Source organism: Topomyia yanbarensis, chromosome 2, assembly GCF_030247195.1.
Source record: "Topomyia yanbarensis strain Yona2022 chromosome 2, ASM3024719v1, whole genome shotgun sequence".
Lineage (NCBI taxonomy): Eukaryota > Metazoa > Arthropoda > Insecta > Diptera > Culicidae > Topomyia > Topomyia yanbarensis.
The window spans coordinates 470037071-470109159 of record NC_080671.1 but is presented as its reverse complement, the minus strand read 5'-3'; positions in this window follow the sequence as shown (position 1 = coordinate 470109159).

The following is a 72089-nucleotide window of genomic DNA, read 5'->3' as shown; positions in this document are numbered from 1 at the left end:
TGGAAATTGGAAATTGGAAATTTCTCCTTTCTCCTTTCTCCTTTCTCCTTTCTCCTTTCTCCTTTCTCCTTTCTCCTTTCTCCTTTCTCCTTTCTCCTTTCTCCTTTCTCCTTTCTCCTTTCTCCTTTCTCCTTTCTCCTTTCTCCTTTCTCCTTTCTCCTTTCTCCTTTCTCCTTTCTCCTTTCTCCTTTCTCCTTTCTCCTTTCTCCTTTCTCCTTTCTCCTTTCTCCTTTCTCCTTTCTCCTTTCTCCTTTCTCCTTTCTCCTTTCTCCTTTCTCCTTTCTCCTTTCTCCTTTCTCCTTTCTCCTTTCTCCTTTCTCCTTTCTCCTTTCTCCTTTCTCCTTTCTCCTTTCTCCTTTCTCCTTTCTCCTTTCTCCTTTCTCCTTTCTCCTTTCTCCTTTCTCCTTTCTCCTTTCTCCTTTCTCCTTTCTCCTTTCTCCTTTCTCCTTTCTCCTTTCTCCTTTCTCCTTTCTCCTTTCTCCTTTCTCCTTTCTCCTTTCTCCTTTCTCCTTTCTCCTTTCTCCTTTCTCCTTTCTCCTTTCTCCTTTCTCCTTTCTCCTTTCTCCTTTCTCCTTTCTCCTTTCTCCTTTCTCCTTTCTCCTTTCTCCTTTCTCCTTTCTCCTTTCTCCTTTCTCCTTTCTCCTTTCTCCTTTCTCCTTTCTCCTTTCTCCTTTCTCCTTTCTCCTTTCTCCTTTCTCCTTTCTCCTTTCTCCTTTCTCCTTTCTCCTTTCTCCTTTCTCCTTTCTCCTTTCTCCTTTCTCCTTTCTCCTTTCTCCTTTCTCCTTTCTCCTTTCTCCTTTCTCCTTTCTCCTTTCTCCTTTCTCCTTTCTCCTTTCTCCTTTCTCCTTTCTCCTTTCTCCTTTCTCCTTTCTCCTTTCTCCTTTCTCCTTTCTCCTTTCTCCTTTCTCCTTTCTCCTTTCTCCTTTCTCCTTTCTCCTTTCTCCTTTCTCCTTTCTCCTTTCTCCTTTCTCCTTTCTCCTTTCTCCTTTCTCCTTTCTCCTTTCTCCTTTCTCCTTTCTCCTTTCTCCTTTCTCCTTTCTCCTTTCTCCTTTCTCCTTTCTCCTTTCTCCTTTCTCCTTTCTCCTTTCTCCTTTCTCCTTTCTCCTTTCTCCTTTCTCCTTTCTCCTTTCTCCTTTCTCCTTTCTCCTTTCTCCTTTCTCCTTTCTCCTTTCTCCTTTCTCCTTTCTCCTTTCTCCTTTCTCCTTTCTCCTTTCTCCTTTCTCCTTTCTCCTTTCTCCTTTCTCCTTTCTCCTTTCTCCTTTCTCCTTTCTCCTTTCTCCTTTCTCCTTTCTCCTTTCTCCTTTCTCCTTTCTCCTTTCTCCTTTCTCCTTTCTCCTTTCTCCTTTCTCCTTTCTCCTTTCTCCTTTCTCCTTTCTCCTTTCTCCTTTCTCCTTTCTCCTTTCTCCTTTCTCCTTTCTCCTTTCTCCTTTCTCCTTTCTCCTTTCTCCTTTCTCCTTTCTCCTTTCTCCTTTCTCCTTTCTCCTTTCTCCTTTCTCCTTTCTCCTTTCTCCTTTCTCCTTTCTCCTTTCTCCTTTCTCCTTTCTCCTTTCTCCTTTCTCCTTTCTCCTTTCTCCTTTCTCCTTTCTCCTTTCTCCTTTCTCCTTTCTCCTTTCTCCTTTCTCCTTTCTCCTTTCTCCTTTCTCCTTTCTCCTTTCTCCTTTCTCCTTTCTCCTTTCTCCTTTCTCCTTTCTCCTTTCTCCTTTCTCCTTTCTCCTTTCTCCTTTCTCCTTTCTCCTTTCTCCTTTCTCCTTTCTCCTTTCTCCTTTCTCCTTTCGCCTTGTTCTTTGCCATTCTTTTTGTTCTTTTTTTTTTTCAATTTTACATTTTTCCTCTTGTTCAGTTTCTTGCACTCTATTGTACTGATTTCAAATTGTCGTTCAAGTAACCCAAGCTAAATTTAGCATAGGCACTCTATATGTAGTTCAGGTTGTCAACTATTTAATCTTTTATTGCGCAATAAACCATACTACTTTAGGACTTCCAATTCAATTGACCAACACAAAGGACCACCAAGCAAATTGGCAAATTGAAAATGTCATCGTTCCGGCGTATTAAACTGGAACACTTTTCTTTCTGTTCTACGCAATCCCCACTAATTAGGACCGGGGCCACAGTCAAAAGCGTGTAATCCTACGAAGTTGGGAGCACCAATCCTTTTGAGTGGCGTGAATAGAAGGTGGACATTTTTCGGACAAGAGACGCGGCATCGAAATTGTTTGTCCCAGCCCGAAACATCGACAGTAATTTATTGTATTTCAGTTAGAGGATGTGGCTGGGGCTTTCATTTTCCTAAAGAACATGAAACAAATACAGAAAAAGAGCACGATAAACAGCATTGTCATTATAATTTGACATCGACAGAAAATGAAAACAAAAGGATGGGGATTTTTGGTGTCTGGGAAATATTTCAAATTTGGTTTGACAAAAAAACTTAATGATAAAGGCAACGAACTTTAAAGGGAATATTTGAAAATATTAGGAATCAATGTCACGCTTACTTTGATGATTACTGAAAGGAACGTTATCGATAATTGAAGATAATATCTTCTAAATCATTGCTTCAATAAGAAGAGAACATCAGAAAATTTATTATTCGGCCTGATTTAATAGCCATATGGTAAACACTAATCACAAATCATATTCATAGAAACTAATTTTATTAAGTTTCTGTCGCCTTGAAACACAAATCAGACGTAGGTCTATTAGGGACCAAACCGCCAGAACTCAATTCCCCACCGTACAGCTTTAGATGCTAATAACTAATTGCTCGCTAACTCGTTTCAGGTCACAATATTTCTCACTAATTTACACGCACTCCGCGTCTGGTTAGCGAAAAACCAACAAACGCAAACAAAGGTGCGTGACATTAATTTGTGCACGTTAAAGTTTAAGTGTGAACAATCGCTCTTAGCATTTCCGGCATTTGCTTTTGCTCAAACGATCTCAACAGTCATCCTAGCAGGCGCGGGTAACGATGGCGTTTGTACGCCGTGCTTTTTATACCCCCATCTCTGGCTCTTTCCCTCACTCGCTGATATCAAAGCGTAAGTCCGTATCCTGTTGAACTTCTGTGGGTATACTAGAGGCGAACAACGGAGTGCACAAACCATCAGGAAATCACGGCTCTAGGGCAGCCAGCGGGATACTCGGTGCGGACGGCAGCTTTACTATACGTACAGCATTGCTGCAGCAATTAAAATTAAATTGTTTTCACTGGCAACAGCTAGTGCTGCGCCGTGGATAGACTTCCTGTTCTCGTTTTTTTTCATCATTTCATATTGTACGCGAGGGAAGCTTTCCGTCATTTAGCTTCCAAACGGACGAGAAAGCTACTATGTTTACTTTTCAGCACGGCATCCTACGATCGACGCCGCGGGTTTTCAATGCAACAACCAGTTCTATTTTTATGTTCACTCATCAGGGATGGACAAGTGGATAAACTGACGGATATTCAAATTAGCCCAGCTCTTCAACGGCTTAACTAAATTTTAAATTTGGTAGTCAATAGCTGGCTCAATTTCACAGCTGTATGTGAACAGTGGCAGTGGTAGCAGCGAAGTTTGGTTGTGGTGAGTTGTGCTCTTATCCCAGTATGGTCGGAAGACTACCTCGACATCGACAAGCGTACAAAGGAAGTATTTTGTTATTAGTTTTTTGTTTAATTTGTGATATGTAAATTAATTTAAATTTAGATTTCCGTGGAATGTTCAATTAAACAGCTAGTACGGTTAAGTACTTATAGTAAACTGACCTGTTACTCGCTCTCTGACTGAATGATCCAATATAAGTACAGGTGTACTTTCCTTCTAGACACTACAAAATGTGTTATCTGAAGTTGATTAAATTTGTTCTTTTGCCTCAACTATTGCAACTGTACTGATTAATTTCGATCAATTATGAAAAGAGTTACGCAAGTTTGAAAGTGTTGCCATAATTATATTATAATCATTGACGCACTTTCAACGAACAATCTAAACTAACGCCATATTGGCGCCAGTAAGACAGACTACTCATGACATCAGTTGGGATTAGCCTATTGCTTTAGCCGTTCGAAATATACAAATTATTGATTTACTTGGTTTTTGACGTAAGTCTCAAAGTTTGCAGGTTCAAATTCTGCCTCTGGGAGAGATTTCAATAAAAATTACTTTCACTCCACTCACCATTTCGATCTGTTTTTTTCCCGTTGGATACACCCAAAAACCATTAAATAAAGTATTAGCACTTACGTCAAAAACCAAATAAATTAATTATTTGTTGATTTCGAACGGCGGGTTCGCTCCCGTCATACCTCTGTTAACTGGGCAACGGGACCGGAAATCAACTGTCTTCATTAGCTCTGTCGCCCACCGAAGTACGGTGAGTGAAGAACTAAAATTAGACACCAGACGATAATAAAACCAAATATAGTCGGGTCTCCTACTACGCGATTAACTGGGGGCGTGAAAAAGGAATCCGCGTTGTAGAATACCCAAAGCTTATGGGATTTCGACTAATTGGGGCTGTGACCGATTATTTCGTCCGTGTCAACATGTAGCGCCATACTTTCTTTGGCAAAGTTTTTGTACTCACTTGGGCCTACAACCTAGAGTAATAGGGTATCCAATTGGTTGAGAACTATGCCGCCAGGGGTGCTATGAAGAAAGAGTAAATAAATCGAAATTCTCGTCGTAAATTCGACTATCATCAAATGGATTCAATGTCACATATATCCAGACCCTGATTATTTTGAAACGTGATGTCTTCGGGAAATTTATAAAAGAAGTCCAGAGCTTCTAGATGGTAGAATGTATAACTCGCAATTACCCCACCAGGCAGCGCTAGCGCTAATGCAAATATTCAACACATGTTAAAATAATTCTATATCTCAACATCGTGATTAGATAGAGTAGTACTGTCTTCAGCAAAGTTGCTCGAGAGGTCGAGGACTACCCAACGGTAACAGATTAATTTGGAATACTCTCACTATGCGGCGCTAGGGAGCGTAGAAGCTTTCAACATATGGTAGATTATGATATATCTCATAAGTCTAATAACTTGTAAAAATGGTGTTTTCGGCAAAGTTCTCGAGGAGGTCAAAGGCTACTAGATTATGGATAAATTAAACTGGAATGGACCCACCGGGCGGCGCTAGTGAGCATTTTCTTTCAAAGGTTGGAAGGTTGGTGTATTTGGCAATATTCATAGGCAGGTCGAGCTCTGTCCTACGGCGAACAAATTAGTTCAGAACTCGCCCACTAGATGGCGCGAATGAGAATGCAGCTTTCTCAACAAACTTTTGTTCCATGACTTCTGCGATTTAATTGACCCGTTGGGCGCTTCTGCCCGATCACCCCTGTGGATGATGTGCGTTGAACTTCCCATCACTACGAATGGGAGGTTTAGTTGCTCCAGTATGTTCTTAGAACTCGAGCTAATAATGCACTTTCCGGCGGGGAAGATACGATCCTAGTAGCTGGGCTCGGTAGGGTTTCTAGTGGGTTGTCCAGATACGTGGTCTTCCGTTGGAGACGGAGTGTGAGTGATCGGTATTATCTGGAAAGTCGAAGGCTCGTCGACTATGGTCGGTACAAGCCTGAACAGGGCCTCCCTGACTAAACAGTTAGCTGTTTCTGATGATGTGTGATGGAGACCAAGTCCTCTGTTGGCCTGCGGCCAGGTCTGGAGCTGCTGGTGTTATAAATGTCGCACCCTGGTTAGTGGTGGTGCTCAGGTAGACTAGTGTACTGCTCAATGAGTATGTGTTGTGTCATTTTTCACAAAAACAAAAATTTGTTTAAAAAATTAAATTGTAAAATAACTGATTTTTTTTTTAATTTTTTATATTTTGTTAATAAAAATCTCAATCATGTGAAAAAAATGCACCCCAGAGGCAAGATTCGAACTCGCAACCTTTGAGACTCCGGCCCAATGCACTAACCCTAATGCTACCCCTGGGTATGGTGACATCCCAGAAAGAACATATGATTATCCCACTGGCGACGGTGATCGTACCCTGCCTGCAAAGCGAGAATCACACACGACGGCAGCTGATCACCCCAACACATTTGCTTTATTTAATTTCCCCGCTAGATACCAAGGCCCGAGTTTTTATTATCGTTAGCTAAGTTCGTGATTTTTTTTAAAGTGTTTTATGCAAATTTTATTTGGAAAAGCGAAATACAGTTCGTTAGTAGTACTATCAAAGTTCCAAAAAATAAGTCGAATTTAAAAAAATATTCAAGGTTGGTGGAGTTATGGCCTAACCCCCGAAGCGTGGTTTTATGGTAGAGGTTTGCGGTGAACGCTCTCCAAGCCGAACCACTCAACAGAAATCAAAAAAGTAAAAAGATTATTGAAGAAAAATGTATTGTGGTGTACTTGAACGGATCGGTTTCCCAATAAAAATAAATTTTTCTGCTAAAAAAAACATGTTAACATAAAGTTTTTTGATGCGCAAAATTTTAAACAAAAATTCATTGCAAAGAATCGAAAGTTTTTGGATGAAAAAAAGGACCGTTCAAGTACACGAAAATATAAATACAAAAAATTCAAAAAAAGTTTGATGAAGATCGGATGAATAGTTTTTAAGGTACCACGTTCACCGCAACGGCACTTTTCAAATAAAATTTTGTTCATTCGCGGAGGAACCAGTGCACTGCGAACGGCTGTAGTTTGAAATCTGTTGCTCCGATCTGGATGAAATTTCACACAGATATTTTCAAAAGCATGTACTTTCGGAATATTTAATATATTTTTTTCGATTTTTTGAGTTCCAACTTTGTATATAACACTTTAAACTAAATAGTTCGATCATATTTTGGTTGTTTTCGTATAGCTTTCAAATGGTTTACGATATCACCTTGATGTCAAAGAGAAAACTACAGGTGTTATGTTTTGGGCATTTTGAAAAAGTTATTATTGTTGATGGAGAGACGCGAATAACTTCTGAAAAGGTCGTAAGAAAACAAAAGAACCGTGTTGTTAAAACGAAATTTGAAATATCTCGAAAACTACTACATTTCGGAAAATTTTTGTTATGATAATTTTGATTTAAATTAGCGTTTAGAATCATATTCAAAAAGAAAATTGTGTTTTTGACTGCAAATAATATGAATTATAAAAATATGTCAAAAGGAAAACTTTTTTATTGAAAGCTTCTCCATGATCCAAATGCACTGAAAAAGTTTCTTTTACGTCTTTAAAACGATAAACATTAGCTTTTTGACATTTTATGATGGGGTAACGCGAATAACTTTTAAAAAGGGTATAATCACACGAATTAACTGTTTTTGTTGGAACGAAATTCCAAATATCTCGAAAACTAGCATTTTGGAAGATTTTTGTTAAATACATTTTGATTTAAAATAAGACTAAGAATTATATTCTGTAATAAAATTACAGTTTTGTATGTCAATTAGTATGAAATTTAAAAATATGTATAAAGTTATTGTTAAAAAAACTTTTTTACCGATAAGTTCTCCATCATACAATCACCTTCAAAATATTTCTTTTCTCTTTGGGTTTTTGTTTATAAAATATAAAAAAAAAGAAAAAATGTTTTTTTTTTTGCAATTTAAAATTGCAACCTAAATTTTTGTTTTGTGAAAAATGACACAACATTGTTTTCAGTGTATATTTTTTTCGCATATAAATATTCTTTCCCTGAAACTCGTTCTCAGAAAGTTTTGTTGTATAAAATACAGTAATCGAACAAAAAAAAAATTGAAAGTAATGCACGTACAAATGTTTACGCCCTTTTGAAAAATTGCTAGCATATCAAAATATTGCAATTGTCAGAGAAAATATTGGAGATTCATAAACCGAACACAACTTCAAAGTTTCGTTTGAATCGACGCACAGTGGGACGGAAACAAAAAAAGCCGGACATTGATATTTGCGACGAAACTATTGGCTATGGCACTTTGATGTCTTCGGAAAGGTTTCTTCGTTTTTTAATTAGTTTAATATAATGTTGGAAAATTTTGATTTAAGGGGGTATATACGGAGATGAAAAAAGTAGCTTTGTAAGTTGTTGCCAAAATTAATAGTCATGTATGGAAAGTTTGTAGACGAAATGATTTTATGAAACTTTGTTGAAGTAGCAAAATAGCTATCTGTTAAGCGAAAAAAGTTATTGGGTGAAATTTAAGTACAGGTCGGAATACCCCCTTAAAAAGTGATTTTTATTGTAACTTTTTTATTTGATTTTTTACAGTTTTTCTATGTTCTAGAAAGTTGTAGATGCTTTCAAAACACACCTTTTTGCGGAACAGACTAACTCGCGATCTCTTCGTTTTTAGGATATATGCCTGTTTTTTTTGTATTTTTAAGCTAACTTGAAGGGGCTATGGTTTGTAGAGTAGCAGGCAGTAGCAGCTAATTTTTTTTGTTATTCAGCAAGAAATACGCTATTGATACACATTTAAATCATAGGGGGATCTAATGGGATCCTTGGAATAACGTGGGGTAAAATAGACTAGCGTTTCAATAAATTAATTGTATTATGATGCATGAAAAATAAACTATTATACGAAATTAGTAAACATGTGAAATATTATAGTTCCTTCCATATATTCCGACATTCAAAGTTGATTTTTTGTTATTAACATGCTCATAAGTCATCAGTGTCCTGCCAAATCTTGTTCGTCATTCGATGAACAAGGTATTTCGTTACTTAGAATACTCGGTTATATTAATACCTTGTTCATCCAATGACGAAGAAGATTTGGCAAATTTGGAAGATTTGACTTTTTAAGGGGGTATTCCGATCTGTACTTCTATTTCACCCAATAACTTTTTTCGCTTAACAGATAGCCATTTTGCTACTTCGACAAAATTTCATAAAATCATTTCGTCTACAAACTTTCCATACATGACTATCAATTTTGGCAACAACTTGCAAAGTTATTTTTTTTCATCTGTGTATATACCCCCTTAATTCAAAATTTTCCAACATTATATAAAACTAATTAAAAAATAAAGAAACCTTTCCGAAGACATCAAAGTGCCATAGCCAATAGTTTCGTCGCAAATATCAATGTCCGGCTTTTTACATTTCTTATAAAAGAAATGTATAGAATTCGCTCAAACTTTCAAGATTTTTTCCGAGGCCCGGAGGGCCGAGTCTTATATACCAATCGACTCAGCTCGACGATTTGGGACAATGTCTGTGTGTGTGTGTGTGTGTGTGTGTGTGTGTGTGTATGTAACGGACAAATTCTCATTCGTGTTTCTCAGCAATGGCTGAACCAATCTTATCCAAACCAATTTTAAATGAAAGAACTAAAAAACAGTATGAACGCTATTAATTTGTTTTTGATTCTGATGTTTAGTTTTTAAGATATGAATGTTTGAATGCGTAAAAATGGCGTTTTTTGCAGTTTTTTTAAATTATCTGCCGGAATTGACAATATAGATTAGCAATTTATATGTTTTTAGACAGCTTTAACGAATACCTTTCGAACAAGCTATAGATTGTTGAAATCGGACTATTATCAAAAGAGATATTTAACATTAAATGCGGACGAAAGATTTCTATCATTTCCCATTGCCAGAAATATCACCAAAAACATGTTATCTATTATTAACGCCAAAACGGCTTATTTTAGGTCAGTAGTATCTTCGGAGAATTTAATGGAAGTAATATGCTCTTTCTTTTGGTATTGTGCTTTTGCTGATTAATCCCCCTATGAGTGAGATATTTTCACAAATTTTCTTGGAAGTGATTATAACGAAATGATGCCTTCAGCAAATTTGTAGCTCTTACGTTTGCGAATAACTTTACTGAAGACTTCAAATATCTATTTTGAATACTTTAAAAGTTATGGCTTGTTGTTTGTGGATTACTCATCGTCGCCTATTTATTGTTCAATACAGTAATAATCCATTTAAATAAGCCAAACATTATTTCGATAAATCGAATTTTGTATTTCATTTTTCTATCTACAACCGCTAGAAATAATCACCGAACACTTCCAAGTTATCTGGAAGGAACTTGATAACTTATCAGTGCAAAAATGTTCATTTGTGCGAACCTTCTGACTGCAATTTTTCTAACTTACGACCATCGGATCGATCTGAAACCTTTCGGTAAATGAAAAGCGAAATAAATAACTCCAAGCAACGGCGTAGCCAAGAGAAGGTTTTAACACCATACAGGTGGGGGGACCACACAAAAAAAAATATTGGATTGGAGTTGAAAATTTATTGATGCAAACTGATTTAATTCAATATTACAATAACATTATCGGATCCGTAGATTGATAACCTGTTGTTGTAAACATCATGAGGACTTTTGATAAATTGTCGGAATGGGGTCCTGATATGTAACTGATCTATTGGTCTTGATTTCACAGTTGTCTAATAGCATCAATATCAAATTCATGCCTGAAAACATTCCAATAGAAAATTCTAGAGTTCTGTAATCAATCATAATCCTCAGATTTCTTTTCAAATTTTCAGCTTTTTTCCTACACAATATTGCGAAAGCTTATTAAACAATTTTTCCTAATAGGTTTGTGAAAATTATAAACTATTTGAAATTTTTTAACAGTTTTATTTTTTATTAAACCGTGATTTTTTAATAAATAGTGATCATCGCTTCACAACGTAGTCTATTTTTCATGGTTTGCGGTGAGCACGAACTCTCGAATTGCTGAACTGAAAATTATGGAATAGAAATTATTTTTTAGTATTCTTTACAGACCCGCTGGTGCCCTAAGACGATTTCGCTAGATTTTTAGAGCACTGTGCACTAGACTGCCCAGAAAAATGATGAATTTTTGAAAACTCAATTGGCCCACCCCTGAGTCGATTCCTAGTCCCACCAGGAGTACTTGTACCAAATTTGAAGCAAATCGGACAAGTCTAACTACCGGACCAACGTGCCTGAAGTTTATATTGGATTTTTCAACAATTTACATGGAGAAAACTCACTCGCTCGTATTTTCGCCGCTAGGTGGCACTGTATACAACGTATTATCACTGTAAGTGAAAATAAGAAAAATAATTTAATTATCTACAACTTTGTCGAAGACTGCTAGTAAATCCGGCTTTGTTAAAAGAAGTTATTAAACTTTTAACGAAGTGATGTCTGAGTCAGTTTTGCATGGGGCCTAGCAGTGCATGGTTGTGTATCAGTACTCGACTCCCGCGAACTATATATTTTTGTGAAATAATGGTTAGATTTAGCCGAATAGTATGTTTACAAGAATTATAATAAATAATACGAGTTATGTTTTGGTTAGAAAATTTTAGTTCCACCTGTGACCGCATAGAGGGCGCCACTACTAACTTTTCATAGAAGAGAGATAGAGTATCAAGATGTTCAGAAGAAATACTGAAAAATGCCTGTTCTATAACTTTGTAGAAGACACCAACTTTCTATCTCTTTTCGTTGAAAAGTTAGTGTTGTCGCCCTCTATGCGGTAACAGGTGGAACTAAAATTTTCTAATCAAAGCATGACTCGTATTATCTACTATAATTCTTCTGAACATACTATTGAGCTAAACCTAACGATCATTTCACAAAAATGTTTAGTTCGTGTGAATCGAGTACTGATACACAACCATGCACTATTAGGCCCCTGCAAAACTGACTCAGACATCACTTCGTTAAAAGTTTAATAACTTCTTTTAACAAAGTCGGATTTACTTGCAGTCTTCGACGAAGTTGTAGACAATTCAATTATCCTTCTTATTTTCACTTACAGTGATAATACGATGCATACAGTTCCAGTTAGCGGCGAAAATGTGTGCTGGTGGGTTTTCTCCATGTAAATTGTTGAAAATTCCCATACAAATTTCAGGCCCGTTGGTCCGGTAGTTAGACTTGTCCGATTTGCTTCAAATTTGGTGCAAGTACTCCTGGTGGGACTAGGAATCGACGCAGAGGTGGGCCGATAGGGGTCATTTTTTTCCTGTCACCCTACTGTGCACCCAGTGCATTAACGCAAGTGACGGAAGGTTATCGAAAAGTTTCGTGAAAATGAAAGTTCCAGTAATGATGATGATTTTCCCAAACGGTTCGTTTTCGTGAGGTTTTTATTTATTCTTTGGCATTAGGATTAGCGATAATCATTCAAATCAAGAATACTACTGGGAAGTCACCTTTAGAAAAAGTCGATGTCGAAGTAAAATTTGAAACTATGCACGCATGTACTTCAGAGATAGCGTGATATCAGGAGCTGCGATTTCATTTCAACGCTTTTTTGTGAAAAGGGCGATACTTACAAATGTAAACATAGGGATTTTTTCTTACATGCGAATGAGGGCTTTGAAACGCAACAAATTAACCTAAAAATTTTGATTCTACGATATTGCTTTCTTAAACTACAGCAAAAAATACAACGGGCGAAACTGTATTTTTGTTTGCTTATTTAAAGTTTCGCCCTCCACGCTCCATGCAAACAAACAGGGCGATACTTTTTTTGCTAGCAGTTTAGAGGCGAAACTGTTATTTTCGTATTTTTTAGGATTATCAAACTGATACCAGCTGTAAATAGTAACAATGCTCTATTGAAAAAACCCGGACGAAATCGGTGGTGTAAAACGGTAGTTATTGTAAAAAATGTATGGGCGATACTTCAATGCTGATAGATGGGACCGAAAAAGTAAACAATCGCCAAAGGGGCGATACTATCATTTTGTCAATTTCAATAGCAAAAACAAATTTTAATTTAATAATTTCAAATACTTTATGAAGTTTTGGGTTTCGATCACTGAATCATGCAAGCTAGGATGTCAAAAAACACAATAGTTCTTAAATAGGAAATAAAACCAAGTCTGGAAATATACACTGTTGATTTTCTTTGAATGGTATCACTGCTAGTATCGCCCTTTTCAAGAAAAAGCGTTGATTTCTTAGTTCTCAGTCGCGTTGGAAATTTGAGTAAAATATAAACTTCAAATCGATTCAAAAAAAAAAATCGTTTTTTTTTGTTTCAGTACAATATATAACCCCTTTAGGAAAATTCAGTTTTCCCACCACAATATAGATATTTTATTAACAGAGTATTAACAATAATTCGTTGGTATGTCTATTTCATGGGCCATTTTTTCGCTTTCCCATTGATTTGGTTTGAGATTTCTAGCACTGATGTTGTCCTATGCTGATTTGAGCGATTCTCTGAGTCCTGCCACTATCCCATGTAGTATGTGTTATCAAAAACATCGCGAAGCATCAAGTTCTAAATGCTCTCAAACGATATAATATCCGAAGAGAGTGATAAGAGTTATAAGAAATGTCTCATCACACTGTTAGGTGGATTAAACACGTTTTTTGATTCCGTCCCACTGTGCGACGATGGTCATATTTTGTGGTCGGCCGGTTTCTCATGGAATCCCTCATGTATGTACTCAAAGAGACTTGGTTGCAAATCTTAGTAATTTGATATCCATTTCCATGGACTGATATCCTAAAAGCAATGAGTTAGTGTCGGTTTCTGATGAGACGAAGTCGAAACGCATCCATGACTTTATAACCTAAAGTTACTGTTCTACCGGATCATATAAGAACTCTTAATTTGACCCAACCTGTAACTCCTGGACTGAAATAAGGATCTAAATTAAATTCAATAGCAGTTAATGGGTATCATACCTTTCATTTGAAATCAAGTTTGTAAATATATGTCAAGAGTTCGCCAGCATCAAAAACCAAGGGACTTTGATTGGTCATTAGTGATCTGGGCATCCAAATCCATCTGGTGTTGCACAAATTTTAACCCTTAAATGCGCAATGTTGTTTTAAAACAACATTGCAAAAACCATCTCAAAATTATCGTGGCAACGTATTAAAACCGTAAGACAATTTTCAGAAAATTTGAAAAAAATTGGTTTGCGCCTTTAAGGGTTAATATATTTTGCATCATTTCGATATGATGGTGGTACCAATTAAGGGTCACACCATTGTAGAGAACGAAAAAATAGGCATATTACGGGAATTTTTCTTGACGCGATAACAAGATGGATCAAGGTCTTATTAAATTATATTTATAACATAACCAATGAATTGAATCACAAAAAGTATTTTTTTTTCGAATAATTTTATTGCGAGATTTCGGTTGTGCAGCATTTAATCTTACCATTATTTCACAAAAATGTTTAGTTCGTGAGAATCGAGTACTGATACACAACCATGCACTGCTAGTCCCCTGGCTAGGCAAAACTGACTCAGACATCACTTCGCTAAAAGTTTTATAACTTATTTTAACAAAGTCAGATCGACTAGCAGTCTTCGGCAAAATTGTATGCAATAAAATTATCTTTCCTTTCCTTACAGCGTTAAAATACGATATATACAGTGCCACCTAGTGAAAATGCGAGCTAGTGGGTTTTCTCCATGTAAATTGTCGAAAAATCTCATACAAACTTCAGATATATTCTGGTCCGGTAGCTAGACTTGTCCGATTTGCTTCACATTTAGTGCAAGTACTCCTGGTGGCACTGGAAATCGACTCAGGGGTGGGCCGATAGGGGTCAATTTTTTCTTGTCACTCTAGTGTTCACGTATTGCAAACGAACGTGTGTCCCCAAAGCGACGTCAAAGTCACTTGACGTTGATTTTGTTGAGTTGAGTACAGTCCTGATTTGATTTTTGGTGGATATGGGATATTAAACTACGAAAATCATGTGAAAATATCTGTTGCCTCTAAATTATTACAACTCATGGTGTGATTTGTTTTGACAGACTTTATTATTCTTAATATTGTGAAAAATTATATAATTATCTAAGCTTAATCCCCAATCACTAACCGCAATACTCAAAGTCGTGTGAGTTTTGCCAACATCCCATTCAATCTAGTTTTCCATCACTTTTCTCATTGTGACAACTTTCTGACACATTACACAGAGTAACAGCGTGTGATGAATGACGCGAAGCTTTTTTTCTCCCGAGCGTTTCCAATGTTGGACCCTTCGCCAGCATGTGTTCGTCAACACAAAGTGTAGGACGGGCAAGGCCTACTGTTTTTCACAGTATTTCCACCCCAGCAATAAGATTCCCTCTGGGAGGTCCCGTATTGTAGTACTCGCCTGTTACACTCGTCCGGAAAATTAATTAATGGATCACCAGTGGTGAAAATGTTACTCTCCTAGTGATTCGCACACCTCCACCTGGAGCTACGGACGAGAACCGAACAGAAATCAACTTCATCAAGATCAATGTTGAATCAAGCATTGGAATGAGGAACAACTTTCATCTCTTTTCTTCTGGTTAGGGTAAACTCACTAATTGAGGATGTGGGCATTCCTAAACGTAAAACTTTTTTTTTCCTTTTACGAATGGAAATGTTTGGAATGATGACTGCCGTGAATTGAATCTAAGTTCAAGATTAAGCAAAACTTCTCCCCACAATCGTTCGTGTTTGCTGGCTGCCAGAAAAGTCCGACTATTATTTGCACTTTGCCTTCCAATTAACATTGTTTGCTAATTTTAGCAAATTGAACTCTTGCTGGGCCAATGGAAATGTAGGACACAGCCAGAAGGTGTGATTTTGAGCTTGATTCCTTTCAGTCCGATTGTATGTTGACCGAGTGAAAGACGGGTAGTAAGTAAATCAAATGAATGTAGTCTGCAACTTTGTTCTCCGTACTCTTGATCGATTTGTGTCGTTATTTTCTTTGATTTGATTGTGGTTGAGTCAAGCGGACAGATTCTTTTCGTCATTGCAAATGATAAATTTTTAGAACAACAATTATTGTCAAGTAATTGAATCAAACCAGTTTTTGATTAGTCAAATACAAAATTCTAACGAATCCTCACTTGAATATAAGCGAGAAATACGAATAAAATGGAATAATGAAGAAACACTTTTTTCCGTGAAAATTACCGTTTGAAACTCTCTAGGACAACTTTCCGCTGTCGAACCATGTACCGGAGAAAAGTGTAACTTGGTTCATCAGACACTTTTCCCACGCCTCGCCGATTCATTACCCAGCTTCATGGCTTCCTTTGATCACGAGCAAGCAAAACTATCCAACAAAGTCATTATTGCAGGTACATTGCGAGCTCGAGGCCACCTTTCGTTTGTATCTTGTCCTTCCTTGTCCGCACAGGTTCATACGAACTGGGATCCCTTTGATCTTTGTTTTAACCCTAGAAAAATCACGTGAATGGACGGAATCAGGTGACCACACATTTAAACCATGTGCAGTCGGATCAACCGCAAAATAAAGATACGGTTCTGGGCGAAAAATGTGTGAAGTGATTTTGTTTGTAATTTCAGCAATGGTCAACTGCTAATGTACTACTAGTATGATTCGATCAAAATAAGGGCAGTTACTGAAGTGTGTTGCTAGGCAACGTACTAGTTCGGGACTGTGAATGAAATGAAAATCGGAAAAATCTAGATACAATTTTTTTTCACAGCGTTGGTATGATTCTCGCAGACTTATTCTGTTCCATGGCACACAAAAATATAGTCGATAAAAAAAAAAATTAATTAATTAATATTGTAATTGCTGACTATGACGTGATTGTTGATACGAAATTTACATTCTGAAGTACCCGCTTGCATCGATTACTGCGATCGACGGTTTTATCACAAAGTTATCTGGACTCGCGAATGCTTTTAATTTTTTACATTTCTTACAAAAGAAGTATATAGGATTCGCTCAAACTTTGAAAACTTTTTCCGAGGCCCGGAGGGCCGAGTCTCATATACCAATCGACTCAGCTCGACAAATTGAGACAATGTCTGTATGTGTGTATGTATGTATGTACAAAATGTCATGTAATTATCTCAGCAATGGCTGAACCGATCTTAATGAAACTAGTTTCAAATGAAAGGCCTAACGTTGCCATTTGACACTATTATTTTTGATTATCGATATGTTGTTTACTTTCTGAGACATGGGCGATTTCGTCAAAACACAGCAGGTTTTTCGCAAATAACTTTCGAACAATACAGTGTTGTCCTACAAGCTGCACAAAAATAGAAAGCTTTTAAAAATATCTTTCTTTTCCTCGCTTACCAATTTCCACTAACTAAAAATGAGATTGTTTCATACAGAGTATTGCTTTACTGGTGTTTTAGGGGCAAAACTAAACCGATTTTGAATATCGGGGTATGAAAATACATCTACGTGATTAAAGGAATTCGATGTTGAGAACATTTTGTGAATTACCTTTATAATAAATTAACTATTTCTCAAAAATCAACATATAAGTTCATTTCAAAGACAAAATATTGTATTGATAAAGAAACAGTGAGTTCTAGTATTTATCCCTTGGATTAGGCATTGCGTTCAATCATGAGGTAAATGTTGGATAGTATATCAATACATCAACAAGTAGTTCACCTGGATAACAGTTTTTGCAACCGACCGAGACGGTTGTGCCTCCAAGTGGAAGGTTTTGTTCTCGAGAGAGTGACGGAGTGCGAGACGCTGTATGCGTTATTGTGGGAGAGAGAGAGAGAGACCAGTTTGTTAAGTGTGAGTCGACAGTTGATACGTCGGAGGCGTGGTCAACGGCATCCTCGACAAGTGGTGTTTTCACAGCAAACCGCGGGTAGACGAATTTGCCTACCGCGGTGGCAGAAATCGACAGTGATCGTGCCTGTACACACAGAAAAAAAATAGTGTATTGGTGTCGTCGGGCAATTCTAATCGACGAGAGGGAAGCGTCACAGGTAGACCCATTTGCTCTATTTGTCTACCGCAGAAGTGGTACGACGAATAAGGAAAACAAGTGGCACCGAAAAGTGCCGCATCGACAGTGGGATTTTCGCAGCAAGCCACAGGTAGCCACATTTGTCTACCGAGGTGGTGGAAACGGACAGAGTGCGCTTGTGGTGGTGATACCGACGAGCAGCTTAATCGGAGAGAGTTTTGAAGTGTTGCAGGTAGGACTATTTCTCTACTGAAGAAGCAACGCGACGAAGAAGAACAGCAGGTGTCACATTGTCAAACAACGGGCACCGAGTTTACAACGTAACACATGAGGTGTGTTCTACCGGTGTCTTCGTCACCTAATAGATAGCAGATAACAGGTATATTTTCATTCCTTTTTGTGATAGTTTTTCTTATTAGGTAAAATGGATGAAGAGATGGGAGAACGAGTAACAGACCCTCCCCCTAAGCCTTATGCTGAAAATGTAAATCCGACTAGAATTAAAATTTACCCAGAGTCGTCAACGGGACCATGGATTGTATTTATTAGGCGTAAAGCAAAGGCGCTAAATATCATTCAAATTTCTAAAGATTTGACTTCGCGATTCTCGGATGTAAAAGAGATCGTCAAAGTTAATAAAGATAAAATACGCATTGTCGTTGGTAGTTTCAAACAAGCCAATGCAATTGCTTCTTGCGAGCTTTTTACGCGTGAGTATAGAGCGTATATTCCTTCAAAGGAAATTGAAATTGATGGGGTCATCACAGAATCAAGTTTGACTGTTGATGACATAATTAAGCATGGGGTTGGTCGTTTCAAAGACACCATACTTAAAGACGTAAAAATACTTGAATGCAAGCAATTGCATTCAGTATCACACGAAGGAGATAAAAAAGTTTATCGACTGTCTGACTCATTTCGAGTGACTTTCGCTGGGTCTGCGCTGCCCAACTATGTCATTATCGATAAGATTCGTCTCCCTGTTCGCCTTTTTATTCCTCGTGTAATGAATTGCCTTAATTGCAAACAGCTTGGCCACACAGCCACTTACTGTTCCAATAAGGCACGGTGTGGCAAATGTGGGGGTTCTCATCAAGAGGATACATGCAATGAAAATTCAGAAAAATGCTTAATGTGCGGAGAAAACTCACATGAGCTCCCTGCATGCCCCATTTATAAATTGCGCGAGGATAAAATTAAACGATCCTTGAAGGAGAGGTCTAAGCGCTCCTATGCAGAAATGTTGAAAAATGCTACCCCTAAACCCATCTTCTTAGAAAACACTTACGCATCTCTATTTTCGGAACAGTCTGACTCTGACGGAGCGTGCGAAGGTACATCATTTGTTTTACCCGGAAATTCCAGAAAAAGAAAACAGTCTTCTTTTCCCAAGCTGCCAAGAAAGGGCCTTAAAATTTCTCCACCAATAGATAAACTGCGCCCAAAACCGAAAAATTCCGATTCAAAACCGAAATCAATTCCGCCCGGTTTTGGGAACGTACAATCCAAACAGAACACCATTACTGGAAATAATAAAATTTCGACTTCCTCTGAGCCTCAGCCGGGGGTAGGATTATTGAAATTTTCTGAAATTGTTGATTGGATTTTTAAAGCATTCAATATTTCTGAACCACTAAAGAGTATACTTTCAGCTTTCCTCCCAACAATTAGAACATTTTTAGAGCAGCTGATTGCTCAATGGCCCATCCTTGCAGCGATTGTATCTTTCAATGGGTAATTCACCTCCTCCAATGAAAGATTCCATCACTGTTTTACAGTGGAATTGCAGAAGTATCATACCTAAAATTGATTCCTTAAAAATTTTACTGCATAATTTAAAATGCGATACTTTTGCTCTATGTGAAACATGGCTTACCTCAAACATTAATTTCAACTTAAATGATTTCAACATTATTCGCCTAGACAGAGACACCCCGTATGGAGGAGTGCTTCTAGGAATTAAAAAGTGCTATTCTTTCTATAGAATTGACATCCCCTTGTTTGCGGGCATTGAGGCTGTAGCTGTCCAAACGAACATTAAAGGCAAAGACATGTCTATCGCTTCTATATATATACCTCCCAAAGTTCAAATTGGACAACGTCAAATTTTTGAGGTAGTGGAATCCATGGCTGCTCCGCGCCTGATACTGGGAGACTTCAACTCGCACGGTGTATTGTGGGGTTCCCTCTACAATGATAATCGATCCTCTTTGATATACAATGTTTGTGACGAATTTAATATGACAGTTTTAAATACTGGCGAATCAACACGCATCCCCAGACCTCCTGCACGTCCAAGTGCATTAGATCTATCTCTGTGCTCGACATCACTTCGGTTAGATTGCACGTGGAAGGTTGTACCTGATCCTCACGGTAGCGATCATTTGCCAATCGTTGTTTCAATTAACAGTGAATTAGGCCTTACGAATTCAATCAATGTTCCTTATGACTTAACACGAAATATTGATTGGAAAACATACGAAACATTAATTTCCACTTCTCTTGCTTCGACAGAAGAGCTACCCCCTACCGAAGAATATGAATTCTTAGCGGGTTTAATTATTGAAGCAGCAGAACAAGCCCAAACGAAATGCAATCCTGGAATGACAATAAATAGACGGCCCCCTAATCCTTGGTGGGACAAAGAGTGCTCGGATGCATATGAAGCTAAACAAGTTGCCTACAAAGAAATTATGAAACAGAAAGGGGGTATACGTGAGAACTTTGAAAATTATTTCATTTTGCAAAACAAATTTGACAGTATACGTCGTGCCAAAAAATCTAGTTATTGGAGACACTTCGTTAATGGCTTGTCAAGAGAAACATCAATGAGTACTCTTTGGAACACAGCCAGAAGAATGAGGAATCGAAACGTGACTAATGAAAGCGAAGATTTTTCGAATCGTTGGATATTTAATTTTGCCAAGAAAATTTGTCCCGATTCAGCTCCTGCGCAGAAAATCACTCGCGATGCTCCCACAAGTAACGATTTCATAGATTCGCCTTTGACAATGATGGAATTCTCAATTGCACTCCTCTCATGCAACAATAATGCTCCGGGACTAGACAGAATTAAATTCAACTTGGTGAAGAATCTGCCTGACCTAGCAAAAAGACGCTTGTTGAATTTATTCAATAAGCTTCTTGAGCAGAACATTGTCCCGCACGACTGGAGACAAGTGAGAGTTATCGCTATTCCAAAACCGGGAAAACCAGCCTCCGATCATAACTCGTATCGACCGATTGCAATGCTATCCTGCATCAGGAAATTGTTGGAAAAAATTATCCTACGACGTCTCGACAATTGGGTTGAGGCGAACGGCTTGCTATCAGATACCCAGTTTGGTTTTCGGAGGGGAAAGGGAACGAATGATTGTCTGGCGCTACTTTCGTCAGAAATCCAACTTGCATACGCAAAAAAAGAACAAATGGCGTCTGTGTTCTTAGACATAAAAGGAGCATTCGACTCAGTCTCCATTGATGTTCTCTCGGAGAAGCTACATCAATGTGGTCTTTCTCCAATATTAAATAATTATTTATACAATTTATTGTCAGAAAAGCACATGCATTTTTCATATGGCGATTTGGCGACACTCAGAATAAGTTACATGGGCCTCCCACAAGGTTCTTGTTTAAGCCCCCTTCTCTACAATTTTTACGTGAATGATATTGATAATTGTATTGTCAGCCCATGCACTCTAAGACAACTTGCAGATGATGGGGTGGTTTCTGTTACAGGACCAAAAGCCTTAAATTTACAACAACCACTGCAAGATAGTTTGGATAATTTATCAAGTTGGGCTTTGAAGTTAGGCATCGATTTCTCTACGGAGAAAACAGAGTTGGTTGTTTTTTCAAGGAAGCGTGATCCAGCTCAGCTTCAGCTTCAGTTGGTTGGTAGAACGATAGCCCAAGTCCTGACTTTTAAATACCTTGGAATTTGGTTCGATTCTAAAGGCACATGGGGAGGCCACATTAGGTATCTAATAACGAAATGCCAACAAAGGATAAATTTTCTGCGAACAATAACTGGATCATGGTGGGGTTCTCATCCAAGTGACATGATAAGATTGTATCAAACAACAATACTTTCAGTAATGGAATATGGGTGCATCTGTTTCCGTTCAGCTGCGAACACTCACATTATTAAACTGGAACGGATACAGTATCGCTGTTTACGAATTGCCTTAGGTTGCATGCAGTCGACCCATACGATGAGTCTTGAAGTACTAGCGGGAGTTCTTCCTTTAAAAGACCGATTCTGGGATCTCTCTTCTCGTTTACTTATCCGATGTGAGGTTATGAACCCACTGGTAATTGAAAATTTTGAAAGACTTGTCGAGCTTCAACCCCAAACCAGATTCATGACAGTGTATTTCAATCACATGTCACAAGAAATAACGCCTGCTAGGTATGTTCCCACATACGTCAATATACTAGATACTCCTGAATCCACTTTATTCTTCGACACGTCCATGCAAGCAGAGATTCGTGGAATTCCGGATCATCTACGCTCGCGGGAGATCCCTAAAATATTCACAAGTAAATATCAACACATAGACTGCCTTAAAATGTTTTACACTGATGGGTCACGAATCAGTGAGGCCACTGGTTTCGGTATTTTCAACAATAATTTTTCAATTTCTCTCAAACTTGCAGAACCCGCCTCTGTTTATATAGCGGAACTAGCAGCAGTTCACTATAGTTTTCAAATAATTAATACTTTACCCCCGAACCATTACTTTATCCTCACTGATAGTCTCAGCACAATTGCAGCTCTACGCTCAAAGAGGATTGATAATCACGATCCATTCTTTTTGGGGAAGATACGAGAATCTCTGAGTAACCTGACAAGAAAATGTTATAAATTTACCCTAGTGTGGCTCCCCGCCCATTGCTCTATTGCGGGCAATGAGAAAGCTGATAATTTAGCCAAGATTGGTGCACTAGATGGTGAAATATATGAAAGACCCATCGCTTACAATGAATTTTATAGCGCTTCTCGACAGAGGACACTTGCTAGTTGGCAAACATCTTGGGACAATGGAGATATGGGACGATGGCTACACTCAATTATCCCTAAAGTATCAACGAAGGCATGGTTCAAAGGATTGGATGTAAGTCAGGACTTCATCCGTGTGATGTCTAGGCTCATGTCCAATCATTATACTTTAGATGCGCATCTCCGTCGTATTGGGCTCGCTGAGGGTAATCATTGTGCTTGTGGAGAAGGTTACCATGACATTGAGCATGTTGTTTGGTCCTGCACTGAATATCGTGAAGCCAGATCACAATTAGTAGATTCTTTACAAGTCCGAGGAAGACCAATCCATGTTCCTGTTAGAGACATCCTGGCGTATCGCGATCCTCTATACATGGAACTTATCTATCATTTTCTAAAAACAGCGTCTGTCAAAATTTAATTAAATTCGTCTCCTCATACTCTCATCCAAGGCTAATCATTCACCAATTAAAGTGTCCTAGAATATTTAGTTTTTAAATTTAGACAATAACAGAAAAAAAGTAAATAAATACACCCGAAAATACTAGATCAGTATGAAATACAACAATGTAAGGAAAAAAGCAAACAATAAAGTGATTTCCGTGTTAGTTTTAGACAAAGTACTAGTATAGTTAAAATTAGTCTTAAGGATTTCTGTAACGTGCTATGTAAAAAAAGAAACTGGCGTAAAAAGCTTTTGCAAATGCCGTGTCAAATAAACGTATGGAAAAAAAAAGTAGTTCACCTAGTAGTGACATAAAAGATTTCTCATATAATTATACTCGTAGCGTTACCGAAAGCAACTGTATGTTTGAAGCCCAAAAATCTAGCGAAAATTTAGCTCTTTGGCAAGATTTAGGTTATACTGGTTATGGCGCAAAAATTACTACTTACATTATTTATGATAAGAATGTAAGAAATCAATATATCATAATAATATACCTATAAAAATAATGTCACTGCATTAATCATCATTTTCAATTCCTCACACGCCCCCCCACCTCTCTCCTCTCTCTCTCTTTCTCTCTCTGTCTCTCTTCTATCCAGTGGCGTAGCCAGAAATTTGGTTTGGAGGGGATTTTGATGAAAACAAGGATGAAAAAAATCGATCAAATGAAAATCAGTCGGCTCTCTCTACCGATATTTTTTCCGCTTTGATTTTTTCCAAAGTATAGAAAGTGATAGAAAATCGATTATTAGGATCCGTTTCGTTGCCTAGAAAACTTGTTTATTTTCAATCCCTTTGATACTGATTGCTGTTCAAACTACACAGAAGTCAAAAGGTGTTTGGGTTTACCTACTACATTTCGAAGCCGTTTAAAGGTAGGTTACATCCGTTTAAAGTACGCAAAATGCGCTTGTAGACATTCCAAGGTATATTTTCCAGCATGAAACGGAAGCAAAAGGACGTTTTACTGCAAGTCGTAGGTCAAGTGGAGGGAAAGTACTACTGCAAAGCCAATTCCGCTTGCCAGTACAATCAAAGTACTTATTTTCCGGGTAATTTCAAGAGACACCTTGCTGCTAAACATCCCGAAGTTCTTACAAGGTTGGGTATTCCTACAACCGATGTCGTAGAGTCTCACTCTAAGAAGCAAAAGAAGCTGGTAGTAAATACGGATCGAACGATTTTGTGTGGCACTCTGCTTTTGCTGGCGGAAGGCTACCCACTTTCATTTCTCGAGAGCCGAGGATTTCGGAAGTTGGTAGGACCACTTTGGAAAGCAGTGGGTGTAACAGCGAACCGCAATACCCTTTCTTCGATGGTTACCGATACTTCCTCAGTAATGCGACACTGTATGAAGTTGGAATTGGCAGGTCGTATGGTGAACATTAAGGTTGATAGTGCTACTCGTGGAAATAGACATGTGTTCGGGATAAATGTTCAGTATTACATGGAAGGAAGGATAGTGATTCGCAACCTTGGTAAGTCGATAAATTTGATTAAACAAGCTGTGTTATTCGATCTATGATCCTTTTCACAGCCATGAAAGAGATGCATGAGCGTCAAACGAAGGAAAACCTAAAAGCGGCCATAGATGAACAAATGGAACGTTATGGCATCAAGCTAAATCAGATTTACTCTGTGACTCACGATAATGGCGCAAACATGTGTGCAACGGTTAGTCTTATGAGAAAAATGATAGAAGACGAGCACGTAGAAGATTCCTTTAGAGCGAGAACGATTTTGATTAAGTACATACCAAGCGATACTACCGATGGTGATGAAGGTACTGATGTTACCGATGATGAGAGTGATGTTCGAAGCGACGAGGATGATATAAATGAAGACTCAGATGATTTCACTGATGGTCGTGAAGGTGATGAAGAGAAACCAACTGCACCGGAAAAGGAAGATTTGTTTGGTGAAAAAGTTGAGGAAATTATCGGAAGTACCCGATGCGCTGCTCACACAGCTCAGTTGGCAGTATGGGATGTATTGGGACCATACGAGAGAAGAATTAATAAAATTAAAAAAACCGTCATCAAATTGCGACAGCAAAAATTTCACAAGCATTTGAGGACTGCCAATGCTCACCTTCCACCTATTGGAAACAGGACACGATGGAATGGAACGTTCCTCATGATGAAAGCTTTAGCATCTCAGAAGACTTTCTATATTCAGATGAAGAAAAGTTTTTCGGAGATAGATATTCTATACATGTTTTTAATATTATTATGTACGTACATACATAAATTCCCTTAACTTCAATCCTCACACTTTCAAACCGCATGTTGCATGGTCTATATATCAACTTATTTCAGATTTTTCTAAGGACTGGAAGTTCATTGAGAGGTTCTGTGAAGCATTTGAGCCAGTTTATTTCTTAACACTGAAACTTCAAAAAGAACATGTACCGCTGACCGATTTTTATGCTTGTTGGCTACTGTGCCAGGCAAAAGTATCGTTGGTGAGATCGAATGTCCTCGCTACACGACTAGCTGCAGCACTTTAAAAACGCGTGAAAAAATTGATAGGAAGTACGCAGTTAATATCTTGCCTATACCTCGATCCCAGATTCAATTTTCTTGGGTCTAAGAGATTGTCGGCTGAAGATAAAGAAAAAGCACAGGTTAGTGTATTTATCTTCACACTTTTTGGATGACATGCGTAATGAATTTAAATTATATACAAAACTTCAAATATTCTTTGATATTCTAGGACTTTCTGCTAAGAGTATCCAACCGTTTGGACGAGTTAGAAGGCATTGAGTCCGTGGAAAATGTATCTATGTCCGCTGATACGAACAACGACGACGATGTAGAACAATTCCTAACAACCTTTTTTGAAGAAGACACTTCTCATACTGCTACGTCGCATTTCGAAGAATCACTCATTCTTCAACTAAAAGAGCTTGAAATGTGTGAGAAGGTGTCTATTTCTTCAGTTCTTACAACAGTACAACGGCAGGAGCCAGAACCTTCCTCCAGCCAAAAAAATTACAATAATCCTTTTGGTATTTTAAAGTACTGGGAGATTCAAAAGTTTGTATCTCCGATGCTATATCGGATAGCAATGGTCGTATTAGCAGCTCCATCAACACAGGTATCAGTCGAGCGTGCATTTAGTGCACTTAAAATCGTTCTTTCTGTCTTCGAATGAACTTGTCCGAACGATCTGTCGAGAATTTACTACTGATCAAACTAAATCCAGATCTTTTGGAGAAAGCTGCCAAGATGAACGACACCGATCAAGAAGCTAACTGATCCAACTAACGTTTTATTACCTCAAATATGTTGTTTTAAAATAATAAATAAAATTTGAATAATTTTTTTATTAGTAGACATTTATTCTTCAACGCAGGGTAGTTAATAGCAATAGTTTTGAAAATAACGGAACTCAGCGATGTCGACGACTTGAACTCCAATCAATCCATCAGTTTGTCTTAAATTTTGGTAGATTTAGCCACACTTTTATCTAAAGAATAAATATAAAAATAATTCAAAACCATGTAGCCAGTGACATTTTTCGGAATTACCATAACTGCTATCTTCAAAGACCCTGGAACCCAACATCAAGGTCGACTACCAATTGTGCTTATAAGTCCAAGCGCCAGCAGAATAACATCTGCCGAGTGAAAGTGAGAACTAGTATGACATGGTTGGATGACCGGCATTTATTTGTTTCACTACTACACTAGGCATGCCAGCAGCTGTAATACAAATTTCAAACATTACGATAATGGGACGACTTCAGAGTGCGAACAACTAAATCATTATTTAAACAAAATCACTTCTCCCGACGACAAATTTCGTTTCCGAACTTTACCGAATAAATTATGATGATTTTTTTTCGTTGATATCGCTAAGCAGGCCTATCAATAGCGACCGGTGATAAAATCAAATAATGAGTCGGACGATCAAATATACTGAATGACTACTAGACGGAATGATTTTATTCATCCTTGGATGAAAATCGCAAATTTTTTGAAAATATGCTAAAATTTAATATGAGTTTGATAAATTATTGAAAACTCAAAAACATAAGTAGTCTAACAGATGTCATTCCAGTCTACAAACAAGAAGGATCAACATGGAACAGTTTTCAAACCTCTATAGATTATTTTCTTGTATAATATGTCAATGAAGTCAAAAATTGCGATCTTTGAAAGTGGGATAAACGATCTAAAAAATTTTCAACGTTCAAGATCACCTAATATAATAATCCTTGACTTTGAAGGCTTGACAACTTCGGGAAGTTATCAACATAAAACAGCGCCTGCTTTGATATAGAAATTTTAGTGATTAACTATCATAGAGGTAATTATGGTGAATTAATTTTTCAAAAATATTAAGAGACATGGTGCCTTCAGCAAAGTTTTTGATAATGTCATTTCAAACAATTTTGTTGAAAATATGAAGGCTACATGAATTCAACATATAGGGATTTAAATGGACTGGGCCTGCTATATTTCTTCTTAGTGAAGAAAAATTCAGGTGAAAACTATTTTTTTATGCGCTACGGATAAAATTGTTTGAAACAATCATTGCGAGTTGAGAACATAAAACCTATAACTAAATTATGGATGGATGAAACTGAAACTTGCGTTTCGACTTCATCTCATCACAATCCGACACTAACTTGGTGGGCGGACTAAGCTAGCGCCGAATTGATGCTAGCTCCTGAAAATGGAATCACTCTTTGTGTTTTTGAGTCCTTTTAATATCTGGGAATTATTTGTTTTAAATCCAGTTCCCTTATTTTTTGTAAGCTTCAAAGGCACCTTGAACGCAATGTGAATTTATTATTTAATTACCGCAGAAGAGATTTATCAAATACAGTAATTTCAGAATAGCTTGTTGTAAAGGTTTTCTACTACTATATTTCGATACTCTGAATATGTGGGATGTTTATGTCTTTGACAAAGTTGTTTGAAATAGCACTTTCGAAAACTTTGCTGGAGACATTAAGTCTCGACCCAAATTTGGTTGAAGAGTAATTCTTGTCTATAATTATTTCTAGGAGGATTAACCGTCAAAATTATTCTATCAGCAGATGAACAGTTTTACGTTGTGAAATTCTTCAATGTTACTTAACATCGAAATTTGGCAGTTTCGAATGAATGTGATCGTGACCGTTAAAAATTAGTCATTAGTCAACCTCACAACTTGCAGTACTAGTACGTAGCACACAAAATTTTAGTACGCCATTCATTGCATCCTGCTAAGAGGCTATTCATATAGTTGATAATACAACAAAAATCCAATGCTCATAAAACCGATCCTGACCTGCTAGAGACAAAATTACATCAGCTTTCAACTAGTTTCTGAAATGTTATTCTTGTTGTTAACCATATTGAATTGTTGTCTAAACTCTACACAATCTAAAAAAATACATTTTTAGCAAATGTTGAAATGTATGTAAGTTTTCGGTAAACAAGCTTATGTTTTATATGCAATCAAACTATTCAAATTTAGATTCCCATTCGAAAAATTGTCTCTAATCCATATTTTGAAGCAACTTTCCAAAAATGTGCTCATAATAATTCAGACAGCTATTTTATTTTACATTGAAGTAATTTGACAACTATGGGATTTTGGCTAAGAGATAAGTTACAAGATCCCCTTCCCACAATTTTCCAAAAGTTCTCATGACGCTTTAAACACAGTTCTCAATGTAGTGATCAGAGAATATTTTTCCATAAATATTTTGTGGAATATTAAATTAAATTCGTCAGCATCATTTTTTTTTCAATCCAATTAATTTTGGCTTGGGGGAGGGGTTTTAACCGCCAAGAGGTTCTAGAGACGACAATGTGAACCTCCCACCCGAGTTCGGATTGATGGTGACGAAATCGAGATGGTCGACGAATTCATGTAATTGGGCTCACTGGTAACCGACGACAATGATAACAGCAGAGAAATTTAGAGACGGATCTTAGCGGGAAATCGTGCCTACTTTGGACTCCAGAGGACACTCCGGTCGAACAAAATTCGCCGCCGCTCGAAGTTGATTATCTTCAAGACGCTGATTAGATCGGTGGTCCTCTATGGCCACGAGACCTGGACTATGCTCGTGGAGGACCAACGCGCCCTTGGAGTTTCCGAACGAAAGGTGTTGCGTACCATCTATGCTGGCGTGCAGATGGAACGTGGCGCTGGTGAATGAACCATGAGTTGTATCAGCTGCACATTCGTTGTATTGGTATGAACTTTCATGAAAAATAACGGATCAAAGACCAAAAATATCCACAAATTAGATCCAGGAAAAGAAGTCTCCCAAAGTACCCACTCTCGATGGGGGATGCAACTACAAGGTGTCTTCTAACTTATCGTCGTCCATATCTGGATATACTGAGTAGTTTGAACCATTTCTTTTTCACAGTATTGGTCTGTGTAGGACTTTTTTATCCATATTTCCTGCACGAGAATTCCGAACGAAACAATATGAAAGCTAAAAGGATGAATGGAAAGAGACTACATTGCAATCAACTGAATGCACGGCTTTTATGCTATCGACATAGCCTAGACATTTCACACTATTTACTTCAATGCAAATAAAAACTTTGAAATATCTAAATTCACGAATCGCATTCTCCCTGTCGTTCTTAACTTGTCTCACTTAACTATATTCAATTGCGCGTTAAAATACTGGACCAGTAAATTCTATTCTATCTTTTTTACGGGAATATGTGACCAAAAAGTAAACTTCGAATTCCAAAGCAAATTGAACGTTCCAGGTTCCTAATAACTAACTAAGGTTCAACAATAAAGTAGAAACACCAAATAATCTTACAACGACGCCGTCAAGTAAAGAAGCATGAAAACAAAAAGAATAAAACCAAAAAAATATGGAAGCCCTAGAAATATTGCATATTTATAAGCCTTTTCTCAGAAGATGGGATTTTCAAAAACATTTCAAAACTTTTTGATGCAATGGTTCTCAAATTCGTACCGGATTGGTTTATTCATTTTCTTAATTCAAAAATGTTTTTAGCTTCAAATATATGACCATTTCATTTTAATTAATTATTCCATTCCGCATCTTTTTATTCGTTTTGTTCATCTGCGTTCATTTTACTTATTTTATTCGTTTTATTCTTTTTTTTTATTCATTTCGTTTATTTGATAGGCACAAATGCGTTAGCTTGGCGGTGCCAAATTCTTTTGTTTTTACATTTTGGATACTTTAAAACTAGGAGGTTACAATGGCGAAATATTTTTTTTTTAAAAAGAAAAATTTTACAGCTACCTTAAGACTAGAAATAAGATTCTATATACAAGAGAGGGAGCAAAAGATTTTTTTTTTATGAAAAATTTTAAAACAAGGAATTCAATAGTAATAGTTTTTTAGGAAATATTTACAGTTATCTTAAAACTAACAATATAGTTTGGTACACAAAAGGGGGAACAAATGTTTATGTAAAAATTCACCGGTGTTTTAAAACTAGGGATACAATTCTATTTACAAGATGGGGGACAATAGTTTTAACAAAGAGGTAAAATTACAACTATCTTAAAACTAGGAATACAGAATACAAATTTGAACTTTTTTAGCGGAGACTTATGCTTGGTCAAGATATTCAGAGGGGGCTGTAGAAGCAGTTGTATCAAGGACAGGGGAGAGAAAGCGTAGATGGTGACCGGGAGAGAAGAGCAAAACTTGCAACTTTCGGGCAAACGGGAGATCAGCGAGACAAATTAGCGCCTCAGTCTAGTAGGTCGGATTGGCGGATGGTATTCTTCGGACCCGCGGAGAATCCTTCAAAAGTCATCGGACCTCGAGTCGCTCTCGCTTCAGTTTCCGTAGTGGTAAGTGCGACGGCGGTTACATAGTTGCAGTCTGGAGCTGATCGGTCCCAAAAGGCAGGAGAAAACTTCTAAAACGAGAAATAAAAAGAGAGGGGCTAAATTGGGATATTTATCGTTTTTATGAAAGTATAAATAAGGGACATATAGGGAAAATCACGATTTGCCAGCATATCTCGGACTGGGACATTGGGTGGTCTACCTCGGGCCCGAAGGGAATCCTTTAACTGAGACCTGGCGTCCAAATACCCGGCGCATACCCAGACAACGTGCTCGATGTCGTGATAGCCCTCGTCACAAGCGCACAGACTACTCTCCGCAAGCCCAATACGCCGCAAATGCGCTTCCAAGGTGTAGTGGTTGGACATAAGTCGGGACATTACACGAATAAAATCCCGACCCACATCCATCCCCCTGAACCAAGGCTTCGTTGATACCTTTGGGATAATGGAATGTAGCCATCGTCCAAGTTCACCATTGCTCCACGAGGTTTGCCAGCTGTTGAGTGTCCTCTGACGACAAATACTAAAAAATTCGTTGAAGCAGATTGGTCTTTCGTATATGTCACCATTTAATGCGCCCACCTTTGCTAATGAGTCGGCCTTTTCATTGCCCGGAATAGAGCAATGAGAGGGGACCCAAACAAAGGTAATTTGATAAGATTTTTCAGATAACGTACACAAGGACTCCCGTATCTTCCCCAGGAAATATGGGAATTGCTTTTTGGGCTTCATCGCACGAAGAGCCTCGATGGAGCTGAGGCTGTCCGAAATGATGAAGTAGTGATCTGTGGGCAGAGTGTCGATGATCCCAAGGGTGTACTGAATTGCAGCTAACTCTGCGACGTAAACTGAAGCGGGATCATTGAGCTTGAATGAAGCGGTGATAGTATTGTTGAATATACCGAAGCCAGTGGACCCATCGAGATTTGATCCGTCAGTGTAGAACATTTTGTCACAGTCGACTTCTCGGAATTTATTATAAAATATATTGGGGATCACTTGCGGGCGTATATGGTCCGGGATTCCACGAATCTCTTCCTTCATGGATGTGTCGAAGAACACAGTAGAATCAGAAGTATCTAGGAAACGAACACGGTTGGGAGTATATGAAGAAGGGTTAATGCTCTGTGCCATGTAGTCGAAGTACAAGGCCATAAATCGGGTTTGAGAATTAAGCTCGACGAGCCTCTCGAAGTTTTCAATCACCAACGGGTTCAGAATGTCGCATCGGATGAGCAATCGATATGAGAGTTCCCAAATTCGATTTTTTAGCGGAAGAACGCCCGCCAGCACTTCGAGACTCATCGTATGGGTCGAGTGCATGCAACCCAAGGCAATGCGCAAGCAACGATACTGGATTCTCTCCAGTTTGATGAAGTGTATGTTCGCAGCGGAGCGGAAACAGAAACACCCGTACTCCATCACCGACAATATCGTTGTTTGGTATAACCTGATCAGGTCTCCTGGGTGGGCACCCCACCATGTTCCAGTTATTGTTCGGAGAAAATTGATCCTTTGTTGGCATTTCTGTTTCAGATACCTAATGTGACATCCCCAGGTACCTTTAGAGTCGAACCAGACCCCGAGATATTTAAATGTGAAAACCTGATTGATCGTTACACCCATTAATAGAAGCTGGAGTTGCGCCGGCTCACGCTTCCTAGAAAAAACAACCAACTCAGTTTTCTCCGTGGAGAACTCAATACCCAGCTGAAGAGCCCAAGCAGACAAATTGTCCAAGGTATTTTGTAATGGTCCTTGCAAGTCGGCAGCTTTGGGCCCTGTGACAGAGACCACGCCGTCGTCTGCAAGTTGCCTTAGCGTGCATGAATTGGCAAGACAATCGTCAATGTCATTCACGTAGAAATTGTAGAGCAGGGGACTTAGACATGAGCCCTGGGGAAGACCCATGTAGCTAAATCGCAATGTTGTTAAATCGCCATGCGAAAAGTGCATGTGCTTTTCAGACAACAGGTTTAGCAAAAAGTTATTTAAAATTGGTGAAAGACCATGCTGGTGCAGCTTCTCTGACAGAATGTTGATAGAAACTGAGTCAAAAGCTCCCTTAATATCCAAGAAGACTGATGCCATCTGCTCTTTGTTAGCATAGGCCATTTGGATTTCTGTAGAAAGTAACGCAAGGCAATCGTTCGTCCCTTTGCCTTTGCGGAAGCCAAATTGTGTATCTGACAGTAAGCCATTTGCTTCAACCCAATTGTCGAGGCGAAACAAGATCATTTTCTCGAATAACTTCCGAATACAGGACAGCATTGCAATCGGCCGATACGAGTTGTGGTCGGAGGCTGGTTTTCCTGGTTTTTGGATGGCGATGACCTTCACTTGCCTCCATTCATAAGGGACAATGTTACCCTCAAGAAACTTGTTAAATAAATTCAACAAGCGCCTTTTTGCAGTGTCAGGCAGATTCTTCAGCAAGTTGAATTTAATTCTGTCTAACCCTGGGGCGTTATTGTTGCACGATAAGAGAGCAAGTGAGAACTCCACCATCGAAAACGGTGTTTCGTTCGCGGTATCGGGAGGAGACGCGGCGCGGCACGTTTTCTGTACCGGGACAGAGTCCGGACAGATCTTCTTGGCGAAAGCGAATATCCAACGGTTTGAATATTCCACGTTCTCGTTGGTACTATTACGGTTACGCATACGTCGAGCCGTACCCCAAAGAGTGCTCATCGCTGTTTCTCTCGTTAACCCGTCGACGAACCGGCGCCAATAACTGCGTTTTTTGGCTTTCATTAGACTCTTCATTCGCCTTTCTAACGACGCGTACTGTTGATAGCTAGCGGGTAACCCGTCTTCCCGGAAGGCCTTATATGCAGTGGACTTTTCCGCGTACAGCTCTGAGCACTCTTTATCCCACCACAGGGTGGGAGACCGTCCATGGGTATTCGCGCTGGGTACTGGTTTAGTCTGAGCTTGATTCGCACTGTCGAGAATCAAGCCAGCCAAAAACCTGTACTCTTCCTCCGGAGGAAGTTCTTGAGTGGATTCGATTTTAACGGATATCGCGGTCGCGTAACTCTTCCAATCAATGTTCCGTGTGAGGTCATACGAGACATTGATTGTTTCCGATGGTCTTGAACCGTTAGCAATTGAAATCACGATAGGCAAATGATCGCTACCGTGGGGATCAGGGATCACCTTCCACATGCAATCTAACTGTAGCGATGTCGAGCATAGCGACAAATCCAACGCACTTGCGCGTGCTGGTGGTGTAGGAATCCGCGTCATTTCTCCCGTGTTTAAGATGGTCATGTTGAAATTATCGCAAAGATCTTGGATTAATGTTGATCTATTATCATCATGAAGACAACCCCATACCGTACCGTGCGAGTTAAAGTCTCCCAGAACTAGCCGCGGTGCCGGTAAGGATTCCGTGATATTACAAAGCGTTCGGTGCCCTACCGAGGCTCTAGGAGGAATGTAGATGGAAGCAATGCAAAGGTCTTTACCTTTGATTAGAACTTGACAAGCGACAATTTCAATGCCTGGTGTCGAAGGGAGGTTAATTCGGTTGAAAGAATAGCACTTTTTGATCCCCAAAAGTACTCCTCCATAAGGGTTTTCTCGATCCAGACGGATTATATTAAAGTCGTGGATGTTGAGATTTATATCGGAAGTTAACCAAGTTTCACATAATGCGAAAGCATCACATTTTAAACTATTTAGTAAAAATTTAAAGGAATCGATTTTCGGGAGGATACTTCTGCTGTTCCACTGTAGAACAGTGATCGAATCGGTGACCTCGTTCGATGACTTAGCCATCGAAGGATACGATCGCTGCAAGGAGGGGCCATTTAGTAGTCAACTGCTTCAAAAATGTTTGCACTATAGGGAGAAAACGTATCAGAATGCTTTTAAGAGGATCAGTAACATTGAAAGCTGTGAAAATTAAGTCCACTATGTCAGAAAATTTCATTAGTCCGCTACTGGACTGAGTATTTGTTTGAAAAAAGGGAACACTTGGGGTTTTTGGTGTCCCTGGAAGTGGTGGATACTCCTTGTTAGAATTAATATTTCCAAGTCCTGGAGCAAGTTGCTTCGGCTTCAGTGCATCACTTCCGTTGGATTTATTGATTGTAGTTGGCGCACTCTGAGTGGACGACACCTTGGCACCCTTACGAGGCAATCTAGGGGAAGCTTGATTTTTCCTCTTCCTGGACTCCCCTGGGTTAACCAAAGATGTTCCCTCTTGTGGGTCGTCAGATTCTTGCTCAACGCCAGCCAAAAGAGCAAAGGAATTTTCGGAAGGGACAGATGGCGAAGCATTCTTGAGAATTTCTGCATAAGAGCGCTTCGAGCGTTCCTTAAGGGAGCGCTTAATTTTATCCCCGCGCTGTTTGTACGCGGGGCATGATTTAAGATCATGCGGAAGGCCCCCGCAGTAAATACACTTCTCAGTTTCTCCACTGCAAGCGTCATCCTCATGTTCTCCCTCGCATTTGCCGCACCTTTTCTTATTGCCACAATAGGTGGCTGTGTGGCCCAGCTGCTTGCAATTGCTGCAGTTCATTACCCGCGGTACAAACAGGCGAACCGGTAGACGAACCTTATCCAGGAGGACATAGTTGGGGAGGGAAGACCCGGAGAAAGTCACCCGAATCGAGTCTGACAATGAATAAGTTGTCTTATTATTCTCAGTTTTTGCTGAATACAATTGCTTGCATTCCAGAATCTTCACATGTTCAAGTGAGGGGTCCTTAAAGCAACCAACTCCATACTTCAACACGTCTTCGCACTTCAAACCCGGTTCGGCAACGACCCCGTCGATCTCCACTGCCAAACAAGGTATATACACCTTAAATTGCTTTGTAAAGCGCTCGCTGCGAGCAATCTGGTTTGCCTGGTCGAGGTCATTCACTAATATGCGTATCTTATTAGCTCTAACACGTGTTATCTGAGCTACGGCCGGGTAGTTAGCAGTCAGCTCCAGTGAGATCTCTAAAATATTAAGCGATTTCGTAATGGGCCGGAAATAGACCACCCAGGGCCCAGTTGAACTGGGTGGGTATGTTTTAATACGAGGAGGACTGGGGGAATCAGGGGAGGGAGTAATTTCGGGTTTATCCGGTATATCCATGGGAATATCATTCCCATCCAATGGTACTTCGCCCTCGGCCATTTAGGCACGAGGATAGCACGTGGTGTAAACGAGAGATGAAACTTATATTCAGGGGAAAGGGATCTAAGAAGTAGCGACAGATCGGGGGAAAGGGAAATGAGAAAAAAAAGATACTTAGCTTATATAGCGGCTTGTCCGGTTATTGAACTATTCACTTCACCAACCTAGGCACCGGCGAACAAAGCCTGCCGCAAACAATGACTGGCCTTCACAATGTATATATTTATATTGATCCACTCTATGCACAGCACAAGAAAACGATCTGCTTCGATCGAGAGTTCAGACGATTGTGAGTTTCATTCTTTGGATTCACTCTGATCAGTTTATTCTTGTTGTGCATTTTACTCATATCATTAATTTAACTTATTTTATTCACTGTTTTCATTGTATGCATTTCATTCATTTTTTTTTCCAGTTTATTCATTTTGTTCAGTTTCTTCATTTTAATATTCTGACTACTTTTTCAGTTTTAATCATTTCATCCAAATAATTTATTTGATTCAATTTATTTCTTTATATTAATTTATAACCTTTCACAATTGTTTAATTTTTTATTTAAATCAATGCATTTTATTCTGATCATTTTCTTCTTTTTATTCATTTTTTCACTTCAGCTCATTTTGTTTATTTGATTCGTTTTTTTTTATTTATGGATTTCATTTATGTTTTACTTTATTCATTTTGTTCATCCATTCTTTTTATTCATTTGATCCATTTCATTAATTTGATTCATTGTTTTCACTGGATGAATTATATCAATTTGATTCATTTAATTCATATGATTCATGTGATTCATTTAATTCATGTGATTCATTTGATTCATTTGATTTTTTTGATTCATTTGATTCAAATTTTTAATTTTATGAATTTCATGTTCAGTCATTTGTTTTATTTCTTTCAATTTGTTAGTATGAGTCAATTTATTCTATTAATCATACAACTATTTCTAAATATAATCTTAATTTTTATTTAATAACCCAATTTAATTTGATTCGTGTGTTTTATAATTTTGATTTACATTAATTTTTCTACTCATTTAATGAATTTAAAAACCTATTATTTCATCTTTTGCTTTACTTTTTTATTTCGGTCGTTTTGTTGATTTCTATAATTTATTCAGTTTATTCGAGATTTTATTCGTGCAAGACTAGAAACTGTTTTCATCCCACCTCTAGTTGGGTGCCTACTTCTCGTGAGTTCTGCAAACTAATCCAATAGTGAAATGTGTAAGACATGTCTCATCTCACTGCTAGGTGGATTAAATCGGTTTTTTTATTTACTTATAACTTTTTTATTTTGGCCTACACTGACATATGACATATGAAAAGTTGGATTAATTTAACAATTGTTTTTTTAACATCCACAAGGCACGTCACGTAAAACTATCAACATACTTACGATTGCTAGAAGCAATGCTATGTACAGAGCTCAGTTAATTACAAAGAACCTTGCGCCAGTGTCAAAAAGAAGAAATCGGCCCAATTAACGCTAATTTCAAAACACAACATCTGTCTAGCTGACTTGGCATTTTTCTACTCAGTATGTTTGACAACCACAAATCGCAAATAACCACCGGTGACCCAATATATAATGAGACCGCTATCCTTATCGTCAAATCAATATTCAACACTATTTGCTAATGAAGCTAATGTGTCAGGACGAACTACCCCCCTACTTTCCACCACTCATCTTCCATCGGCGTGGGTGGGTTTTGAAATGTGAGTGAATAGGACCCCTCACACAACATTTGACCTGTGTTGGAAAAGCCAAATGATAAATGATGAGTGACCATACGGAACCGAATGTAACAAAACCACAACATTTTCACCTCCCCTCCTCCCCTCAACCCTCCACTAGGTCAAAGCGCAAATGAATTAACAATGATCTCGGTACCAATTCCCACAAATAATAGATGGAAACAAAAAGGTCGGTCGGGTCAGTGTTGAAACGTGCCTTCTAGCCTGTGGCTTTCAATGATGGGCGTTCGGTGGTGTTTTTCCGAATGAATGATAAATTATGCCCATTGAGAATATACAGGTCCCCCGTTCAACCGATCAAAACTCGCATGCAAAACAACTTCTTCCGCGTCGCTGCTGCTTTCCGGGACAGCAACGTTTATTGATAAATTCAATGGAAATGGTGTTCAGTTGAAGAATCAGGAAGGAAATTGCCGGCAATTTATCGACAGCACTGTAATAGTTAGCGCTCATTTGCATAAACAAAACTGCGACTGACTTGTTTCGAGGGTGTCCCCCAACGCAATCAACTGGCAAAAGGCAGGGCTTCCGCGACACGGGGGTTTTCCTTTCTTCGTTCGATTAATTTATGACGTGTTCTGCGACGAATTCACCATCTTCTCCGGTGCCGTACGCTGTTCACCGTCAAGGTATCGCGGAATTACGCTCAGACACGCGAGGCATCGATTTAAATGCCACCTGGTCCTGGAGATTCGTCATTTTTTTTCGACGAAAAGGAAGACCATTGTTGTCGTTGGCGTTCTCGGCATGGTTAACTTTGATTGATGTTTTAACGCTTGCGCTTCGGTTCTCGGCTGTGACAAGGACGGAAAAGTATTGTTTTTCTGGTGACCATGACATTGACCGGGAAACAGAAGGTATGTCATTAATCTTTGCCCCTTTGCTTGCAGGGGTGAGTGAATGTTTTTTCAATCGATGTGTAGAAGGAAGACTATAGAGTAATGGATGAAATTTTCTTAATTCACAGAGTACAAAAACGGTCGCAGATCAATAAATAATGTATCTGTCGAGGTGATATGTTGAAAATTAAATTTTGGGAACAGATTGACAAATTATAACGTTCTTGAAAGAGGATCGTAGAACAATCCTGCTTCTGCTCACTAAAAATCCGTTGCCGATATTAAGCCTGTAGACAGGGTTTCGTTTCTACAGGGGCTTTCAAAATTTAATGCATATTCGAATTAGTTTTAATGACTTGGGATAGTCACTCAAAACTGAACGAAATTATTAAAAGTTCTCAATGGAATAAATTTCAAAACACAAATTATAGAAACTAAAAATTCTAAAATTGTCTACCCAGACATATGAAAGGCTATTTTTATTTTATTGTTGAGCCTTGCTAATGTCGCTAGAAAATGCAAAGTTCAGGACTAAATGTTTGCAAGCGGTAGAAAACAACAAAGTGGCACAAGGAGAAACATATTGTAGCAAAAACCTGTTTTGTATATTGTAACATTTAATTAGCAAGGTACTGAAAGGTGTGAAATATTTTTCAATAGCCAATAGTACTCAAGGAAGAGCAAGTAGTTGAAGGAAGAAAGTCGTGAATAAAAAATGAAAAAATGTACTGCGATGGGGATCCATCCAGCAGCTTTGGGTGAAAGCTGCCGACGCCGTGTTCAATAAATGAGTTACGTAAGAATTCTACTGCAAAAGATATGCACAAGCTCAAAATTTGTGGTCGATTTATACCGACAACGCATTAGGATCGGTCATATATTAGAAATCCAAAGTTTGTCAGGCCTATTTTGGAAACAAATGAGTAAAATTATGGGTTGTCGGCTCATAAGTTCGTGAGAGGCCGTTCATAAACCACGTAGACTCATAGGAGGGACGGGGGGGGGGGGGGTCTAGCAAAAGTCTACATTTGTCTACAATGGGGGTGTGAGGGTCTTTGAAAAAGTCGACGTAGACTTTTATTTTTCGTTATTCTCGCATTACTAATTATAAATGGGATTTAAAGAGAGTTGTATTCAAAATATCGGTCTATTCAACTAGGTGTATTTATACGGACACTTCAAAGCTAGAGGTAACTACTCATTAAGCGACCACTCAACCCAGAACCCACGATTTTTTGGACAACCTCACACGTTGTTGTTTCTTGCGTATATTTTGATAGAGTTTTGATCTAGGAAAAATACAAAATGACAGTTCTAAAGACGATCGCCCAAAATTCCTCTCGACGGAAGATTTTGACTGTGAAATCATCTGAGACACCATAAAAAGTTAAAAAAATTGTCAAAGTTAAGCATCAAAGCCACCATTGTAACAACAAAACACCCGATTTTTAACAATAAGTAGATTGATTTTTTTAATTTGTATTTATTGATTTCGGAGGTTAAAGCAGTAGTGTAGTTAAACTTCTACTTAGTTTTAATTACCTTTTAGTTGTAAAGTAGTTAAAAGTTAGTGTTCTTGATGAGGTTTTTGTTAATTTTCTCAAAATAATGAATTATGATTATAGCAATATCTTTTATCCAAAAGTTGGGTTTTAGAACGATTCATAATTTATTCTTCAACATAATACTACTATCTCTTCTCGTTTCTTTGTAATTTGACTTCTAAACTTTTCCTGTAATCGACTTGCATGTTCTTAAATGACTCTAATCTAAAAAACGTGCTTTATATCACTATTATCTTTCAGTTAAGTGTACAACATGACTTTTTACTAGTAAAATAACTCAAAATTTGCGTTTTTTGGTGATTTTTGTAAATATTCTATTTATTATTTAACTAAATTTATCGTCACTATTGTTCATTTGGTGCCCCTTAATATTATCTGCAACTTGTTATTTGACACTTTATCCCTATCGCCTTTCATTTCGCTGCAATTTAATAGTTAACACAGCATGGCCTTACTACAAATGCAGTGGGTTCGAAATCGTTGTTTTTGCATATGAAACGAGAAGGTAAAAATGATTTTGCTTCGAAACTAATAGAGATAATTGAATGGAGTCAAAGGAAGAATTGTAGAACTTGCTAAGATGCATTAATTTCATGATAAAAATGGCGAAGTTTATTATTTACTATCTTAAGAAATAACGAAAATGCTAATAATAACACTAACTTTAAACTAATTAACTTCTAAAAGAATACTAAATTCACTTAACTGAAAGGTATTAATACATTTTTCTCGGCAAAATGTTCCTGGCTTTCGAATAAAAATAAGAAAAGGTACACTAAGTGCCATACTTTTTCAATAAGACCTAGTATTAGTGAATATGAGATAAAAATATCCAAGTTCAATAACCCAAACACATGAAAACAAGACAAGATAAGTATATCATGTCCAAGAACAAATTATGCAACTTTTCAAGACTAAGAATTTGAATTATTAAACTATTGATGTTAACTATTAAGATTTTCGCGAAGTGAACGATCAAAATTGTTAAATTTTAAATAAATTACTGCGAAAAGATTACTTAACCTCATTAGCTGAAACATTTGAGGACATTTTTCAGTGGAAAATTTTCTCACCTATCCAATGGATCTAAAAGATTTGAAATACAAAGTATATTTTTTGAGTTAGAGCTATTTTAAGACAACTAAGTTTTTAACACAAAAAGTTCAATAACTTAGTAACGGTTGAGATTTCATGGTATGTGGAGAACGATTTTTTTCTCCAAATATGACAATCAATCATCCCTCGAGAGGTTCTTAACCATGAACCAAACACCCTGTATTATATTTTATTATTATACATGACATGACAAATATACAAGAAAATAATTCATTATTCGAGTTCTAAAATTTTGAAAAAGAAAAAAACAGCCACGGTAATATTGAACTGAAAAAAGGTGCGAAATCGGCAAAGTCCCAAAAGTCGATTTTTATAAAAAAAATATTTTTCGAGATAACATAAAATCTCGACGTTTCATGCATTTTAAAGATACGAATTCGATTTCTGAAATTTCATGGGGTCCCCCCATTGAAAAAAAAAAATTAAGTTCCGGCTTATATGGGAATTTCATATGTGACCGGACGATTTAGTCTATATTTCCGGCCCCATATAAGCGATCCGTACGAAATTTTATAGACATCTATGGGGATATTATAGCTATCATTTGGGACTAAGTTTGTGAAAATCGGCCCAACCGTTTCCGAGAAACTGATATAAGTTTGCTAGTTTTGAAAGATGGCCGCTTTTCCCGGGCACTTCCGGAACCGTCTATGGTGGTCAATGTAGTCAAAGAAAGTTTGTTTGGCCGTCGGTGACATAGAACTGCAAATTTTGGTTGTTTGAGAGACATTTTAGCGAAATTTTACCTTTTTTACTTTCATCGGAGTATCGGTTTGAATCGCTATTTGCTATGTGATCGCACGCCACAACCCGTAACTTCGGAACCGGAAGTCGGTTCGTGATAAAATTTTATAGCCATTTACGGGGATAAAACACCTTTCGAGAAACCGATGGGATTGTTATTCTGAATTTGGATACTTCTGCCGGAGCTTCCGGAACCAATGATGGCGGCCAATGCGACCAGAAAGACTTTGAATGGCTGTTAGCGACCTAGTACTACAAATCGAATTGTGGTCACATTTTGGAAAATCGCAGAATTTATTAAAATCGACATTTTCTACGTGATCGTACTCATCACCCTGTAATTCCGGAACCGGAAGTCGGATCCATTAGAAATTCAATAGCAGGCTATGGGAACGTTGCACCTTTCATTTGGTTTGTGAGTTTGTGAAAATCGGTTCAGCCATTTCTGAGAAAAGTGAGTGAGATTGTGTTCGCGTACACACACAGACGCACATACATACACAGACATTTGCCGAACTCGACGAGCTGAATCGAATGGTATATGTCACTCGGCCCTCCGGGCCTCCATTAAAAAGTCGGTTTTCAGAGCAATTGCAATTCCTTTCTATTGAGAAAGGCAAAAAGGTAATGCCATCACCCTAAAAATCGATTATCCAATGTCTCTTGCACAAACTTCAAATGAAAGGTGAATGAATTTTGTGTAGATAGGAAGTCCATTTCCGGAGTAACGGGTTGAAGAGTGCGACTATTAAGCAGTTTTCCATATAAACTGACAACCACTGTGACAAAAAAATGATGCAAAACTTAATAAAATGGGTGCAAATCGACAATCTAATCACGGTAAATTTTTTTTTCGACTGGTTTCTGGATTTTAACAGAGACGTGCTAGGAGTGTACGGAGAGGGGTCAGGCCATCTCCCCTACTGTTCACACCTCCTCCCTCCATTTTAAACGTCCCTCAGATCACCCCTCGTTAGACCCACTTCAGACCACCATCCCTCATACATCTTCCTCCCTCTCGCCACACCATCTTTATACCATCAATATCGCCAGGCATACCAAAATAAGCTGGGGGTGGTTCGGTTGAAGGTTATTCAACCCCCTCACATATGCACTTCCGCATGTCAAAGCACAATTGCACCGCTAGGAGAATTAAAACAGGTTTCTATTCATACAGCACGGTGTTTCCAAGTAGGCGAAATCGTGATGGAAATTATTTTTACCACGAAAAAATGATTTTTGAGCTAGAGTGTTTTCAGCAAAATTTGTTTATACAATATTTTTCATTTTTAGAAGTATTACTTTGGCGATTAATCCCCCTAAAGTTGAGAAGTAAATTTTGGTTTACTCATTCACGAAAATGAAAAAAAAAACTGTATTCAGCAAACTTGTAGGGAATATAATAAAAAATGACTTTGTTGAAGAGACTATCTGTTAGTGTTTATAGATATTTGGAGAATTTTCTATGATATACCCTCGAAAAACAACTTTTTTTCAAAATAAAGTCTTGGTGATATTTTAGGATTTCAAAATGCTCTAAGGTATTTTTCAGGCATAAGAAAATACACATTCTGGTCATGCTTTCGTCCCTTATATCTATACAGTTATCGAAAGATTTAGTTCCAAAAGAGCATCATTTTGGCATGAAATAACATTTCAATCCTCAAATTGTCGCAGGCAAAGCCATAATCACTCGAATCTATAAACAAACGCTACTAAATCCAGGGATAATCAATATGAAAACTCCCCCTCACCTCGCCGGTATGTAACAGCATGCTTCAAGCTTCCTATCTTTACACTTAAATGTGTGATGTAATTTTTGAATTGCCTTATAACAGAATTGTATAGTCGTTTTTTGAATATATGTTTTTTAAAAGAAATGTATGGAATTCGCTCAAACTTTCAATATTTTTTCCGAGGCCCGGAGGGCCGAGTCTTATATACCAATCGATTCAGCTCGACAATTTGGGACAATGTCTGTGTGTGTCTGTGTGTGTATGTAACGGACAAACTCTCATTCGTGTTTCTCAGCAATGGCTAAACCGATCTTATCCAAACCAATTTTAAATGAAACAACTATCAAACAGTAAGAACGCTATTAATTTGTTTTTGATTCTGATGTTTAGTTTCCAAGATATGAATGTTTGAATGTGTAATTTAGATTTAGACCAGTTTGTTTACATCGTGTTTGCTTTTTTGCTCTGAAGAAAGTTCCATTTTATCTGTGTTTTACTTACCGTTTTTCGACGAAAAAGTTTCCAGTCGCTTGACGGTCATTCCGTTTTGTTTCGTGTACTGATCACCAGTGAAATCCTTGTGCTAAAGTGCTTTATTTCGTCGTGTGAATACTTTGTGAGTCTACGGTGAAATTGTGAGACTGCAACCTGTGTGTATTTCCCCACAAAAAAACTTACGCGCTCACTTCGCCATCTGCACGCGAGTAGTGGAAAGTGTTCCCCACACTTCAACTTTGCGCACAGCGAGACGAAATCTCGGGTGGGTTTTCAAAAGGTCGTAAGCGAATAAAGGCGGGTTGAAATCAGCCATGAGTTATAGTTGCAAGTCATGCGACTCTCCCGTCAATGGGATTGAGAAAATTGCATGTCGCGGCCATTGCGGATCGATTTTCCACCGCACCTGTATATCCGGTATGCAGCGATCCGCACTAGACCTGTTGTCTAGTTTCATCAACAACCTGTACTGGCTCTGTGACGATTGTGCTCGCTGTTTCAACGAGTGGGTGCAGCAATCCGTTTCCGCTGCTCCCATTGTGGACACAAAAAAATTATGTGAGGCTGTAGATAATTTGAACACGGTCGTCTCAAATCTCTCGAGCCGTATTGAAAATCATTTTCCAGCCAATTACGGCTCTGTAACTCAAAGGGGGCTGTTTGTCAAGCGACATCCGGTGGATCTGCCTACTCCGAAACGATGTCACGAGAATAATGCTAAAATTCGCGCCACTGCAGCCGCTGTCTGTGGTACTAGAGCCATTCAGCGGGAAATCAGAACAGTTGCGGATGAGCGGGAGCAGTTTTGAGTCTATTTGAGCCGTCTTGACCCGAGCCATACAGTGGAGGAAATCGTTGCCATGACCCAAGAATGCCTTGGAATAAGCGATGCACCCAAATCAATTTTGTTGGTCAAGAAGGACACCGATCTCACGAAACTCAACTTTGTTTCTTTCCGAGTTGAGCTTCCGAGCGAACTAAAGGACATTGCACTCAAAGCGTCTACTTGGCCGACTGGAGTATTCGTTCGGGAATTTAATTTCGACCAGCCAAAGCAGGATAAATTTCGCTAATGGGATACCGAGATGCACCGCAGCTTCTATTATGGAAGCCCTCGATCCCCCCGCCACAGTCCAGCTACTGCAGCCAACGTTCACCAGTCGTCTCGGTCCTGTGTGCGGGAGTGGAGAAAGGGTCTTCCAAACTTCCCCCTGCGGCAAGTACCCATCCTTTCTGAATAATTCAAGCGCTGAAATGTTCCCCGATTCCAGTTCTCCTTTAATTGCACCGTATCAGCACCAGATGCCGTTCTTCCTGCCTGCGAACCGCAGCTATTTATGAGAGACACCTAGTCCAGCTGCATTGCATACATCCCACGTAATGTCGTCTCTTCGTCACCGGGACGCACACTTGCCGCCAGCCGTGAGGAAGCCCTTAGTCCCCCCGCCACAGTCGAGCCCTTCCTGCCAGCGACCAGCAGCCGTCCCGGTCCTGTGGTGGAGATGGGACGAGGGGTCTTCCGCAAACCTACCTCAGGCAAGTACAATGCATCTGTGAGCTCTTCTTTGCCTCAAAGCTCTTCGATTTCCAGCATTGGTCAACGACGGGCTAAGCTGCTGCTATACTACCAAAATGTTGGTGGTATTAATTCAATCGTTGAGCAATATCGTCTTGCAGTCTCCGATAACAGTTTTGACATCATTGTCTTCGTCGAAACATGGTTGAACGATGACACGCTTTCCAGTCAGGTGTTCGGTACTGAATACGAGGTGTTTCGCTGTGACAGGGGCCCTAGCAACAGTCGAAAATCCACTGGAGGCGGCGTATTAGTAGCGGTTAAAACCAGCTTGAAGGCAAGAATCGTCGAGAAAACTTCTTGGGTTTGACTAGAGCAGGTTTGGACAATTATCGAGCTTGGCGACCGTAAGTTGTACTTGTGTGCTTTGTATGTTCCACCCGACCGCGCTCGTGATACCGAATACGTTGAAGCACACTGCAGCTCAGTTTTTACTATCCTCGAAGATGCTAACGCTGTTGATGAGATCATGGTACTAGGAGATTTTAATCTTTCTACCATTTCATGGCAATCTTCCCCTAATGGATTTCTTTATCCGGATTCGGACCATTCCGTTCTGCACCCTTGTGCAGTGAGGCTACTTGACAGCTATAGCTCAGCCACGTTAGTACAAATCAATCCTATTGCCGATGAGAATAGCCGCCATCTCGATCTTTGTTTTGTCAGCGATCAGGTTTCTGCCACATCAATAGTGACGACGCCCTCTCCCCTAGTAAAACCAGTGGCACATCATCCTCCACTGATCGCCACGATTGATAGCTCCGTGGTGCATGACTTCGATATATTACTGCTTTCTGTCTCCTACAATTTCCGTAAAGCTGATCATCGCAGTATCGCAGACCTTCTTTCCACCATCGATTGGGAAAATATTCTAGACCCCGAAGATGTCGAAACCGCAGTTCAAACCTTTTCAAACGTTCTGGTGTATGCTATTGACAGGCACGTTCCAAAGAAAGTTCACCATCAACAAACCGGCCCTCCATGGCAAACGAGTACACTGCGATGGCTGAAGTCTATAAAGAGAGCTGCCCTGCGGAGTATCGCACAATATCACTCAGAGACTACTACGTCAGTCTCAACCATGCGTACAAACGAGCCAGTCAACACTGTTTCTATCGATACCAGCAAAATATTCAGCGTAATCTCAAGTCGCATCCTAAACGTTTCTGGAAATATGTGAACGAGCAGCGGAATCTGGCCTGCCGTCGTCTATGCCTTTGAATGGGAACACAGCTGCCACATCTCGAGACATATGTGCACTTTTTTCGGAAAAATTCGCGAATGTATTCACAGATGAGGCACTAACTACTGAGCAAATCGAACTCGCCGCTAGCAGAGCTCCACTTGTAGGCCAAGCTTTGGGTGCTATCGATGTCGATGCAACGATGATTACCAGAGCTTCCTCTCGGCTTAAGTCATCTTTCAATCCGGGACCCGACGGGTTCCCCTCCGTTATCCTGAAAAGGCACATTGAAGCTTTGATTACTCCACTTCTTCATATTTTTCGAGCATCTATTGCTAGAGGTGTTTTCCCGTCTTGCTGGAAATACGCGTACATGTTCCCAGTCCACAAGAAGGGTAATAAGCGAGACGTCAATAATTACCGTGGAATAACTTCATTGAGTGCAGTTTCGAAGTTGTTCGAGCTGGTGATTATGGAACCTCTTCAGGCTCAATGTAAGCAGTACCTAAGTCATGATCAACACGGCTTCACGTCCGGGCGGTCAACAGCGTCTAACCTGCTGTGTTTAACATCCTACATAACCGAGAGTATGGAACATCGTGCTCAAACCGGCGTTGTTTACACCGACTTATCTGCCGCTTTCGATAAGATAAATCACGATATCGCAATCGCAAAAATGGAGAGATTTGGAATAAATGGTATTGTTTTGCAGTTGTTTCGATCCTACCTCACAGACCGAGAGATTGCGGTTGTCATAGGAGATTGTCAGGCCCCCACCTTCATTTCTACGTCAGGAATTCCTCAAGGAAGCCACTTGGGACCGTTGATGTTTCTGCTATACTTCAATGATGTACATCTAGTTCTGAAGACTCCACGATTGTCCTTCGCAGATGACCTCAAGATATTCCGCCTAATTCGGTCAATTGAAGATTGCAGATTTCTCCAACAGCAGCTTGATGCCTTTGCTGATTGGTGTAACACGAACCGCATGTGCGTGAGCCCGAAGAAGTGTTCGGTAATATCGTTTTCACGGAAAAAGAATTCGATTCATTTTAACTATCGTCTACTAGAAACAGACATTGAATGCGTCAGTCACGTTAAAGATCTGGGAGTGATTCTGGATCCTCAACTTACGTTTAAACAGCACGTCTCCTATGCAGTTGGTAAAGCATCTCGAGCACTGGGATGCATCTTCAGAATAGCCAAAAAATTTACGGATATCTATTGTCTCAAATCGCTCTACTGTTCTTTATCGCGATCAATTCTAGAATATTGCTCTGAAGTTTGGAGTCCAAACTACAATAATGGCATTGAGAGAATAGAGTTCGTTCAGCGTCGCTTTTTACGTTTCGCGCTTCGTAGATTGCCGTGGAGAGATCCTTCCCGATTACCTCGCTATGAAAACCGGTGTCAGCTAATTCAACTAGAGCCCCTACATGTTCGAAGGAATACTGCATCAAGAGCCTTGTTCATCGCTGACACTCTGCAAGGTCGTATAGATGCCCCAGCTATTCTGGAACAAATCAACATAAACGTCGCTCCTCGAACACTACGCAACAACATTATGTTCAGATTACCATTCCGACGCACTAACTATAGTATGTATGGAGCCATCACTGGTCTGCAACGAAGTTTTAACCAGGCAGCTACGGCATTTGATTTCAACGTTTCTCGACAAAATCTGCGTATACGTTTTTCCAGACTATTTAATCAATTAGCTAACAACACTTGACCTTTTTATTTGTTTTTAATTATTGTATGACTATTGTTGTTGTGTATTTGATTGTTAGAAATTAGATTAGTATTAAGGCCAACATCATTGGGGCTTTGATATGCCTGTTGATGTAATTAACAAATAAACAAATGATCTGTCATGTATCGCCATCTATACAGGTTATAAAGTATAAATGTAAAAATGGCGTTTTTTGCAGTTTTTTTAATTATCTGCCGAAATTGACAACATAGATTAACACTTTATATATTTTATGTATACGAATACCTTTCGAACAAGCTATAGATTGCTGAAATCGGATTACTATCAAAAGAGATATTTAACATTAAATACGGACGACAGATTTTAATCATTTCCCATTGCCAGAAATATGACCAAAACATGTAATCAATTATTAACGCCAAAATGGTTTATTTTAGGTCAATAGTATCTTCGGAGAATTTAATGGAGGCAATATGCCCTTTCTTTTGGTATTATGCTTTTGCTGATTAATCCCCCTATGAGTGAGTTATTTTCACAAATTTTCTTGGAATTGATTATATCGAAATGATGCCTTCAGCAAATTTGTAGCTTTTACTTTTGCGAATAACTTTACTGAAGACTTCAAATATTTATTTTGAATACTTTAAAAGTTATGGCTTGTTGTTTGTTGATTATTCTTTGTCGCCTATTTATTGTTCAATATAGTAATAATCCATTGAAATAAGCCAAACATTATTTCGATAAAACGAATTTTGTATTTCATTTTTCTATTACAACCGCTAGAAATAATCACCGAACACTTCCAAGTTGTCTGGAAGGAACTTGATAACTTAACACCATATAACCCCCCCAACCACACCAAAAAAAAAAATTGGATTGAAGTTGAAAATTTATTGATGCTGACTGATTTAATTCAATATTACAATAATAATTATCTGATCCGTACATTGATAACCTGTTGTTGTAAACATCATGAGGACTTTTGATAAATTATCGGAATGGAGTCCTGATATGTAACTGATCTATTGGTCTTGATTTCACAGTTGTCTAATTGCATCAATATCAAATTCCTGCCTGAAAACATTCCAATAGAAAATTCCAGAGTTCTGTAATCAATCATAATCCTCAGATTTCTTTTCAAATTGAGCTCGCTTTTGTAGAGATGTACTGTAATAAGGGTCTTTATTTAATAGGAAGCGAAGTTAAAATTGATTTAATGTATATGAAACGTAGAACTGCTCACCAAAAAAATGCATAACTTTCAACATTTGCTAAAAATGTTTTTGCCTTTCTCATTCACTCTAAAATTCGTCAATCTAATCCCGACCCGGAGAGCCGTGTGTCATATGCCAATCGACTGAGTTCGTCGAGATCGAAAAATGTCTGTGTGTATGTATGTGTGTTTCGACTTTTTCTCATCAGAAACCAACACTAACTTATTTCCTTCAGGGTATCAATCCATTCAAATGGATATCAAATTACTAAGATTTGCAGACAAGTCTCTGTAATAATAATATACTATTTTATAATCCTATTCAAAAGACACACTTATATATCAACCTTCCTCGACACATCTGAATGCATTTGTCTTTGGGACACCTTGATACTATTATTATATACTATACTATTAACCGAACCGAGCTAAAATTGTACATCACCCATTAGTAAATCGTTCATTATCGGTGTTAACCTTCCGGCAGACACGCTAGTGCACAGAGTGCGCGCTATTAAGATAAACAAGCGAAAGCGTCTTTGATCACCAGCGCCTACTCGTTCAGTGAGCCATACGCGCGACTTTAAAACGGCCAGACATCGAGCTTTCAACAGGGTACAGTATACTGAACGGGTGATTATGGACAAACCATTTTAACTTCGTTTTGTAGGTGAAACCCAGTCCTATTAGAATAATTAATAGTATAATTAAAAAAATTTCCGATAGCAAAGTTACACGGCTTCGAAAACGGGATAAAATAAAATCAAAATCAGCCATAAGTCTTTACACAGCATTCACAGCTATTTAGTATCTTCGAAAAAATTGTGTGTTTTGTAATGATAAAAAATACCTCGAACACACGCGAAAAATCATGAACAAAAAAGTTATAAGCAAAAATAGGAATTGAAGGAGTTCATGATAGAAAACATCTCATAACTCAATTACTGTGAGTGACAGAGACAACATGTCTTCTGCAAAATTTATAAAAATACACTCCTTTACAACTTTTTCGAAGACTGCCAAGACTGTCGCTATCTCTTTCGGTTCAAAAGTTAAATTTTCTATAGCCTACTGTGATCATTTTTTTTTTTCAAAAATAATATTGCCAAAAGATGGCGCTTTTTGCACAAACAAACATTGTAGAATATGTGAATTCACTAATATGAACAGGTTTGACTCCAATGAATTAAGTACCTCAAAACACTGTTTTGAGCAACTGTGGTCTGGTTCAAATGTTGGAATACCACCCATCTTTCCCAGAAATCGCAGATAATTGCCAGAAACAATACCCATGATTTCTACCGAGAAGAACGAGATCGTGCAGAGACAGATCCTCAGGACACTCACTGAAATAGAAGTTACGAGCGCGAATCACAGATTGGCCTTGTTTCCCGTACACAGTGCGCCAGAGCCGCAACTTTGCCACAATCGGTTTCCAGGCAAACCTTCTCCGTGAGCATCGTCGTTGCCGATAGTCGGAAAACCTTTCAAACACGGGAACGACTCAGCCAATCATATAGGCTGCTGAAGTAGGTTCAGCGTACCACAGATCTTCAACGTAATCCGCTGAGACTCGGTCTCGATTCATTCTATGAACAGAATCTTCTTCGACACCCAATTGTATCGCAATCGCTATGCCGACCAGCGCGTCCGCGACGACCCGTCTATAAAGAAAGCGTAAGTTGGCAACGAACTGTGGTTACCAAGCCAAGCTCTACCGGAATAATTCGATAGCGTAGTAATAGTTGATCGCGGCGGTTTGGTCTCGATCTTGTCCTATTTAGACTCGGGTTCACTCTTTATCTGCTTTGGGTGTAGCAGTGAATGATATAGAAGCTGGCGTCCGTCGATCTCGCACGTCGTATAAATTCGAACATGAAACGCTGTGCAGCTTCTGCAGCAACGTGGGGATTAACAGTTCCGGTCTACCGTACAGCGTCTCAAGCGTGGCAATAACGTGCGGAAGAGGTGCTGCATCATAATATCTGCACGCTTCCGTCAGGTTGACATACTAGATAATGAACAGCGACCAGTCCTTTGAATTTCCCGAGAAATTTGGCAGCTCTTTGAAGATCACCTGCCGGGCAAGGAGTTGCTGCTGATTTGGTACCCGAGGTAGTTCTTCCAAAGGATTTGCGCTCTGACCCAGTTGTACGCCCTAATTCCACGCCGGTATTCCTGGTATTGGCAGCGCTCTGAAACCTGATGAGAAACAAGCTGATCGCCTGTTCTCTGCAGCAAATATCGCCCAATTCGCCTCCTGATCTCGGTATAGAATATCCTCCGAATTGCACTGGAACCAGCCCAAAATGAATCACACAGATTATCATTGTAATAGTAAATTAACCCCACTAATCGAGAATCGCCTCTGAAGCATCACTGAAGAGTAATTCACTGCAGATTTGAAGAAGTGAATCGTTACTTAATATATTGTTAGTACCTGAACAATATAATTTTTGATGATCGAATTCAGCACACAGCGTAGAGAATAAAGCAGTATTACAAATTTAATGTTCTGAAAACATTGAAAGGAACGCAAACTTTATCATAAAAACAAATAATTTTCTATGTTACCAACTCCCCTTAGGCCAACAACTACCAGAAAGACCGGTGATGATTCGCCCAACGGAATACAAAACCGTTGTTTTTGCATAATTTGCATCCTTGCATCACTAATAGCTTGGTCGGTTGGTCGGTTGGTCGGTCGGTCGGTAGGTCGGTTAGGCGGATATCGTAAAACTATCATCACACAGAAGAACAGGACTAGGAATATGCATTCTCATCGCCTGGTAGCCTCATTTGAATAAAGTAAATGCATTTATATTACCACATTATAAACACAAAAGACCAGGCATGACAGCTTGTTGGTTAAACCGGGTTGGGTGCTTTTGCATCATTACATCACTTAGGTAGGTCGGCATATCGATTATGTTTTGCCAGGGGGCTAAAATTTCTTCCGTACCATCGTTCCGGTACCAACGCCTTTCAGCTTTTCTCAGAAGAATGAATATACAATGAACAAGTGCTTCAGAAAGTCACACCGAATTGGTGTGAAATAATTTGCAAAATCCTATTGAGGCTACGCCAACAAACCTGCTAATGCCCGTGAACCGGATCCTATAGGAAGCTCTACTCTTATTCGAATTATTATCACACCCGAAGCGAAAAGTTTAATACAATACAGCACAGTCAGACAGACAGACAGACCGACAGTCTGACAGATGGAAAATTTTGCGTAAGCCCTAGTAGGCGGGAGAAACCCGCACGTCCTTCATAGAACTTTTTTTTCAGCGCTGACACCCAGAAACTTTTTGCACGAGCAAACTCCATTCTGTGAAAAGTATGATGACTTTTCAGTATAAACGCGCGTGTATGTATAATTGTATATGGAAAATACACGCCAAAAACTTCGACTGCGGCAGAACCACGATTCGCGCGAATAGAAGATGAACAACTTTTCTATCCATGTTCGCCAAAAAAATGTTCCCGTTGTTTGGTAATATTCTCACAGCAGACAGGATTTATTTGAATTTATTGCCCTTGCTGCGCCAAAGTCAAATGTTGCTGGGTGAAGTAACTGGAGCTTCTTCTGTGGGGTGGTTTTGAGTTTTGAGGTTTCGGTTCCATGTTTTCGGAGGGGATCTTTAGCTGTTGATTTCAACTTTGTATCGGTCGGGATCATTATAAATTGAAATTTATGACCAATTGTTTGATTTATGTGAGGTGAAAAGTTTTGAATTATGTTGAAAAATCAGTCGCAAATTAATTGCAATCGAAAATTCGTGTTAGAAGCCGTACATTATTTATGTTTTCTCTTAAAAGGATAGGAAAATATCTTTCAATATAATATCAGATAAAAATGGGCAAATATCAAAGATCCACGGGTCAGTTATGTTAACGCGTTGAACCGTGTCAAATAAATTAAAAAAGCAATTTAAAAGAATATAGCCTATGATTATAATAAAAGAAAGCTGTCTCAATTTCAAAAGGAGTCGTTACTATCATTACTAGAGAATTATACATTTGTGCTTCAAGATGCTGTACAAAGTTATCATTGCAATAATGATCAAACGACAATTCATCCGCTTGTAATTTATTATAAGGAATCAGGGACACTAAAAAGTTTTTGCTTTGATTTGATTTCAGAACATTCAAAGCCTGATTCAAGAGCTATTCCAGTTTTCATTCCCAAATTAATAAAAAAATTAAATCATCCTATAAATATAAAAAGTAAATTTTTATGTCGGACAAGGAAGTTTCTCAATAAAAGAAATCGAGCTCCGCTGTTTTTGGAACAATGTATTGGCGTATCTATATACCCTCGTATTACGTGGAAATAGATGGCGTAGTTATCGAAACGCATTTCACTTTCTGAACTTTGTGGTAGGTCGTATTGAAACTTCTTTGCAACCTAGCACGGTAAGGGACACTGTGTTACTATTGGTGGCACATTGAAACGAATGGGCCATGGGCAACTAAAATCAGACAACAGACGATAACAAAAACCCGGCCTTGGTATTTAGCGAGGAAAATCACAGGACTCACAGCAGATTTGAAAAAGTGAATCGTTGCTTGGCATTTAGCGAGGAAAATCGATGAATTAAATTTGTTGGGCAGTGGGTGGCGGTTGTGCTTGATCTCGTTTAAGAGGCAGTGGTACGATCACTGTCGCCAATGCGATAATCATGTGTTCTTCCTGACACTTAATCATTGCCCAGAGATAGCATAAGGTACAAATCCCGCCTCTGGGGTGATTTTTCTCACATAATTGGATACCACCAAAAAATCTTAACCCATTCATGCCCATGTTGTTTGTGGACAACAACGTTTTTAAACAGCTATAACTTTTCATTGAGGCTAGATTTGCTCACAAAAATAAGTAAGGTTAATAAATGTGACTGTTGCCTTTCATTCGAGCATTAACAGTTACCAGAATCAGCTCTAGAACTGAAGTTATTGCAATTAGTCTGATTGGATTCCGATGGAGTAGTGCTGCCAGGGACAGTTTTCGTTGACGATGGAAAATGAATATTTCATGTATCTTCGATATGGTGCAATATTATTGTAAAATGATAAAGCTTATCAATTTAGGCTGTCTTTGGCTATGTTTTTCACATAATTGGACTATTGTAAATATTAAAGGAGAATTGTATTGAGCATTAGAAGGTAAAAATTGAGCAGCTTCTAGCACTGCAAGGGAAGCACATATCTTTATGAAAAAAGGCTTTTCGTGTTTCTTGACCCAACCGTTTTCAAGGAAAAATAGTTTTGAATTGGCTAAAAGGTGTTTTGCCAAAAACCATTTGACCGAAAGCTGTTACATCAAAAAGAGTTATTTGGCCGAATGACATTTTTACGGATGTCATTTGGACGAATGTCATTTAGCCGGATGTCATTTAGCCGGATGTCATTTAGACGCAGTTGGCCGAAAGGGCCAGTTGGCCGAAAGGGCCAGTTGGCCGAAAGGGCCAGTTGGCCGAAAGGGCCAGTTGGCCGAAAGGGCCAGTTGGCCGAAAGGGCCAGTTGGCCGAAAGGGCCAGTTGGCCGAAAGGGCCAGTTGGCCGAAAGGGCCAGTTGGCCGAAAGGGCCAGTTGGCCGAAAGGGCCAGTTGGCCGAAAGGGCCAGTTGGCCGAAAGGGCCAGTTGGCCGAAAGGGCCAGTTGGCCGAAAGGGCCAGTTGGCCGAAAGGGCCAGTTGGCCGAAAGGGCCAGTTGGCCGAAAGGGCCAGTTGGCCGAAAGGGCCAGTTGGCCGAAAGGGCCAGTTGGCCGAAAGGGCCAGTTGGCCGAAAGGGCCAGTTGGTCGAAAGGGCCAGTTGGCCGAAAGGGCCAGTTGGCCGAAAGGGCCAGTTGGCCGAAAGGGCCAGTTGGCCGAAAGGGCCAGTTGGCCGAAATGACCGGTTGGCCGAAATGACCGGTTGGCCGAAATGACCGGTTGGCCGAAATGACCGGTTGGCCGAAATGACCGGTTGGCCGAAATGACCGGTTGGCCGAAATGACCGGTTGGCCGAAATGACCGGTTGGCCGAAATGACCGGTTGGCCGAAATGACCGGTTGGCCGAAATGACCGGTTGGCCGAAATGACCGGTTGGCCGAAATGACCGGTTGGCCGAAATGACCGGTTGGCCGAAATGACCGGTTGGCCGAAATGACCGGTTGGCCGAAATGACCGGTTGGCCGAAATGACCGGTTGGCCGAAATGACCGGTTGGCCGAAATGACCGGTTGGCCGAAATGACCGGTTGGCCGAAATGACCGGTTGGCCGAAATGACCGGTTGGCCGAAATGACCGGTTGGCCGAAATGACCGGTTGGCCGAAATGACCGGTTGGCCGAAATGACCGGTTGGCCGAAATGACCGGTTGGCCGAAATGACCGGTTGGCCGAAAGGACCGGTTGGCCGAAAGGACCGGTTGGCCGAAAGGACCGGTTGGCCGAAAGGACCGGTTGGCCGAAAGGACCGGTTGGCCGAAAGGACCGGTTGAAGAATTGAAGATTCAATTCTTTTCTTCAATTCTTCAATTCTTCAATTCTTCAATTCTTCAATTGTTCAATTCTTCAATTCTTCAATTCTTCAATTCTTCAATTCTTCAATTCTTCAATTCTTCAATTCTTCAATTCTTCAATTCTTCAATTCTTCAATTCTTCAATTCTTCAATTCTTCAATTCTTCAATTCTTCAATTCTTCAATTCTTCAATTCTTCAATTCTTCAATTCTTCAATTCTTCAATTCTTCAATTCTTCAATTCTTCAATTCTTCAATTCTTCAATTCTTCAATTCTTCAATTCTTCAATTCTTCAATTCTTCAATTCTTCAATTCTTCAATTCTTCAATTCTTCAATTCTTCAATTCTTCAATTCTTCAATTCTTCAATTCTTCAATTCTTCAATTCTTCAATTCTTCAATTCTTCAATTCTTCAATTCTTCAATTCTTCAATTCTTCAATTCTTCAATTCTTCAATTCTTCAATTCTTCAATTCTTCAATTCTTCAATTCTTCAATTCTTCAATTCTTCAATTCTTCAATTCTTCAATTCTTCAATTCTTCAATTCTTCAATTCTTCAATTCTTCAATTCTTCAATTCTTCAATTCTTCAATTCTTCAATTCTTCAATTCTTCAATTCTTCAATTCTTCAATTCTTCAATTCTTCAATTCTTCAATTCTTCAATTCTTCAATTCTTCAATTCTTCAATTCTTCAATTCTTCAATTCTTCAATTCTTCAATTCTTCAATTCTTCAATTCTTCAATTCTTCAATTCTTCAATTCTTCAATTCTTCAATTCTTCAATTCTTCAATTCTTCAATTCTTCAATTCTTCAGTTCTTCAATTCTTCAATTCTTCAATTCTTCAATTCTTCAATTCTTCAATTCTTCAATTCTTCAATTCTTCAATTCTTCAATTCTTCAATTCTTCAATTCTTCAATTCTTCAAATAAAAGCCGAATCAAACACCACTTCAAATGTCCCACACTATATGGCATTTATCCCGCACAGCAGCCAGCCTCCACGTCGTTCTGAATAGTCCTGGCAGGGCATCATTACTCAATAAATAATATCCCAAATAAATATAAATTGCAATCCATCTTGATGCCAACACTAAGGCTTAAGCTGTCTCTCCTCCCCCCCCACCAGCCCCGGTAGCGGCCATACTCCTCGAAAGTGCAATACTGTTTCTCTGTGTATGTCACACTATAGCTATGTCGCCGAGTACGATAAATGTCCTAGCTTGCTCGTTCGTGGTTACGGTTGTGTGTGGGTTGGGGGTGGGGGGGTTGGTTGGCCGGCAACACATCATTTGGGAATTCACCCAGCAAGGCAGTCAAAGATAGCCATGACAACCGAGAAGATAAATTTCTTCATCATCGTGCAGCTTTCGAAGGCAATGTACGTACGGTTCGTATGTGGGATCAAAGCAGGCGGCTGGGAAAAGGATGTTTGGAGGTGACCAGCGCGGCGGCGCGCGGTTGCTATGCATCGACCGGTCTGCTTGGATAGTATAGTGCTATGTTTGCACTGTGGGAAACTAGAAGCAAATATTCCACACATCGAATGGGACACTGAAGTCGAGCGTTGGGAAAGCGGCAGCTCATTCGTCCATTTGTCCCACATGAATGTTTGATGACATCTGTAAACATTACTCATTGCGCAAATACCCACACGGATGGACGCACAGAAAGCGTTCCAATGTGGTCGGACTTTGCTGGCAATCTCACGGTGACGGAATGAAAAGATGGCAAATGCTGTTTAATTTTGATTTGCTATTTCAATGACTTTGCAAAAGAAATGAGGCCAACTGAGCTTTCGCTTTGGTAGGGCTGCAGAGCATTTTTGCTTGCCTGCTTGGATGAGAAAATTTAATGTTATGAATTTGTATATTTCAAGCGTACAAAATAATTCAATGAAAACAGCTCAAATATCCAAGTCACAAATTCCTGCAAAGTTAAAAGTATATCTCCGGTGCCGAAACGGTAACCCACTTCAATCGTACAAAGTAAACAACCGCAATCAAGCAGCCGGGCGAAAGCACAGAAATTCAAACGTATCATTTTGGTTTCCCATTCCAGGGCTTGCTTCGATTCCGAAAAGAGTGTGGGCGTATGCGAGTCGAAAAAGTTGTGTGTAATTCCGCCCTTCTTTTGCCGGAGGACGGCCAACTGCTCGGCAGGTGCTCAATTTTACGTCGGTCCGGTCAGCACACTGGAATGATCCTGATATCGACTGTCGCAACCGGAGAAGGAATAGTTATGTGCCGGTTGTTAATCTGCAGTTTGGGTGCATACTTTTTGTAAATTATAAGGATCTGGACCAGATCCGAAGATAGTGTATTGGTGTGCGTTATTCAAGATTGACTTTTCTTCCTTTTGAAAGGAGATACGGTTTCTGAGTGGGTGGGTGGTTTCTTGATTGTGGGTGTCTGGAATAAAATGAAAAATTATCGGTTTCATCTTGGCTTGTTTCTCAAATTTTCGATACAAGGGACGGCACGTACAGCTAATCATCGTGGTTACAGTAACTTGATAGGCAAAGTGGTTATCTGTTCGATATCTCAAGAGAATTCAATTGATTTTTGGTTGCATATAAATTATTATTTCTTAAATATACAAAAATTATTGCCCGTCGAAAAATGCAGTAGCAATCCAAAATTCGAAAAACACTTTTACAGCAAATATATAACGCGGTGGATCATCGTTTACCCAGTAGGCTGGAAAATAAAATCAAAATAATCCAAATGGCGCACTTGTTTTCGCGCCTACACCAACAAGAAGCATATTTTGCAATCAAAGTAGTCCGATTTCATACACCATGGACTTCGAATAACACACAACTTCCCAAATGGATCTAGAGTCCACTTTCTACATTGAACAGTCCCACTTGCTGCGATCACGTAGAGGTTGGTAAAATGGCCGATTAGCATTCAAATGCAGTACCGGGGGGCGGTTGCCGGTCGGTGCCATTCAATTTTCGAAAGCACGGCACAAGTTCTGTCAATCACGGTCGCATTCAAAACCGCAGTCAGTGCTTTTCGGACAACCGCCCGCCCGATTGGGAAATTGAGTAGTCTTCGTACTCACGAGAGCCGAGTCCTATTGCCAATGCATGTATGCATTCATGAGCAAACAGAAACGTCCATCTATCTTCGAGCAAATATTGGCTTCTTCACGTCAGCATCATTATTCGAGAGAAGGAGATGTCGGTGATGAAGAGCCGATCCAGTTCCTTTGGGTTAGGTATCGAAGTGGAACGTACCACAGGCAGAGCAGTCAGTGCAGAAGCTGTTGTGTAAGCTTTGGTTCCTCCTCATCCATCCCTCAATCCATCGGTAGAAAACCGCAATTCTACACATTCTCCCTCGGAGGGAAAAATGAACGATTCCGGAAGGGAGGGGAAATGAAGCAAGGGGATAGGAGTGTCATTTGATGGTGAAATTCAGCAAATATAAGGAAATGGAGACATATTTGTGCAATGGCATGCATTCTAAATGCTTGGCAAATACGCCGTGTGTGTAAGTGGGAAACGTATTCCGGTAAGTATTCATCCTTCTCTTGCGGAAATTGCACTCGAAACTGCATCGACTCGTTTGACTACGGCACTTGGCATATATTTGTTTCTTTTGCTGCACAGCTCCATTCCCATCCATGACGGTGCGCTGGATTTGCAGATTGGCGATGTAAATGCTTGATATGTTACTTTGGATACCAGATTTCTTCTCTTAGCGGAGAAGCTGATGAAGATTTTGTTTAAATAAAGGCATTCAAAAGTAGACTTTTGTAAGGGTACGAAAAAATAGATGTATATTAAATAAAAAGAAGACGACAAGGAATAAAGAAAAAACAAAAATTTTTGAAGAATGGAAATAAGAAATAGGAAATATGAAATAAGAAATAGGAAATAGGAAATAGGAAATAGGAAATAGGAAATAGGAAATAGGAAATAGGAAATAGGAAATAGGAAATAGGAAATAGGAAATAGGAAATAGGAAATAGGAAATAGGAAATAGGAAATAGGAAATAGGAAATAGGAAATAGGAAATAGGAAATAGGAAATAGGAAATAGGAAATAGGAAATAGGAAATAGGAAATAGGAAATAGGAAATAGGAAATAGGAAATAGAAAATAGAAAATAAGAGATGGAAAATGGGAAAAAAGATATGAAAAATGAAAATGGAAAATGGAAAATGGAAAATGGAAAATGGAAAATGGAAAATGGAAAATGGAAAATGGAAAATGGAAAATGGAAAATGGAAAATGGAAAATGGAAAATGGAAAATGGAAAATGGAAAATGGAAAATGGAAAATGGAAAATGGAAAATGGAAAATGGAAAATGGAAAATGGAAAATGGAAAATGGAAAATGGAAAATGGAAAATGGAAAATGGAAAATGGAAAATGGAAAATGGAAAATGGAAAATGGAAAATGGAAAATGGAAAATGGAAAATGGAAAATGGAAAATGGAAAATGGAAAATGGAAAATGGAAAATGGAAAATGGAAAATGGAAAATGGAAAATGGAAAATGGAAAATGGAAAATGGAAAATGGAAAATGGAAAATGGAAAATGGAAAATGGAAAATGGAAAATGGAAAATGGAAAATGGAAAATGGAAAATGGAAAATGGAAAATGGAAAATGGAAAATGGAAAATGGAAAATGGAAAATGGAAAATGGAAAATGGAAAATGGAAAATGGAAAATGGAAAATGGAAAATGGAAAATGGAAAATGGAAAATGGAAAATGGAAAATGGAAAATGGAAAATGGAAAATGGAAAATGGAAAATGGAAAATGGAAAATGGAAAATGGAAAATGGAAAATGGAAAATGGAAAATGGAAAATGGAAAATGGAAAATGGAAAATGGAAAATGGAAAATGGAAAATGGAAAATGGAAAATGGAAAATGGAAAATGGAAAATGGAAAATGGAAAATGGAAAATGGAAAATGGAAAATGGAAAATGGAAAATGGAAAATGGAAAATGGAAAATGGAAAATGGAAAATGGAAAATGGAAAATGGAAAATGGAAAATGGAAAATGGAAAATGGAAAATGGAAAATGGAAAATGGAAAATGGAAAATGGAAAATGGAAAATGGAAAATGGAAAATGGAAAATGGAAAATGGAAAATGGAAAATGGAAAATGGAAAATGGAAAATGGAAAATGGAAAATGGAAAATGGAAAATGGAAAATGGAAAATGGAAAATGGAAAATGGAAAATGGAAAATGGAAATGGAAAATGGAAAATGGAAAATGGAAAATGGAAAATGGAAAATGGAAAATGGAAAATGGAAAATGAAAAATGAAAAATGGAAAATGGAAAATGGAAAATGGAAAATGGAAAATGGAAAATGGAAAATGGAAAATGAAAAATGGAAAATGGAAAATGGAAAATGGAAAATGGAAAATGGAAAATGGAAAATGGAAAATGGAAAATGGAAAATGGAAAATGGAAAATGGAAAATGGAAAATGGAAAATATGAAAAAGGAAAATATGAAAAAGGAAAATGGAAAATGGAAAATGGAAAATGGAAAATGGAAAATGGAAAATGGAAAATGGAAAATGGAAAATGGAAAATGGAAAATGGAAAATGGAAAATGGAAATGGAAAATGGAAAATGGAAAATGGAAAATGGAAAATGGAAATGGAAAATGGAAAATGGAAAATGGAAAATGGAAAATGGAAAATGGAAAATGGAAAATGGAAAATGGGAAAATGGAAAATGGAAAATGGAAAATGGAAAATGGAAAATGGAAAATGGAAAATGGAAAATGGAAAATGGAAAATGGAAAATGGAAAATGGAAAATGGAAAATGGAAAATGGAAAATGGAAAATGGAAAATGGAAAATGGAAAATGGAAAATGGAAAATGGAAAATGGAAAATGGAAAATGGAAAATGGAAAATGGAAAATGGAAAATGGAAAATGGAAAATGGAAAATGGAAAATGGAAAATGGAAAATGGAAAATGGAAATGGAAAATGGAAAATGGAAAATGGAAAATGGAAAATGGAAAATGGAAATGGAAAATGGAAAATGGAAAATGGAAAATGGAAAATGGAAAATGGAAAATGGAAAATGGAAAATGGAAAATGGAAAATGGAAAATGGAAATGGAAAAATGGAAATGGAAAATGGAAAATGGAAAATGGAAAATGGAAAATGGAAAATGGAAAATGGAAAATGGAAAATGGAAAATGGAAAATGGAAAATGGAAAAATGGAAAATGGAAAATGGAAAATGGAAAATGGAAAATGGAAAATGGAAAATGGAAAATGGAAAATGGAAAATGGAAAATGGAAAATGGAAAATGGAAAATGGAAAATGGAAAATGGAAAATGGAAAATGGAAAATGGAGAAATGGAAAATGGAAAATGGAAAATGGAAAATGGAAAATGGAAAATGGAAAATGGAAAATGGAAAATGGAAAATGGAAAATGGAAAATGGAAAATGGAAAATGGAAAATGGAAAATGGAAAATGGAAAATGGAAAATGGAAATGGAAATGGAAAATGGAAAATGGAAAATGGAAAATGGAAAATGGAAAATGGAAAATGGAAAATGGAAAATGGAAAATGGAAAATGGAAAATGGAAAATGGAAAATGGAAAATGGAAAATGGAAAATGGAAATGGAAAATGGAAAATGGAAAATGGAAAATGGAAAATGGAAAATGGAAAATGGAAAATGGAAAATGGAAAATGGAAAATGGAAAATGGAAAATGGAAAATGGAAAATGGAAAATGGAAAATGGAAAATGGAAAATGGAAAATGGAAAATGGAATGGAAATGGAAAATGGAAAATGGAAATGGAAAATGGAAAATGGAAAATGGAAAATGGAAAATGGAAAATGGAAAATGGAAAATGGAAAATGGAAAATGGAAAATGGAAAATGGAAAATGGAAAATGGAAAATGGAAAATGGAAAATGGAAAATGGAAAATGGAAATGGAAAATGGAAAATGGAAAATGGAAAATGGAAAATGGAAAATGGAAATGAAAATGGAAAATGGAAAATGGAAAATGGAAAATGGAAAATGGAAAATGGAAAATGGAAAATGGAAAATGGAAAATGGAAAATGGAAAATGGAAATGGAAAATGGAAAATGGAAATGGAAAATGGAAAATGGAAAATGGAAAATGGAAAATGGAAAATGGAAAATGGAAAATGGAAAAATGGAAAATGGAAAATGGAAAATGGAAAATGGAAAAGGAAATGGAAAATGGAAAATGGAAAATGAAAAATGGAAAATGGAAAATGGAAAATGGAAAATGGAAAATGGAAAATGGAAAATGGAAAATGGAAAATGGAAAATGGAAATGGAAAATGGAAAATATGAAAAAGGAAAATATGAAAAAGGAAAATGGAAAATGGAAAATGGAAAATGGAAAATGGAAAATGGAAAATGGAAAATGGAAATGGAAAATGGAAAATGGAAAATGGAAAATGGAAAATGGAAAATTGAAAATGGAAAATGGAAAATGGAAAATGGAAAATGGAAAATGGAAAATGGAAAATGGAAAATGGAAAATGGAAAATGGAAAATGGAAAATGGAAAATGGAAAATGGAAAATGGAAAATGGAAAATGGAAAATGGAAAATGGAAAATGGAAAATGGAAAATGGAAAATGGAAAATGGAAAATGGAAAATGGAAAATGGAAAATGGAAAATGGAAAATGGAAAATGGAAAATGGAAAATGGAAAATGGAAAATGGAAAATGGAAAATGGAAAATGGAAAATGGAAAATGGAAAATGGAAAATGGAAAATGGAAAATGGAAAATGGAAAATGGAAAATGGAAAATGGAAAATGGAAAATGGAAAATGGAAAATGGAAAATGGAAAATGGAAAATGGAAAATGGAAAATGGAAAATGGAAAATGGAAAATGGAAAATGGAAAATGGAAAATGGAAAATGGAAAATGGAAAATGGAAAATGGAAAATGGAAAATGGAAAATGGAAAATGGAAAATGGAAAATGGAAAATGGAAAATGGAAAATGGAAAATGGAAAATGGAAAATGGAAAATGGAAAATATGAAAAAGGAAAATGGAAAATGGAAAATGGAAAATGGAAAATGGAAAATGGAAAATGGAAAATGGAAAATGGAAAATGGAAAATGGAAAATGGAAAATGGAAAATGGAAAATGGAAAATGGAAAATGGAAAATGGAAAATGGAAAATGGAAAATGGAAAATGGAAAATGGAAAATGGAAAATGGAAAATGGAAAATGGAAAATGGAAAATGGAAAATGGAAAATGGAAAATGGAAAATGGAAAATGGAAAATGGAAAATGGAAAATGGAAAATGGAAAATGGAAAATGGAAAATGGAAAATGGAAAATGGAAAATGGAAAATGGAAAATGGAAAATGGAAAATGGAAAATGGAAAATGGAAAATGGAAAATGGAAAATGGAAAATGGAAAATGGAAAATGGAAAATGGAAAATGGAAAATGGAAAATGGAAAATGGAAAATGGAAAATGGAAAATGGAAAATGGAAAATGGAAAATGGAAAATGGAAAATGGAAAATGGAAAATGGAAAATGGAAAATGGAAAATGGAAAATGGAAAATGGAAAATGGAAAATGGAAAATGGAAAATGGAAAATGGAAAATGGAAAATGGAAAATGGAAAATGGAAAATGGAAAATGGAAAATGGAAAATGGAAAATGGAAAATGGAAAATGGAAAATGGAAAATGGAAAATGGAAAATGGAAAATGGAAAATGGAAAATGGAAAATGGAAAATGGAAAATGGAAAATGGAAAATGGAAAATGGAAAATGGAAAATGGAAAATGGAAAATGGAAAATGGAAAATGGAAAATGGAAAATGGAAAATGGAAAATGGAAAATGGAAAATGGAAAATGGAAAATGGAAAATGGAAAATGGAAAATGGAAAATGGAAAATGGAAAATGGAAAATGGAAAATGGAAAATGGAAAATGGAAAATGGAAAATGGAAAATGGAAAATGGAAAATGGAAAATGGAAAATGGAAAATGGAAAATGGAAAATGGAAAATGGAAAATGGAAAATGGAAAATGGAAAATGGAAAATGGAAAATGGAAAATGGAAAATGGAAAATGGAAAATGGAAAATGGAAAATGGAAAATGGAAAATGGAAAATGGAAAATGGAAATGGAAAATGGAAAATGGAAAATGGAAAATGGAAAATGGAAAATGGAAAATGGAAAATGGAAAATGGAAAATGGAAAATGGAAAATGGAAAATGGAAAATGGAAAATGGAAAATGGAAAATGGAAAATGGAAAATGGAAAATGGAAAATGGAAAATGGAAAATGGAAAATGGAAAATGGAAAATGGAAAATGGAAAATGGAAAATGGAAAATGGAAAATGGAAAATGGAAAATGGAAAATGGAAAATGGAAAATGGAAATGGAAAATGGAAAATGGAAAATGGAAAATGGAAAATGGAAAATGGAAAATGGAAAATGGAAAATGGAAAATGGAAAATGGAAATGGAAAATGGAAAATGGAAAATGGAAAATGGAAAATGGAAAATGGAAAATGGAAAATGGAAAATGGAAAATGGAAAATGGAAAATGGAAAATGGAAAATGGAAAATGGAAAATGGAAAATGGAAAATGGAAAATGGAAAATGGAAAATGGAAAATGGAAAATGGAAAATGGAAAATGGAAAATGGAAAATGGAAAATGGAAAATGGAAAATGGAAAATGGAAAATGGAAAATGGAAAATGGAAAATGGAAAATGGAAAATGGAAAATGGAAAATGGAAAATGGAAAATGGAAAATGGAAAATGGAAAATGGAAAATGGAAAATGGAAAATGGAAAATGGAAAATGGAAAATGGAAAATGGAAAATGGAAAATGGAAAATGGAAAATGGAAAATGGAAAATGGAAAATGGAAAATGGAAAATGGAAAATGGAAAATGGAAAATGGAAAATGGAAAATGGAAAATGGAAAATGGAAAATGGAAAATGGAAAATGGAAAATGGAAAATGGAAAATGGAAAATGGAAAATGGAAAATGGAAAATGGAAAATGGAAAATGGAAAATGGAAAATGGAAAATGGAAAATGGAAAATGGAAAATGGAAAATGGAAAATGGAAAATGGAAAATGGAAAATGGAAAATGGAAAATGGAAAATGGAAAATGGAAAATGGAAAATGGAAAATGGAAAATGGAAAATGGAAAATGGAAAATGGAAAATGGAAAATGGAAAATGGAAAATGGAAAATGGAAAATGGAAAATGGAAAATGGAAAATGGAAAATGGAAAATGGAAAATGGAAAATGGAAAATGGAAAATGGAAAATGGAAAATGGAAAATGGAAAATGGAAAATGGAAAATGGAAAATGGAAAATGGAAAATGGAAAATGGAAAATGGAAAATGGAAAATGGAAAATGGAAAATGGAAAATGGAAAATGGAAAATGGAAAATGGAAAATGGAAAATGGAAAATGGAAAATGGAAAATGGAAAATGGAAAATGGAAAATGGAAAATGGAAAATTGGAAAATGGAAAATGGAAAATGGAAAATGGAAAATGGAAAATGGAAAATGGAAAATGGAAAATGGAAAATGGAAAATGGAAAATGGAAAATGGAAAATGGAAAATGGAAAATGGAAAATGGAAAATGGAAAATGGAAAATGGAAAATGGAAAATGGAAAATGGAAAATGGAAAATGGAAAATGGAAAATGGAAAATGGAAAATGGAAAATGGAAAATGGAAAATGGAAAATGGAAAATGGAAAATGGAAAATGGAAAATGGAAAATGGAAAATGGAAAATGGAAAATGGAAAATGGAAAATGGAAAATGGAAAATGGAAAATGGAAAATGGAAAATGGAAAATGGAAAATGGAAAATGGAAAATGGAAAATGGAAAATGGAAAATGGAAAATGGAAAATGGAAAATGGAAAATGGAAAATGGAAAATGGAAAATGGAAAATGGAAAATGGAAAATGGAAAATGGAAAATGGAAAATGGAAAATGGAAAATGGAAAATGGAAAATGGAAAATGGAAAATGGAAAATGGAAAATGGAAAATGGAAAATGGAAAATGGAAAATGGAAAATGGAAAATGGAAAATGGAAAATGGAAAATGGAAAATGGAAAATGGAAAATGGAAAATGGAAAATGGAAAATGGAAAATGGAAAATGGAAAATGGAAAATGGAAAATGGAAAATGGAAAATGGAAAATGGAAAATGGAAAATGGAAAATGGAAAATGGAAAATGGAAAATGGAAAATGGAAAATGGAAAATGGAAAATGGAAAATGGAAAATGGAAAATGGAAAATGGAAAATGGAAAATGGAAAATGGAAAATGGAAAATGGAAAATGGAAAATGGAAAATGGAAAATGGAAAATGGAAAATGGAAAATGGAAAATGGAAAATGGAAAATGGAAAATGGAAAATGGAAAATGGAAAATGGAAAATGGAAAATGGAAAATGGAAAATGGAAAATGGAAAATGGAAAATGGAAAATGGAAAATGGAAAATGGAAAATGGAAAATGGAAAATGGAAAATGGAAAATGGAAAATGGAAAATGGAAAATGGAAAATGGAAAATGGAAAATGGAAAATGGAAAATGGAAAATGGAAAATGGAAAATGGAAAATGGAAAATGGAAAATGGAAAATGGAAAATGGAAAATGGAAAATGGAAAATGGAAAATGGAAAATGGAAAATGGAAAATGGAAAATGGAAAATGGAAAATGGAAAATGGAAAATGGAAAATGGAAAATGGAAAATGGAAAATGGAAAATGGAAAATGGAAAATGGAAAATGGAAAATGGAAAATGGAAAATGGAAAATGGAAAATGGAAAATGGAAAATGGAAAATGGAAAATGGAAAATGGAAAATGGAAAATGGAAAATGGAAAATGGAAAATGGAAAATGGAAAATGGAAAATGGAAAATGGAAAATGGAAAATGGAAAATGGAAAATGGAAAATGGAAAATGGAAAATGGAAAATGGAAAATGGAAAATGGAAAATGGAAAATGGAAAATGGAAAATGGAAAATGGAAAATGGAAAATGGAAAATGGAAAATGGAAAATGGAAAATGGAAAATGGAAAATGGAAAATGGAAAATGGAAAATGGAAAATGGAAAATGGAAAATGGAAAATGGAAAATGGAAAATGGAAAATGGAAAATGGAAAATGGAAAATGGAAAATGGAAAATGGAAAATGGAAAATGGAAAATGGAAAATGGAAAATGGAAAATGGAAAATGGAAAATGGAAAATGGAAAATGGAAAATGGAAAATGGAAAATGGAAAATGGAAAATGGAAAATGGAAAATGGAAAATGGAAAATGGAAAATGGAAAATGGAAAATGGAAAATGGAAAATGGAAAATGGAAAATGGAAAATGGAAAATGGAAAATGGAAAATGGAAAATGGAAAATGGAAAATGGAAAATGGAAAATGGAAAATGGAAAATGGAAAATGGAAAATGGAAAATGGAAAATGGAAAATGGAAAATGGAAAATGGAAAATGGAAAATGGAAAATGGAAAATGGAAAATGGAAAATGGAAAATGGAAAATGGAAAATGGAAAATGGAAAATGGAAAATGGAAAATGGAAAATGGAAAATGGAAAATGGAAAATGGAAAATGGAAAATGGAAAATGGAAAATGGAAAATGGAAAATGGAAAATGGAAAATGGAAAATGGAAAATGGAAAATGGAAAATGGAAAATGGAAAATGGAAAATGGAAAATGGAAAATGGAAAATGGAAAATGGAAAATGGAAAATGGAAAATGGAAAATGGAAAATGGAAAATGGAAAATGGAAAATGGAAAATGGAAAATGGAAAATGGAAAATGGAAAATGGAAAATGGAAAATGGAAAATGGAAAATGGAAAATGGAAAATGGAAAATGGAAAATGGAAAATGGAAAATGGAAAATGGAAAATGGAAAATGGAAAATGGAAAATGGAAAATGGAAAATGGAAAATGGAAAATGGAAAATGGAAAATGGAAAATGGAAAATGGAAAATGGAAAATGGAAAATGGAAAATGGAAAATGGAAAATGGAAAATGGAAAATGGAAAATGGAAAATGGAAAATGGAAAATGGAAAATGGAAAATGGAAAATGGAAAATGGAAAATGGAAAATGGAAAATGGAAAATGGAAAATGGAAAATGGAAAATGGAAAATGGAAAATGGAAAATGGAAAATGGAAAATGGAAAATGGAAAATGGAAAATGGAAAATGGAAAATGGAAAATGGAAAATGGAAAATGGAAAATGGAAAATGGAAAATGGAAAATGGAAAATGGAAAATGGAAAATGGAAAATGGAAAATGGAAAATGGAAAATGGAAAATGGAAAATGGAAAATGGAAAATGGAAAATGGAAAATGGAAAATGGAAAATGGAAAATGGAAAATGGAAAATGGAAAATGGAAAATGGAAAATGGAAAATGGAAAATGGAAAATGGAAAATGGAAAATGGAAAATGGAAAATGGAAAATGGAAAATGGAAAATGGAAAATGGAAAATGGAAAATGGAAAATGGAAAATGGAAAATGGAAAATGGAAAATGGAAAATGGAAAATGGAAAATGGAAAATGGAAAATGGAAAATGGAAAATGGAAAATGGAAAATGGAAAATGGAAAATGGAAAATGGAAAATGGAAAATGGAAAATGGAAAATGGAAAATGGAAAATGGAAAATGGAAAATGGAAAATGGAAAATGGAAAATGGAAAATGGAAAATGGAAAATGGAAAATGGAAAATGGAAAATGGAAAATGGAAAATGGAAAATGGAAAATGGAAAATGGAAAATGGAAAATGGAAAATGGAAAATGGAAAATGGAAAATGGAAAATGGAAAATGGAAAATGGAAAATGGAAAATGGAAAATGGAAAATGGAAAATGGAAAATGGAAAATGGAAAATGGAAAATGGAAAATGGAAAATGGAAAATGGAAAATGGAAAATGGAAAATGGAAAATGGAAAATGGAAAATGGAAAATGGAAAATGGAAAATGGAAAATGGAAAATGGAAAATGGAAAATGGAAAATGGAAAATGGAAAATGGAAAATGGAAAATGGAAAATGGAAAATGGAAAATGGAAAATGGAAAATGGAAAATGGAAAATGGAAAATGGAAAATGGAAAATGGAAAATGGAAAATGGAAAATGGAAAATGGAAAATGGAAAATGGAAAATGGAAAATGGAAAATGGAAAATGGAAAATGGAAAATGGAAAATGGAAAATGGAAAATGGAAAATGGAAAATGGAAAATGGAAAATGGAAAATGGAAAATGGAAAATGGAAAATGGAAAATGGAAAATGGAAAATGGAAAATGGAAAATGGAAAATGGAAAATGGAAAATGGAAAATGGAAAATGGAAAATGGAAAATGGAAAATGGAAAATGGAAAATGGAAAATGGAAAATGGAAAATGGAAAATGGAAAATGGAAAATGGAAAATGGAAAATGGAAAATGGAAAATGGAAAATGGAAAATGGAAAATGGAAAATGGAAAATGGAAAATGGAAAATGGAAAATGGAAAATGGAAAATGGAAAATGGAAAATGGAAAATGGAAAATGGAAAATGGAAAATGGAAAATGGAAAATGGAAAATGGAAAATGGAAAATGGAAAATGGAAAATGGAAAATGGAAAATGGAAAATGGAAAATGGAAAATGGAAAATGGAAAATGGAAAATGGAAAATGGAAAATGGAAAATGGAAAATGGAAAATGGAAAATGGAAAATGGAAAATGGAAAATGGAAAATGGAAAATGGAAAATGGAAAATGGAAAATGGAAAATGGAAAATGGAAAATGGAAAATGGAAAAAATGAAAATGGAAAATGGAAAATGGAAAATGGAAAATGGAAAATGGACAATGGAAAATGGAAAAAATGAAAATGGAAAATGGAAAATGGAAAATGGAAAATGGAAAATGGAAAATGGATAAAACCAATATCAAAAAGAAGAAAAAGAAAAAAAGAATCAAAAGGAAATGACACAGAAAGAGAAAATGGAATCTACTAAAAGCAAAAGAGGAAAAAAATAAAGCAGAAAGTTAAATGGATCAGAAAAACAGAAAGAATAAAAAGAGAAGATAAATAAAGCATCGCAATAGAAATAAAAAATTAAACTAAAAAGAAAGAAGCAAAAAAAAAACCGAAAATTATAAAAGAAGAAAAGAAATAAAATTATGGAAAATAGAGAAGAAAAGGAAATTAACAAATTTGATCAATTAAAAGAGAAAAGGAAGAAATAATTATTATGGAGATGAGGAAAAAAGTAAAAATAAGCAAAGGAAAAAAGAAACAAGGAAAGATAAATAAGCCATAGAAAGATCGAAAATACAAGAGAAAAATCAACAAAAAGCGAATATAAAGGAGAAGAAAACAAACAAGAAATGAAGAAAAGAGGAAATAGAAGGAAAAATGAAAGCGCCAAGATAAAAAAAATGTAAAAGAAAAAAAAAGAAAAAAGTGAAAAATGAACACACATGGGAAGATTAGGAGGAACACTCAAAAAGAAAAATTGAAAAGAACAAGCAAAATTAAAGTTAAAAATAATAAAAATAATAAAAATAAAAGAAAGAAAAAATTTGGAAAAAAATGGAATTTGAGGACAGAAAATTATAGCAATGCGCAAAAAAGAAAGAACGAAAAGGAAAATGGAAGAAAAAATGTGGAAAGAGAAATCAAAAAGATAT